The sequence below is a fragment of the Saimiri boliviensis genome, chromosome 3 (genome assembly GCF_048565385.1).
Source record: "Saimiri boliviensis isolate mSaiBol1 chromosome 3, mSaiBol1.pri, whole genome shotgun sequence".
In the NCBI taxonomy this organism is placed as follows: Eukaryota; Metazoa; Chordata; class Mammalia; order Primates; family Cebidae; genus Saimiri; species Saimiri boliviensis.
This window is the reverse complement of record NC_133451.1, coordinates 121,133,283-121,205,002: the sequence shown is the minus strand read 5'-3', so window position 1 is coordinate 121,205,002 and position 71,720 is coordinate 121,133,283. Positions and strand designations below refer to the sequence as shown.

The 71,720-nt window shown below is 48.3% G+C and overlaps 2 pseudogenes; both read left to right on the top strand.

Annotated features, from left to right (window-relative positions):
- Positions 1 to 51,176: 51,176 nt before the first annotated feature.
- On the top strand, positions 51,177 to 63,050 carry LOC101050104 (beta-glucuronidase-like; annotated as a pseudogene).
- Positions 63,051 to 63,262: 212 nt separating this feature from the next.
- Positions 63,263 to 71,206, top strand: LOC101049776 (argininosuccinate lyase-like; annotated as a pseudogene).
- Positions 71,207 to 71,720: the final 514 nt, after the last annotated feature.

Below are 71,720 nucleotides of genomic sequence, written 5' to 3'. Positions count from 1 at the left end.
TTTCATATGTTCTGCTATTACTGGGAAAGCATATGCAGTAATATCAAATACTGACCTTTGAGGCATCTACAGACTTCCAAAACCTGCTTCCTCTCTTATTTGCCTCTTATTTATTTTGTTGAGATGGAGTCTTTCTCTGTTGCCCAAACTGGAGTGCAGTGCATAATCTCATCTCACCATAGCCTCCACCTTCTAGATTCAAGTAATTCTCCTGCCTCAGACTCCTGAGTAGCTGGGAGTACAGGCAAGTGCTACCACACCCAGCTCATTTTTATATTTTTAATATAGACAGGGGTTTCACCATGTTGACCAGGCTGGTTTCAAACTCCTGATCTTGGCCTCCCAAAGTGCTGGGATTATAGGTAAGAACCAGAGTGCCTGGCCTCATTTGCCACTTTAAATTGAAGGAGATGAAAATATTAAGTATCCCCCAAAGCTCAGGGTTTCCTATTTGGGACTTTGGTTACAAAGATTCATTTCACATTCTTATGACTTTAATATTTGTTTTCTGGCTGGGTGCAGTGGCTCTGACCTTTAATTCCAGCACTTTGGGAGGCCAGGGAGGGAGGGTTACTTGATCCCAGGAGTTCAAGACCATCCCAGGCAACATAGTTAGACCTCATCTCTACTAAAAATAAAAAAATTAGCCAGGCCTGGTGGCACTCATTTGTGATCCCAGCTACTTGGGAGGCTGAGGTTGGAGGATCACTTGAGTCTGGGAGATTGAGGCTGCAGTGAGTTGCACTCCAACCTAGATCACAGAGCGAAATCCTATCTCAAAACAAACAAAAACACTTGTTTCAAAATGGCATGCAAGGATGGTAATAATCCTTGAGTGTTAAGCCCAGCAGACTTCACCATGTGGGTTTGTGTGCTCACTGAAGAAGTCAGGACACCTGATAAGTTGAGGTGTTGAAGCTAAGGCTCTGCTATGCTCCCTCCTTCATAGGCTGCTCTGCTTGGGCCTCCCAGTGATGGGGGACTGCCTTGCTAGAGTCTCTATAGTTTTTTTTTCTTTTCTTTTTTCGAGATGGAGTCTCACTCTGTCGCCCAGGCTGTAGTGTAGTGGCATGATCTTGGCTCCTTGCAACCTCTGCCTCCTGGGTTCAAGTGATTTTCATGTCTCAGCCTCCCAAGTAGCTGAGATTACAGGCATGTGTCACCATACCCAGCTAAATTTGTATTTTTAGTAGAGATGGTGATTCACCATGTGGTCCAGGCTGGTCTCAAACTTCTGACCGCAAGTGATCCACCCATCTCAGCCTCCCAAAGTGCTGGGATTACAGGGATGAGCTGCTGCACTGGGCTATAGTTTTACATTAACCACAGTTTCTGACAGTCTCTATAGGCTATAGTTTTACATTAACCACAGTTTCTGACAGTCTCTATACTGTGAAGTGACAAGTTCTTTCTCTTTTCCTTCTGCCCCTCATCACCTTTTTCTTCCTCATTTCTTTTTTGAATTACGCTGTCTTGAATCTAGAAGGTGGAGGCTATGATGAGCTGAGATCATGCCACTGCACTCCAGTTTGGGCAACAGAGAGAGACTCCATTTCAAAAAAATAAATAAGTGGCAAATGAGAGAGGAAGCAGGTTTTAGAAGTGTCTTGGGAGGCCGAGGCAGGAGAATTGCTTGAACCCAGAAGGCTGAGGTTGCAGTAAGCTGGGATTGCACCATTGCACTCTAGCCTGGGCAACAAGAACAAAACTCCCACTCAAAAAACAAACAAACAAACAAACAAAAAACAAAAACAAACAAACCAAAAAAACCCCATGAGATTAGGATTATGGGAGGGGCCTGGATTCTGCTAAAACCTAGGCATGTTTATATTTATAATCTCTGCTCAGGAGTCATGTGGCCAGAGATCACAAGGTTTGTGAGTTCCCCTCTTCCTTCTATAGATAGCATCTCTATTGTGGAAAACTGTGATTGGTCAGGCAACTGACTGACTCACCTGGACCTGTGTGACTTATGACTCAGCCCATCCCGTGGCCCCCACTCAGAGACAGACTCAGAACATAAGGACCACTTGCCATACCCTGAGATTCCTCCTCAACCAATCAGCAGTTCCCTGGGCCCTTGCCCACCAAATTATCCATAAAAACACTAGCCTCTGGGTCCTTGGGGAGATTCATTTGAGTAATAATTCCATTCCTACTGCTTATCCAGCTCTGCATTAACAAAACTCTCTTGGCTGAGCTCAGTGGTTCATGCCTGTAATCCCAACACTTTGGGAGGCCAAGGTGAGTGGATCACTTGAGGTCAGGAGTTCAAGAACAGCCTGGCTAACACAGTGAAAAACTGTTACTAAAATTACAGAAATTAGCTGGGTGTGGTGGTGCATGCCTGTAATCCCAACTACTCAGGAGACTGACACATGAGAATTGGTGGAACCCAGGAGGAAGTAGAGGTTGCAGGGAGCTGAGATTGAGCCACTGCACTCCAGCCTGGTTGACAGAGTGAGACCTGTCTCAAAAATCAGGACAGGTGAGGTGGCTTACGCCTGTAATCCCAACACTTTGGGAGGTCAAGGTGCGTGGATCACTTGAGGCCAGACATTCAAGACCAGCCTGGCCAACACAGTGAAATCTTGTCTCTACTATAAATACAAAAATTAGCCAGGAGTGGTGGCAGGCACCTGTAATCCCAACTACTCAGGAGGCTGAGGCGTAAGAATCACTTGAACCCAGGAGGCAGAGGTTGCAGTGAGCCGAGATAACACCACTGCACTGCAGCCTGGGCAATGGAGTAAGACTCTGTCTCAAAAATTTTAAATATTAAAAAACATAAAATAAAACTATTTTTCTGCTGCAATACCATGGTCTCAGTGAATTCTTCCTGTGCAGCAGGAGGAAGAACCCATCAGGTGATTACACTGGGGTCCCTCCTGGACACACACCAGGCACTTGGTGAGGGTTAGCTTTGGTTGACCAGGTCTCCTCTGGGAAACCCACAATCCCATCAGACTAAGAGCTCCTCCCAGGCTGGCCATGTCTGTAGTGCCCAGCACAAGGTAGGGCGCAGAGGGGCCCTCATGCCCACAGAAAGTGTTGGGCAGTGTCAGGGTTGGGAATGAAGTCACTGATGCCCCCTCCATCCCATGCCACCTTCCTGTCATAAGGAGGCCTCGGGACATCTCAAGGCACCCTCCTGTGTGGCCACCTGAGACTCAGGTCCTCTCCCACCCTGCCTCTTTCTCCTTTTTTTTTTTTTTTTTTTTTTTTTTGAAACAGACTCTCACTCTGTCGCCCAGGCTGGATTGCAGTGGCACAATCTCAGCGCACTGCAACCTCCACCTCCTGGCTTCAAACAATTCTCCTGCCTCAACCTTTCAAGTAGCTGGGACTACAGGCACCCACTACCACATCTGGCTAATTTTAAAAAAATCTTTAGTAGAGACAGGGTTTCACCATGTTGGCCAGGCTGGTCTCGAACTCCTGACCTCAAGATCCACCCACCTTAGCCTCCCAAAGTGGTGGGATTACAGGTGTGAGCCACTGCGCCCGACCCCTGCCTCTTTCTCTAATCACCTGTGTGACCTTTGGCAAGTCAGTTTTCTTATGTAAGTCTCCACTTCCTTCCTCCTGCAGCTTCTCATTGGACCACAGTGTGGCCTACATGGTATATAACACTGGTGATTGGCCCCTGCTTGTCAGCCATCTTCTAGGTGCTGACTTTGTTGCATTTAAGTTCTCTAAGTCTTGCACTAAGCCTCCAAGGGGGGTACTATTGGCCTCATGTTACAGTGGGGTAAAGTCGTATGTTTAAAGACATGCAGCCCTGGCTGGGCATAGTGGCTCATGCTAGTAATCCCAGTACTTTAAAAGCCTGAGGTGGATGGATTACCTGAGGTCAGGAGTGCAAGACCAACCTGGCCAACATGGCAAAACCCCATGTCTACTAAAAATACAAAAATTAGCTGTATGTGATGGCGGTTGCCTGTAAACTCAGCTACTCAGGAGGCTGAGGCAGGATAATTGCTTGAACCCAGGATGCGGAGGTTGAAGTGAGCAAAGATCACACCACTGCACTCCAGCCTGGGTGACAGAGCAAGGCTTTGTTTCCAAAAACAAAGACACACAGCTCTGTCAGTGGTGCTGCTGGGTCTGTGTGAAAGGATAGAGCTGCTGTACACTGACACTCACCCACAATGTCTGCACTAGCTGGTGTGGTGTCAGGGCTAAGGTGTGCCCTCCATGGTCCCAGTTGGTTTCGAAGCAAAATCTTTCCCTAACCCCAAGTCCTGCACTTCAGGGATTGAGGGAACTGAGGCTTGGTTAGGAAGCATTAGTGTGTGCTCAATACTGCCCTCTGCAGGTAGAATCCAGAACAGGGTTGATCCAAGGGAGTGCTCTCTCTGAGAGACCTCTCTCCCTGAGAGCCAAACAGCCAGCCTGACCCTCAGCCTCACCCAGGCAGAGACCAGGGGGCAGTGTGGTACAGTACTGGCACATCCAGGCCCCACTCAGCCACATCTGGGAATGATATCTGGCTCCACATGCACTGTGCATCCTAGGCCAAGTCAACCAGGCACTCTAGGCTTCAGCTTCTGCATCTGTAAAATGAAGCTGGCTTTGTAAGATTGTGTGAGGGTCAAATGACACAGAATGGAGGAAAATGTTTTGTGTAGTGTCTGGTGCATCATAAGTAATCAGGATCATTCTCGATTGTTTAATTGGTTGGTTTCCTCTAATAACTAAGTTCAATTCAGGGTTTTCACTTGAATTGATCTTCCTGAGGACAAGGTTGAGATCATTTACATTGTTGTCAAGTTCCGTTCCTTCTCCTGAGAAGGACAACAGTGGCTCGCTTCACAGAGAGTGGAGTTTAGTTGAAAATGTTCTGTCACTGTTCCCCACTGTAGCAAACACTGCTGGGTGCAGTGGCTCACACATTTTAGGAGGCTGAGGCAGGCGGATTGCTTGAGCCCAGGAGTTTGAGATTAGCCTAGGCAACATAGCGAGACTCTGTCTCTAAGAAAGAAAGGGGGGGGGGGAGAGAGAGAGAGAGAGAGGAGGGAAGGAGGGAGAGAGAGAGGAAAAGAAGGGAGGGAGGGAGGCTGAAGGTCAGACTGGCTGGCTATTAGAAGGCAGAGAAAGGAAGGAAGGAGGGAGGGAGGGAGGGAAAGAAAAAAGGAAGGAGGGAGGGAAGGAAGAAAGGGAGGAGAGAGAGTGGGAGGGAGGGAGGAAGAAGAGGGGAGGGAAAGAGGAGAAGAGAGAAGACGAGAAGAGAAGAGAGGTGAGATTCTGGCTGGGTGCAGTGGCTCATACCTGTAATCCCAGAACTTTAAGAGGCTCAGGTGGGAGGATTGTTTGAGCATAGGCATTTGAGACCAGGCTACGCAAAATAGTGAGACCCTGTCAAAGAAAGAAATGAAGGAAGGAAGGAAGCAAGAAGGAAGAAAAGAGGAAAGAAAGAGGAAAGGAAAGGAAAAGAGAAAAGGTAAGGTAAGATAAGGTGAGGTGAGGTAAGGTGGTTCTGGACAGGCGCAGTGGCTCACACCTGTAATCCCAGCACTTTAGGAGGCTGAGGCAGGAGAATCACTTAACATCAGCCTGGACAACATAGCGAGACTTTGTCTCTACAAGAATTTTAAAAATTAGCCAGGTCAGGTGTGGTAGTGCATGCCTGCAGTCCCAGCTATTTAGGAGGCTGAAATGACAGCATCGCCTGAGCTTGGGGAAGTCAAGGCTGCAGTGAGCATGGGCTGTGATTGCACTACTGTGCTCTAGCCTGGGCAACAGAGTGAGACTTTGTCTCCAAAAAAAAAAAAAAAAAAAAAAAGACAAATTCTTGCCAGTGACTTGTCCCCATCCATAGGAGATTTTCCTTTTTCAAGCCGTCTTACCCCAAAGGACCCCACGTCACCAGATTCCAGTCACATCTTCCCCACAAAGGCCCCAGCTCTTCTCCTGTGGACCCTGCCTCATCATCCCCTTTCAGGCCTGGCCAGATCCCCTCACCATGCAAATATGGAAACAGGCCCTGCTTGTACCTTCCTCGTCACTGCCTTGCAGTCACAGGAACTGAGGCCTGGCGGAGCTTTTGCACCCACACCCTTGTTCACTGAACCTTACTGACCATGCTCCAGATGGTGGGTGGGACGATCCCATTTCACAGATGGGAATGCAGGACACAGGTCATTTGCAGAAGTGAGTGTGTACCTGGGCATCCTGTCTCTATCAGCCAAGGAACCCCTAAGGCATGAGCTGGCCTCTTCCTCCTGGCCCAGTGCAGAACTGGCCACCAGGAAGCGATGCCCAATGAACCTTGCCTCCTACTTCCCTGGCATTTGGGCACATGCCAGGGTCCCTCACCTCCTGTAAGCATCACTTTATTTCCCCCAATCCTGGACCACTTCTCCCACTTCTCGCTTGGTTCTTGGAAGTTAAGATGCAAAGGGCACTGGTGACAGGTAGAGGAACTGCCCTGTCATCCTCAACAAGGTAACCCTTCTCTGGACCTGGGGGTAACTTCAGTGGGAACCTGGGGCTTTGCTGTCCCAGATGTGACCACAAAGGGCCAAAGGTGAGGAGAGGGAACCCAATGCCCTCAAAGGGAGCAAACTGCAGTACCCCAAAAGCAGGGCAAAACCACAGCGGTCTGGGGTGTGTGGAGGCAGCATGTGGACCTTGAGGCTCCTGGCTAGACGACTGCTGTCCCTTTTTCCTCTCTCTGGGGTTCCCTGTCTTTTCAGGACAACGAGTTTATCTGATACATTGCTATTTATTCTTTTTTTTTTTTTTTTTTTGAGATGGAGTTTCACTCTGTTGCTCAGGTTGGAGTGAAGTGGCGTGATCTCAGCTCACTGCAAATTCCGCCTCCTGGCTTCAAGTGATTCTCCTGGCTCAGCCTCCTAAGTAGCTTGGATTACAGGTGCCCACCACCATGCCCAGCTAATTTTTGTATTTTTAATAGAGACAGATTTTTATCATGTTCACCAGACTGGTCTTGAACTCCTGACCTCAGGTGATCCACCCACCTTGGCCTCCCAAAGTGCAGGGATTATAGGCATGAGCCACCATCCTTGGCCTATTTATTCTTCAAAACTTACACTTAAGGCTGGATGTGGTGGCTCACACCATAAGCTCAGCAATTTGGGAGGCCAAGGTGAGAGGATCACTTGAAGCCAGGAATTCATGAGCAACCTTGGCAGCATAGTGAGACCCCATCTCTACAAAGAAAAAGAAATCAAAAAAATTCACTGGACATGGTGGCACACACATGTAGTCCCAGCTACTCCAGAGGCTAAGGCAGGAGGATTGCTTGAGCCCAGGGTTTTAGGCTGCAGTGAGCTGTGATCACACCACTGCACTCCAGCCTGGGCAACAGAGTAAGACCCTATCTCAAAAAGAAAAGACCATAAAAGAAGAGAAAATGCTAATAATAACAATAGACAGTTATTGAATGCTGACTCTAACTTATTGCTGCTAAAAACTTTACATGAGGCTGGGCATGGAGGCTCACATCTGTAATCCTAGCACTTTTGAGAGGCCAAGGTGGGTAGATTGCCTGAGGTCAGGGGTTTAAGACCAGCCTGGCCAATATGGTGAAACCCTGTCTCTACTACAAAATAAAGTGTGTGTGTGTGTGTGTGTGTGTGTGTGTGTGTGTGTGTGTATATATATATATATATATATATACACACACACACACACATATATATACATACACACACACACACACATATATATATTAGCCAGACATGGTGGCATGCATGTAGTCCCAGCTGGAATATAATGGTAGCTCACTGCAGCTTGGAACCCCTGGGCTCATGCAATCCTCCCACCTCACCCTCCCAAGTGGCTGGAACTATAGGTATGTGTCACTACAACCAACTTTTTTTTTCTTTTTTAATATTTTGGGGCTGGGCATGGTGGCTTACACCTGTAATCCCAGCACTTTGAGAGGCCAAGGTGGGAGGATAGCTTGAGGTCAGGAGTTTGACACCATCCTGGTCAACATGGTGAAACCCCCATCCTACTAAAAATACAAAAAATTAGCTGGACATGGTGGTACAAGCTGTAATCCCAGCTGCTTGGGAGGCTGAGACAGGATAATCACTTGAATCCAGGAGGTAGAGGTTGCAGTGAGCCAAGATCACATCACTGCACTCCAGCCTGGGTGACAAGAGTGAAACTCTGACTCAAAAACAAAACAAAAAGCTTTACATGTATTATCTCAATGAATCTCCAGTGAGGGTCTGGTAGTATCATGTCCATTCTGAGGAAGGCAGAGACTCAGAGAGGTGCCTGAGCTGGGATGAGCTGGGACAAGCTGGGAGCAAAGTCATTGCTCCTCACATTATACACATGAGCAGGCTGGGCACGGTGGCTCACACCTGTAATTCCAGCACTTTGGAAGACTGAGGTGGGAGGATTGCTTGAAGCCAGGCATTTGAGACCAGCCTGAGCAACACAGTGAGACCACATCTCTACACAGAATTTCTTTCTCTTTCTTGTTTTTTTTTTTTTTTTTCTTTTTTGAGAAGTAGTTTCATTCTGTCACCCTGGCTAGAATGCAATGGCAGTCTCGGCTCACTCTAACCTCCATGTCCCAGGTCCATGCAATTTTCCTGCCTAAGTCTCCCAAGAAGCTGGGAATATGGCTTGTACCACCACGCCCAGCTAATTTTTTGTATTTTTAGTAGGACGGGAATTTCACCATGTTGGCCAGGATGGTGTCGAACTCCTGACCTCAAGTGATCCTTCCACCTTGGCCTCTCAAAGTGCTGGGATTACACGTGTAAGCGGCCATACCCAGCCCCAAAATATTAAAAAAAGGAAAAAAAGTTGGTTGTAGTGACACATACCTGTAGTCCCAGCCACTTGGGAGGCTGAGGTGGGAGGATTGCTTGAGCCCAGGGGTTCCAGGCTGCAGTGAGCTACCAGTGTACTCCAGCCTAAGCAACAGAGCAAAACTTGTCTTATTAACATAATAAAATAGGCTGGGCACTTTGGGAGGCCAGGACGGGCAAATCACAAGGTCAGGAGTTCGAGACCAACCTGACCAACATGGTGAAACCCTGTCTCTACTAAAAATAGAAAAATTAATCAGGCGTGGTGGTGTGTGCCTGTAATCTCAGCTACTCAGGAGGCTGAGGCAGAAGAACTGCTTGAATCTGGAAGGTTGCCGTGAGCCAAGATTGCACCACTGCACTCCAACCTGGGTGATAGAGTGAGACTCCATCTCAAAAAATAAGTAAATAAATACAAAATAAAATTAAAATTAAAAAAACAGTCCCCACATTTTTCTGATGCACATTGAAGTTTGGGGTACATGGTCCTTCATGTTCTTGGAGGGCCATTTAAGCTGTCATTTGTACAGCACCATTCCACAGCCATGTCTACTGGGGCCACATCCCCTCAGCCATCAAGCTCCCAGGATCAGCTCCTCTGTCACTGGCTGTCCAGGCCCAGACTAGCAGCCAGGCCTGGCATCTGGCTGGGCCACGCTGGCCCTGAGATGTGGTTCCACCAAAACACCTTCTCTGTACTGGGCATTATGTAGACCCAGTCCTTGCCCCTGGGGGCTCATGGTTGGCAGGTGGGGTTCATGCAGTGGTGAAGGGGTTCTGGGCACTGGGGCCAGAGAGGAAACCCCTATTCAGCTTGGGGATGGAGTGGGGAATGCAAAAGCCATGTACCTCCAGCCCTATGGGAATAATGAACCAACTAAATGCTGCTCTCCCCTCCTTGCCAGAGACCCACTGGGCCAGGAGTTTCAGTTCATGCTAGAGTATTTCTTTCTTTTCTTCTTTCAGCTCATGCTAGAATATTTCCTTTTTCAGCACATGCTACATGCTAGAATATTTTTTCTTTCTGTTTTTTGTTTGTTTCTTTTGTTTTGTTTTGTTTGAGATGGAGTTTCCCTCTTGTGGCCCAGGCTGGAGTGCAATGGCACCATCTCGGCTCACCTCAACCTCTGCCTCCAAGGTTCAGGTGATTTTCCTGCCTCAGCCTCCCACATAGCTGGGATTACAGGTGTGTGTGCCACCATGCCCGGCTAATTTTGTATTTTTGGTAGAGATGGGGTTTCTCCATGTTGGTCAGGCTGGTCTTGAACACCCGACCTCAGGTGATCCTCCTGCCTTGGCCTTCAAAAGTTCTGGGATTACAGGCATGAGCCACCATGCTCAGCCTAGAATATTTTCTTTTTTTTTTTTTTTTGAGACAGAGTCTCACTCTGTCAACCAGGCTGGAGTGTGGTGGTGTGATCTCAGCTCACTGCAACCTCTACCTCCCTGGTTCAAGCAATTTTCCCACCTCAACCTCCCTAGTAGTTGGGATTACAGGTGCTCACCACCCTACCCAGCTAATTTTTATCTTTTTAGTAGATATGGGGTTTCATCGTGTCGGCCAGACTGGTCTCAAACTTCTGACCTCAAGTGATCCTCCTGCCTCAGTCTCCCAAAGTGCTGGGATTACAGGTGTGAGCCGCCACATCCAGCCTGCTAGAATATTTCTTTCTGAGGGCCAGGCACAGTGGCTCATGCCTGTAATCTGAGAACTTTGGATCCAAACCTTTGCTTTCCTTTAGTGAGTGAGAGTGGCCTTCACAGGACGTTTTTGGTTCACTCTGCCTCTACCCAGGGGCTCCTCAGCCTCCACATCTCAGCCTTCCTGACCACCCCCTCAGGCCACTCACCAAGCCTTAACTCTTCTGTTGCTCAGACTACAATGTGGCAGCATGACCATGGCTCACTATAACCTTGACTTCCTGGGCTCAAGTGATCCTACTGCTCAGCCTCTCAAAGAGCGGGGAATTCAAGTACACACCACCATGCCCAGCTAATTACTTTATTTTTGCTGAGATGGGGTCTCACCATGTTGCACAGACTGGTCCCAAACTCCTGGCCTCAAGTGAACCACCTGTCTTGGGCTCCCAAAGTGCTGGGATTATAGGCGTGAGCCACTGCGCCCAACCCCAATGAAAATTTTATGTTGCATGGGCTGGGCACAGTGGCTCACATCTATAATCCCAGCATTTTGGAAGGCCGAGGTGGGTGGATCACCTGAGGTCAGGAGTTTGAGACCAGCCTGGCCAATATGGAGAAACCCCGCCTCTACTAAAAATACAAAAATTAGCTAAGCGTGGTGGTACACCTATAGTTACAGCTACTTGGAAGGCTGACACAGTAGAATCACTTGAACACAAGAAGCAGAGATTGCAGTGAGCTGAGATCGCACCAGTGCACTCCAGCCTGGGTAACAAGAGTAAAACTCTTGTCTCCAAAAATAAATAAATAAATAAATAAAACTAAAAAAAATAAAAGAAAACAATTCTGGCTGGGCATGGGGCTGATGCCTGTAATCCCAGCACTTTGTGAGGCTGAGGTGGATGGATCACCTGAGGTCAGGAATTGGAGACCAGTTAACCAACAAGGTGAAACCCTGTCACTACTAAAAATACAAAATTAGTTAGGCATCCTGGCAGGTGCCTATAATCCCACCTACTTGGGAGGCTGAGGCAGGAGAATCACTTATACCCAGGAGGCAGAGGTTGCAGTGAGCTGAGATCATGCCACTGCACTCTAGTCTGGGCGACAGAGCAGGACTCCATCTCAAAGAAGGAAAAAGAAGAAAAGGAGAGAAAAAAAGAAAGAAAAAGAATGAAGGAGGAAGGAAGGAGGGAAGGAAAGAAAAACGGGGGGGGAGGGAAGAGAAAAGGAAAAGAAAGAAAAAAGAAAAGAGAAAGAAGAAAAAGAAAGAAAGAGATGGGGAGGAAGGAAGGAGACAATATCAGTTAATAAAGTTGCTAAACAAAATTAAACAGGTAAATGAAGAAAGCAATAGCCAAAGCTTGAAGATTTCAGATCAAGATGGTCAAATAAACTCAAATTACAAAAAAAAAAAAAAAAAAAAAAAAAAAAAAGAACAATTAGGTGACTTGGAAAGGGAGCAGAAAGAGGGCAGGTTGTCAGGATGTGAGGGCACATCTTCGGCAGTGTTTGAAGCTCTGGGACAGTAGTTAAGGAGGAGTGTGAGACTGAAGATGGAAGTGTGTGCAGTGGGGCAGCTGATCAATCCATCTGACAGCTATTCATGGGTACCTCCTGTGTGCCATGCCCTGGGCTAAGAGTCACAGACATGGGGCTGGCAGTGGTGGTGCATGCCAGCAATCCCAGCACTTTGGGAAGTAGAGGCAGTCCAATCGTTTGAGCCCAAGAGTTTGAGACCAGCCTGGGCAACACGGTGAAACCCTGTCTCTCTAAAATACAATTAGCTGAGCATGGTGGTGCACACCTGTGGTCCCAGCTACTTGGAAGGCTGAGGTGGGAGGATGGCTTGAGCTGGGAGGTGAAAGCTGCCATGAGCTGACTGCACCACTGCACTCCAGCCTGGGCAATAGAATGAGACCCTGTCATGCATGCACAAAGAAATAAGACACAACATTTCAGTTAGGAGGATTAAGTTCAAGAGATCCACGTACAACATGGTGGCTATTCTTGAAAACAATGTGCTCTAAACTTAAGAAGTACCAACAGAGTGGATTTTAAGTGTTCTCAGCACACTCCCCACGAAAAAATAAATGAGGTAGTGCATATGCTAATCAGCTTGTTGTAGCCTGTCCACACTTGATACATATTTCAAAACATCATGCTGTACACCATAAATGGATACAATTTTTGCCAATTTGAAAAAAGAGATTAACAATATCCTGCAGTGCACAGTGCTCCCCTCTAGAGAGACAGGTATGAAACAAGTCCCCAGGGGATGCATCTCTGCAGGCTAAGGAAAATTGTGTGTGAATGTATACCTGTGAATGCATACGTGTGCACAGGTGTGGATTTATATGCATGTGCATGTTGGTATGTATGTGTGTACATGTGTGTGCATGTATTGTTTGTGTATACATGTATGAGTGCATGAATATATACATCTGTGTGTAATGTGTTGTGCATGTCTGTACATGCATGTCCATGTTTGTGTGTGTCTATATGTGTGGATGTGTATTTGTGTCTGTGTACATGTCTGTAGTGTTTATGTGTCTATGTTTATATGTATGTGTTTGTGTATACGTGCATATGTGTGTTGTGTGTATGTGTTTCTGCATGGGTATAGTTTTGTGTGTATCTGTGTGTCTGTAACACGTGCATAGGTACATGTATACGTATGTGTATGTTGATGTGTTCATGTGTCTGCGTGTCTCTGTACGTATTTGTGTGTATGTCTAGTGTTTGTGTGTGTATCTGTATTTGTGTCTGTGTACATGTGTCTGTAGTGTTTGTGTATATGTGTGTAGCAGTGTTTGTGTATTTGCGTCTGTGCACGTCTGTAGTGTTGGTGTGTGCATGTGTATGTGTATTTTTGTGTCTGTGTATGTATATTTGTGTCTGTATTGTTTGTGTGTATATGTTTGTGTATGTATATGTGTCTGTAACATCTGCATATGTGTATATGTGTACATGTATGTGTATATATGTCTGTAGTGTTTGTGTATATGTGTATGGATGTGTACGTGTGTATGTGTATCTGTGTGTACGTGTATGATGTGTGCATGTATTATCTGTGTATGTCCACGTGTGTATGTACATGTATGTGTCTGTGCATGTGTATCTGTGTGTACATGTGTATGTATGATGTGTGTGTCTGTCTCTGTGTGTTCACGCATGTGCAGGTCACTTGGAAAGGCCTGAGGGTGTGGGGTTGGAGGCAAGATAGGAGGCCTGAGCTGGGGGACAGGACAGAGCCCAAAGTGCTGAACGTGACAGCGCCCAGGCTGCGGACATAGTACGGGGCCGTGAAGGAGCTCCTGGTGAACTCCACGCTCAGGGCTGCTGGGAAACTGAGGCACGGCTGTGTGTGGGGCCAGCCAGAAGGAGAAGCTGTAGCAGCAAGAGAGGGCTGCCGTAAGGGGGTCTAGATGGGGCTGGAGCCACCCTGGAGGCAGCAGAGTCTTCCCTCTGCTGGTAGCTCCAGAGGCAGGGCCCACAGCCTTGCCCAAGGTTCCAAAAAAGCTTCTAGAACTAAGTGTCCTGGTTATTCATCCTATACCCTGTTCCTCCTGAATTTACACTGGACCCCACCTTCAGTCTCAGACACTTCCCAGCCTCTCAGGGAGTGTGAGCGGGCCCAGGGTGAGTGCCCAGCTGAGGTCGGCCAGGGGGACAGGATGGGGAGTTTCGAGGAGAGAGAAGGCAGGCCAGGGGCAGCTCTGCTGAGGGAGCACAGCCTGCAGGGAGAGGAGGCAGCTCTGCGTGGGAGGAGGGAGACCAGACAGTCCTGGCCAGGGGCAGCCCCTGAGAGGGAATGAATGTCCATGTCTTAACTGGCCTCTCTCACAGGGATGGAAGCATGGGCAAACACAGATCATCCAGAGAGGCATGAACCAAGTCTGGGAGGCCACAGGGACAGGGAGTTGTGGGGCCAACACAGACACCTGTGTCCCCGTTCTCACTCCCACGTGCCAAACCTGGCCTTCTGTGTCTCCCCCTGCAGCCCTAAAGCCCAGCCTGGACCAGAGGGTGGAATGGACAAGCCATGGTGAGAGGGCCAAGGGTGACACCTGGTGGTGAGTGGGAGGCATCACAGGCAAGACTTGACTGGTGGGTTTCTTGCCGCCCAGGGGTGCGTGGTGTCACCCACTCTTCAGCCTCCCCTCCCGTTCTTCACCCCAGGGCCCCACAAAAGGAGAAGGCAAATGTCTCCCTGTCAGACCTGGAGAGTTTGACTAATGTCTCCCTGGCAGAAAGAATAAAGAGAAGTGGAGCAAGAGAAGTCCCAGTTTGGTTTTTTTTTTGTTTGTTTTTTGTTTTTTTTTTTTTGAGATGGAGTCTCCCTCGTGTTGCCAGGCTGGAGTGCAGTGCAGTGACACCATCTCAGCTCACTTCAACCTTTGCCTCCTAGGCTCAAGTGATTTTCCTGCCACAGCCTCTCAAGTAGCTGGGATACAAGCACCTGCCAGCACCTAATTTTTGTATTTTTAGTGGAGACAGGTTTTTACCCTGTTGACCAAGCTGGTCTTGAATGCCTGACCTCAAATGATCCAACTGTCTTGGTCTTCCAAAGCACTGAGATTATAGGCATGAGCCACTGTGCCCAACTAATTTTTGTATTTTTGGTAGAGATGGGGTTTTACCATGTTGGCCAGGCTGGTCTTGAACTCCTGAACTCAGGTGATACTCCTGCCTTGCTCTCCCAAAGTGCTGGAATTACAGGCCTAAGCCACCATGCCTGGCTAGAAGTCCCCATTTCTGAGCTCCCCTCAACATGAGATTGGAAGGAGAGGATTGTGGCACTACTTGCCACCGTAACCCCATGCCATGGAGCTGCCTTCCAAAAGCCAGTTCTGGGCACCTTAGGGTGAGTGTCATGAGGGCACCCCAGCCCCTGCTTCAGACCACACTGGTTCAATCCCCACCCCCAAGACACAGATGCTTCGAGCTTTATTTATTCTTCTTCCCAAAGCTGGACCCAGGGCCACAACCCAGGAGTGACTCCGAGAAGGATGTCCTCCCCTACCCCTACCCAAATCATGATTCCCAAAATTTCCTGTTGTGACCCCCATGCCTGAGGCTTATGTTCCCACTTTACAGATGAGAAAACTGAGGCTGGGGAGGGAAGGGCTTTGCCCAGGGCCACAGGCTGGTGACTGCCCAAGTCAGAGTTGGAACTTGGGTCTCAGCCAGCGCAAGGTGCTGCCTCTCTTTATTTTTATTTTGAGACAGGGTCTTGCTCTGTTGCCCAGGCTGCAGTGTAGTGTGTAGTGGCACAACCATAGCTCACTGCAGCCTTGACCTCCCAGGCGCAAGCAACCCTTTTGCCTCAGCTACCTGAATAGCTGGGACTACAGAGTGTGCTACTGTGCTTGGCCAATTAATATATGTATTTTTATTATATAAATTATTTATATGTAATATATATTAATTGGCCAAGCACAGTAGCATACTCTGTAGTCTAAGTTATTTACATATTTTATATGTATATTTAATACATATATAATATATATAAATATGCTGGATGTTGTGGTTCACATCTGTAATCCCTGCACTTTGGGAGGGCAAGGTGGGTGGGTCACCCGAAGTGAGGAGTTCAAGACCATCCTGACCAACATGGTGAAACCCTGTCTCTACTAAAAATACAAAAAAATTAGCTGGGCATGGTGTCATGTGCCTGTGATCCCAGTTACTCAGGAGGCTGAGGCAGGGGAATCACTTGAACCTAGGAGGCAAAGATTGTGCCACTGCACTCTAGCCTGGGCAACAAGAGCAAAACTCCATCTACCTATCTACCTACCTACCTACCTACCTACCTACCCATCTATCTTTTCTTGTAGAGATAGGAATGTTACTATGTTGCCCAGGCTGGTTCTAAACTCCTGGCCTTAAGTAATCCTCCCACCTCAGCCTCCTAAAGTACTGGGATGATAGGCGTGGGCCACCACACCTGGCTGGTGCTGCCTCTTGAGCACAAATCTATAGCCCTGTGAGTTATAAGGCAGTACTAGGCAATTCATCTGCAACAGAACTTATCAAAGGAGGCCCCAGCTGTTGGCGGTGAGAAAAAATTAGTGAGGAGGATTGCTTTAGAGCACTGGCTTAATCTTGGTTCTATTGAGGTTCCAGGTGGCATAGTATGCATTATAGGATATTTAGCAGCATCCCTAGCCTCTGTTCCCTACATGCCGGTAGCATTCCCCTGTTGTGGCCACAAGTAGTATCTCTAGATGTTTCCAAACCAAATGTCCCCTAGTGGGCAAGAGTACCTCCAGTTGAGAACCACAGGCTTGGACAGAGCTGAGTAGTGAATCCCACCTTCCTGGTGAGCTGCATGGTGAATCTCCCCCCTTCCAGGCAAGGGTGGGGTTGCTAGTTCCCAACCGGAGCCCCACAGGCAGGGTGGGCTGTAAGACCCCTTGGAGATCTTGTTATCCCTCCCTGGCAGTGGATGGGTGCCTAAGATTTTAGGTCCTGAATTGAGGCTATGTTTGCAATTTTTTTTTTTTTTGAAAGAGGGTCTTGCCCTATTGCCCAGGCTGGAGTGCAACAGCATGGTTATAATTCATTGCAGCCTTGAACTCCTGGGCTCAAGTGATCCTCCTGTCTCAGCCTCCCTAGTGGCTGGGACCACAAGGCACGCAGCACCATGCCCAGCTAACTTATTTCTGGTTTTGTTTGTTTAATTTGAAACGTTTTGCTCTTGTTGCCCAGGCTGGAGTGCAGTGGTGCAATCTTGGCTCACCACAACCTCTGCCTCCCAGGTCAAGTGATTGTCCTGCCTTAGCCTCCTGAGTAGCTGGGATTACAGGCATGTACCCCCATGCCCAGCTAATTTTTCTTTTTTTTTTTTTTTTTTTTTGTATTTTTAGTAGAGATGGGTTTTCTCCATGTTGGTGAGGCTGGTCTTGAACTCCCAACCTCAGGTCATCCACCCGCCTTGGTCTCCCAAAGTGATGAGATTACAGGTGTGAGCCACTGTGCCTGGCCTTTGTTTGTAGATTTTGGTGTCTGGCTATGCTGCCCAGGCTGGTATCGAACTCCTGGCCTCAAGTAATCCTTCCACCTCTGCCTCCCAAAGTGCTGGGATTATAGGCATGAGCCACTGTAACCAGCCTTGCCTACTTTTTGAGTGCCTGGTGAAATGGAAGGGTCTGCCCAAGCTTTTGTTAAGTAACAGTTGCAGGACAAACCCTTCTTAAAGAGGTTTAAGGACAACTTGGGAGCAAAAAAGAAAACTGCTGTTACAATTATGCCCTGTGCTGGGTGCAGTGCCTCACGCCTGTAATCCCAGCACTTTGGGAGGCAGAGGTGGGCAGATCACCTGAGGTTGGGAGTTCAAGACCAGCCTGACCAACATGGAGAAACCTCCTCTCTGAATAAATAAATAAATAAATAAAGATTATGCCCTGTGAATCCTGCTTGGATCTTTGTCTTTGGCATTCTAATATATTTTATATAATGCACCCGCTTGTGGATTTTTAAATTTTCATTTAATTTACTTATTTATCTGCCTTTGAGATGGAGTCTTGCTCTGTCACACAGGCTGAAGTGCAGAGCTCGGGTCTCATCTCACTGCAACCTCCACCCCCCAGATTCGAACGATTCTCCTGCCTCAGCCTCCCATGTGGCTGGGATTAGAGAAGGCACCACCCCAGCAGCTAATTTTTGTATTTTTAGTACAGACAGGGTTTCACCATGTTTGTCAGGCTGGTCTTGAACTCCGGACCTCAGAGGATCTGACTGCCTTGGTCTCCTGAAGTGCTGGGATTACAGGCATGAGCCACCTCACCCAGCTTGGATTTTTTATTTATAATGTTTGATGTTCTTTGTCCTTTGCATTCACATCTTTCATCAGTTCTGGAAGCTTCTTGGCTGTTTCCTCTTTAAAATAACATATTTATTTCTTCAATTCTTTCTCCTTTTTTGCAACCTGATTAGATGCATCTTAGACTTTTTATTTTCTTTGTCTTATTTATTCAACAAATATTTGTTGAGCACGATACTAGGCACACGTCTAGGCATCTGGAATATGAAGCTCCCTGTGCGGCTTACATTCTAGGTTCTTTTATATTTAATATTTTTATTTAGAGACAGGGTTTCACTCTGTTGCCCAGGCTGTAGTGAGGTGGCATGATCATAGCTCACTGCAGCCTCCATTTCCTGGGCTCAAGCGATCCTCCTACCTCAGCTTCCAGAGTAGTTGGGACTATAGGCATATGCCACCATGCCTGGCTAATTAAGAAAAAAAAAATTACAGAGATGGGATCTTGCTATGTTGCCCTGGCTGGTCTATAATTCCTGTGCTCAATTGATCCTCCTAGCTCAGCTCCCCAAAGTGCTGGGTTCACAGGCATGAGCCACTGCACCAGCCATCATGTCACTTTTTTTGCATAGCTCACACTAAATAAAGATTATCACCACACCTGGGTTTCTTCCATCCATAATGTTTACAATTTTCAAATGTCTGAGATGCCATGTCTTCTAAATTTTCCTGGAAGAATATCTTTTGTCAAAAAATGTGTTTTTATAGAGATAAGATCTTGTTCTGTCACCCAGGCTGGAGTGCAGTGACATGATCATAACTCACTGTAGCCTCCAATTCCTGGGCTCAAGTGATCCTCCTGCCTCAGCCTCTCTAGTAGCAGGGTCTACAATTGCACACCACCATACCCAGCTAATTGTCTTATTTTTTTGTAGAGATACGATCTCATCATGTTTCACAGGCTGATCTCAAACTCCTGCGCTCAAGTGATCTTCCCACCTTGACCTCAAAGCACTGAGATTACAGGCATGAGTCACCGCATACAACCCCTGGGGGAATATTTCATAAGAGGCTGGGTATTTCTTACTGTGGAACCTCAAGCAGAGTCTGGGCCATCTTTTCACTTTCTTTTTCTTTTTTTTTGAGACACAGTTTCACTGTGCTGTCCAGGCTGAAATACAATGGTGAGATCTTAGCTCACTGCAACCTCATCTCCCAGGTTCAAGCAATTCTTGTACCTCAGCTTCCCAAGTAGCTGGACTACATATGTGCACCACCTCTTGAGTCCAGGAGTTTAAAACAAGCCTGAGTAATGTAGTGAGACCCCTGTCTCCAAAAAAGTATATATATTTTTTAATTTTAAAAACATACTTTGAGCAATTGGTGCCGTGGCTCACACCTGTAATCCCAGCACTTTGGGAGGCCAAGGCAGGTGGATCACTTGAAGTCAGGAGTTTGAGACCAGCCTGGCCAACATGGCAAAACCCCATCTCTACTAAAAATGAAAAAATTAGCTGGTTGTGGTGGCACACACATGTAATCCCAGCTACTCCAAAGGCTGAGACAGGAGAATCACTTGAACCCAGGAGGCAGAAGTTTCAGTGAGCCAAAGACTGTGCCACTGCACTCCAGCTTGGGCAAGAGTGAGATTCCATCTCAAAAACAAAACAAGATGTATTCTGAAGAACTGCCAAACTTTTCTGAATCAGCTGCATGATTTTACATTCCCACCAGCAATATGTGAGAGTTTCAATTTCTCTACATTCTTGCCAACACTTGCTACTGTCTTTGTTCTAGGCACCCTAGCAGGTGTGCAGAGGTATCTCTTTGTGGTTTTGATTTGCATTTCCCTAATAACTAATGTGGTGGAGCATCTTTTCATGTGTTTAGCGATCATTTATATATCTTCTTTGATATTCAGATCTTTTGCCCATTTTGGTTTTATTTTCTACTTTCAGAGTTGAAGTCTCACTCTGTTGTCCAGGCTGGAGTGCAGTGTTGTGATCATGGCTCACTGCAACCTCCAACTCTTGGGATCACATGATCCGCCTGCCTCAGCTTCCCAAGTAACTGGGACTACAGGTGCATACCACCACACCAGGGTAATATTTTTTTAAGAGACAAGGTCTTGGTATGTTGCCTAGGCTGGTCTTGAACTCCTGGGTTCAAGTGATTGTCCTGCCTCAGTCTCCCAAAGTGCTGGGATTATAAGCATGAGCCAGCTGGCCCAATGTTTATTTCATTTTCTTTCCTTTTTTTTTTTTTTTTTTTTTTGAGATGGAGTCTTGCTCTGTCGCCCAGGCTGGAGTGCAATGGCTTGATACCGGTTCACTACGACTGCCACCTCCCAGGTTCAGGCAACTCTCCTGCGTCAGCCTCCTGAGTAGCTGGGATTACAGGCAAATGCCACCACATCCAGCTAGCTTTTGTATTTTTAGTAAAGACAGGGTTTCCCCATGTTGGTCAGGCTGGTCTTGAACTCCTGACCTTGTAATCTGCCCACCTTGGCCTCCCAAAGTGCTAGGATTACAGGTGTGAGCCACCACCCTGGACCCAAATGTTCAATTTCTAGTTTGGGTCATTGTACGGCAGTTATGTTAATGTCATGGAGAACTGGGAAAGGATATATGGGAACGCCACTATTTTCTGCAATTATTCTGTAAGTCTAAAATGATCTCAGAACGAAAGAGGTCAAAAGGGGCTGGGCAGGCACAATGGCTCACACCTGTAATCCTAACACTTTGAGAGGCTGAAGTGACAGTGGTGCTGGAGCCCAGGAGCTGGAGGCCACAGTGAGCCATGATCAAGACTTTGCCTTCCAGCCTGGGTAGCACAGCAATGTCCTATCTCTAAAAACAAAAAAGAAAAAAAACAAAAACAAAAAACAAAAAAAAGAGGCAGGTGAGGTGGCTCACACATGTACCACCACCACTTTGGGAGGCCAAGGCAGGCAGATCACTTGAGATCAGGAATTTGAGACCAGCCTGGCCAACATGGTGAAACCCCGTCTCTACTAAAAGTACAAAAACTAGCTGGGTGTGGTGGCATGTGTCTGCAGTCCCAGCTACTAGGGAGGCTGAAACAGGAGAACCCAGGAGCCTGAGGTTGAAGTGAGCTGAGATCGTGCCACTGCACTCCAGCCTGAGCAACAGAATGAAACCCTTGTCTCTACAAAAAAAGAAAAAACAAACAAAAAACAAAAAAACAAAAAAAAACAAAAACAAAAAAGCGTATTTTCAGAAACTGTTGTGGTGGCTCACGCCTGTAATTCCAACACTTTGGGAAGCCAAGTTGGGCAGATCACTTGAGGTCAGAAGTTCGAGACCAGCCTGGTCAACATGGTGAAACCTCATCTCTACTAAAAATACAAAAATTAGCTTGGCATGGTGGCAGGCACCTGTAGTCCCACCTACTTGGGAGGCTGAGGCAAGAGAATCACTTGTACTCGGGAGACAGAGGTTGAAGTGAGTCAAGATCATGCCACTGCACTGCACCCTGGGCAACAGAGTGAAACTCCATTCTGGGGTTTAAAAAAAAAAAAATCCTCATTCCATCTCGCAGGAAGGCAACCTCCACTTCAAAGCCTATTTGGTAAGTTTGCAGCTCCTGCTTTGGGAACCTTTGCCCATTGAAGCTGGAAACCTCATCAAACTCATCACCTTTATGTGAGCAGATCCATTTCTGTTTCTGTTGATTTCCTTGCAGGCCTACCTTACTCCTCCAGCAGGTTCAAATGCGAACCCAGGACCAGCCCTCTCCGGCAGCCTTCCTGGGCTTGCCCTTCCTAAAGTGCCTCTCCTAGGACAAGGACAGCCCCAGATGTCTTCAGCTCCCGCCCCTCTGAGGCCATGCCTACCTGAGAAGGAACAAGCTGGCAGAGGGCAGGACTGGGGGCACCAGGGTGCCCAAGAATTGGGAGAGACTGAGGAACTCAGGGTCCCCACAGAGAGGAGCTGATGAGCCAACTGCAGGCGTCCTGGACCTGTCACAAGCTTTATTGTCTCGAGCACAGACTTGACGCACTTCAGTAATTCCACTGTAGGGAGGGGAGGGGTGCAGGAAGGACCTGGGGAAGGGACATGGCTGAGCCACACCCTGGCAGCCACACTAGGTGGGTGGAGAGGCCCACAGAGGCAGAAGCTCCTGGAGAAACCACTTCTTGGACACCCACCACCTGGAGCTTGCCAGGGAGGGGGAACTCAGCTTCTCCTGGTGCCCTGTTGGGTGGACCTCTGGCTGTTAGAGGACTAACAGTGCCCCTGCAGATGGGGCAGAGCTGCCTGATTTGGCTGGCAAGAGCTCTATTTGACCCTGGGTTAGGCCACTAAAGAACTACTTCTAGACAGCTGTTAATAGAACTGCATGTGAGCTACCAAAAGCCAATGGGGACTGGCAGTGGGGGCCCCAGAGGACTGACTCTGACTCCCAGATGGGCTGCATTTGGGCAGGAATGTTAGCACTACCTACCTTTACCAGACAGGACTCACGAGGACCACCTGGGCCATTCCTATGTATTGCACACACGTCCTGTGCATTAAAGGAAAGCCAGACGGGGTATCGGGCTTCACCCTCTCATCCCGTGGCGGAGGAGCCCTCACGGGAAAACACTCCCTGAGCAGCCGGATGTTGGGGCAGGACCCCCTGTGCTGATGCTAGGGGCAAAGCTGTAAGCAACCTGTTGGTCCCTCAGGAGAGGTGAAAGCTGCAGGGCCAAGGCCGGCTTCTTCCACCACACAGGCCCAGGATAACTTAGCAGGCTTGAGGGGAAGACGGGGATTTGGGGGACAGTTAAATCTCTCTCCTCCAGTCCCTGCTAGGAGATGGGGCTGGAGACATGCTGTGCAGGTGACTAAGACCAGGAAGGGCTATTCTGTGACACACACACACATGAATGCCTGGCTGCGTGTAACTGGGTGTGTGTGCACCTCTCAGCTGTAGGAACATTTGCAGTATCTGTGGGCACAGTCCTGCCAGGCCTGGGCTTCAGTCCCAGAAATCAGTATGTGTCTCTGTGTGGCCTGGGTCTGGTTCATGGCAAATGCCAACACCCACACAATCATGTGTACACACGTCGTTCCTCTGAGTGTGTGTGTGTGAATGTGGTGTGTACCTAAGTGCTGACTTAGATGCATTTGCAGGATGGGGATGGAGATTTTTCCTTTTCTTTTTTTTGAGATGGAGTCTCACTCTGTCACCCAGGCTGCAGTGCAGTGGCACGATCTCAGCTCACTGCAACCTCTGGCTCTTGGGTTCAAGCAATTCTTTTGCCTCAGCCTCCTGAGTAGCTGTGATTACAGGTGCCCACCACCACGCCCAGCTAATTTTTGTATTTTTAGTAGAGAGAGAGTTTTGCTATGTTGGGCGGGCTGGTCTTGAACTCTTGACCTCAAGTGATCCGCCTGCCTTGGCCTTCCTAAGTGATGGGATTACAGGTGTGAGCCATCACACCCAGCCAAGGGATGGGGATGGTCCTGTCCTATGCTACCAGCATACTTGCCTACCCCAACCCCAGTCTCTGGGGACTCAGTGAAGTCTGGTTCCTAATCATAACAGAAATCTCAGCCTCCCTGAATCCCAGGCCTGCTGTAGACTTTCAAGTTCTTCTCTCCCTCCTGAAACTGAGGTGTAAAGCCCCACTGCAGGATCCTGAGCAAGGAACCACTGTCTTGTGGTTGATTACTCCTCTGCACAGGGAGTTCATCACCTGTATTGGCTCATCCTGCCTCTGGACAGGTCAGATATGAAGTTTTCCTTTGCACTATATCACACAGACTGCCACGTAGGCAGCCATGATGTCTCCAAAGGGGCTAGCCATGGTCCCTCCACCTGCCTGTGGTCCTAGAAGATTTCACATCCTCGCTGTAATTCAGTTGTCCCTGGGGTCATTCCAGGAGGTCTCCAGTCTCCATGGCCTTACAGCCAGGCTATCCCAGCCCCACGCAGACCACACTGCCCCTAGGCCACCCCTACTCGACATACTACGAGCCTGGTCAGCTTTCCACACAGGTCCCAGATGTCATCCTTGAGTTTCTGCTCCTTGATGCACCATTCAGCCTTGTGCACCTGGAAGCTCAGGTCCCTCTCGGGCCCCGGGGAGTAGCGACTGGTTTCCAGCGGCAACACCCACAGTTTGTTCAGGCTCCTGGGGGTGGGGTGGGCACAGAACCACTGCACTCAGTCCCCATCCCAGCTCCCACACTCTAGCAACTTGCCAAGTGCCCAGGGACTGACCAGCTGGTTGGGGAGATGGGCTACTAGATGGTGTCTGTGCCTCAAGGGGTCACAGTGCACATAATTCAACCAAAGCCCAGAGAGGCCAGGATTCAGGGTTGGGATGGTCCTGAGGACTTGACCTTTCCTAAAATGCTTTTTAAAGTTTTTTGGGGGGAAGTGCCAGGCACAGTGCCTCATGACTGTGATCCCAGCACTTTGGGAGGCCAAGACAGGCAGATCATTTGAGGTCAGGAGTTTGTGACCAGCCTGGCCAACCAACTTGGTGAAACCCTGTCTCTCCTAACAATACAAAAATTGGTCAGGCACAGTGACGCCTGTAACCCTAGCACTTTGGGAGGCTGAGGTGGGTGGATCACCTAAGGTCAGGAGGTCGAAACATCCTGGTCAACACGATGAAACCCTGTCTATACTGAAAACACAAAAATTAGCTGGGTGTGGTGGTGCATGCCTGTTAATACCAGCTACTTGGGAGGCTGAGGCATGAGAATCACTTGAACCCAGGAGGCGGAGGTTGCAGTGAGCCAAGATTTTGCCACGGCACTCCAACCTAGAGACAGAGTGAGACTTCATCTCAAAAATAAATAAATAAAAATACAAAAATTCCAGTGTGGTGGTGGGCACCTGTATCCCAGCTACTCGGGATAATCACTTAAACCTGGAAGGTGGAAGTCAACAGTGAGCCAAGATCACGCCACTGCACTCCAGCCTGGACAATGGAGCAAGACTGTCTCAAAAGAATAAATAAATAGTAAAGTCTTTTTTTAAAAAGACAGTATATTTAATTAAAACACACACACACACACACACAACATTTACTCAAGAAATCTCATGAGGCAAGACATTTTATCCTTTTTAAAAACTTAAGAGACATCCTTCCACCAGGCCAAAAAAAAAAAAAAGAGAGAGAGAGAGAGAGACAGGGTCTTGCTATGTTGCCCAAGCTGGTCTCGAACTCCCGGCCTCAAGTAATCCTCTCACCTTGGCTTCCCAAAGTGGTGGGATTACAGGTATAAGCCACCACCCCTGACTGGCAAGACATTTTAAATGCCTGATGTCAAATGGGTTTTATTTCCTGTATCACGTCCTACAGTACTGTAGGAGCTACCTACAGTACTATGATGAGAATGATTCTGAGGCCCCATTTGTGGTCTGCAGGAAACAGTGCAGTAATTGACTGGTAATGCCTGCCACAGGCACAGGCAGAAGCACACAAGACCCTGGGCTCCAGCCTTTTCCCTTGCCCGCAAATACTACAGAGGAGAAAAGTCCCTTACTAGGTGGGCACTGGTAGAAAACAGTGGAAATCTCTTGGCCTGACCTCTTCCCCTTTCCTTCTCCTTGCTATGTTATATGATGTGATGGCTGGACCAGCAGCCACCTTGAAACCATGAGGCAGGGAGCACTGCAAAAAAGTTGACACTGACATCTTGAGCTCCTGAACCAACTACCAGTCACAGCTACCTCCAGATTTCTTGTTACACAAGAAAAGGAAATCTCTACTAGTTTAATCTGCTGTTTGATGGATATGACATCACTGTCACCAAAGCATTCCTAGCTGATCTCCCACCCCCATACCAAGCACTGCAGGAATGTGGAGAAGCCCAGGGTGGCCGATGTCAATCAAGAAAGGCTTCTAAGAGGAGGTGACAATATGCTAAGTCTTGAAGAATAGACTGGACTTAGCAAAACGATCAAAACGAAGGTATCTGTGGCCAGGTGTGGTAGCTCATGCCTATAATCTCAGCACTTTGGGAGGTTGAGGAAGGCAGATTACCTGAGTTCAGGAGTTTGAGACCAGCCTGGTCAACACAACGGAACCCCATCTCTACTAAAAATACAATAATTAGCTGGGTGTGGTGGTGGATGTCTGTAATCCCAGCACTTTGGGAGGCCAAAGTGGGCAGATCACTTGAGGTCAGGAGTCAAGACCAGCCTGCCCAACAAGGTGCAACCCCGTCTCTCCTAAAAATACAAAATTAGCCAGGTGTGGTGGCACATGCCTGTAATCCCCGCTACTTGAGAGGCTGAGGCAGGAGAATCACTTGAACCTGGAAAGCAGATAGAGCCACTACATTCCAGCCTGGGTGAAAGAGCAAGACTCCAACTCAAAAAAAAAAAAAATGAAAGAAATAAAAAGACAAAAGAAAAAAGAAAAGAAGAGAAGGTATTCCAGCAGGGAAGAATTTATTTTTTTTTGAGACAGCATCTCCCCGTCTCCCAGTCTGGAGTGTAATGGCAGGATCTTGGTGCACTGCAACCTCCACCTCCCAGGTTCAAGTGATTCTCCCACCACAGCCTCCTAAGTAGCTGGAACTACAGGCATTCAATACCACGCCAGGCTAATTTTTGTATTTTTAGTAGAGATGGGGTTTCACTGTTGACTAGGGTGGTCTCAAACTCCCGAGCTCAAGCCATCCACCTGCCTTGGCCTCCCAAAGTGCTGGAATTACAGGCATGAGCCACCTCACTAGGCCTTTTATGTATTATTTTTAGAGACAGGGTCTTGCTCTGTCACCCAGGCTCCAGTGCAGTCGTGTGATAATGACTCACTGCAGCCTCAACCTCCTGGGCCCAAGAAATCCTCCTACCTCAGTCTCCAGAGTAGCTGAGATTACAGGTGTGTGCCTCCACGCCCAGCTAAATTTTGTATTTTTTTGTAGAGAAGGGGTTTTGTCATGTTGCCCAGGCTGGTCTCAAACTCCCTGGCTCAAGTGATCTCCCACCTCTGCCTCCTAAAGTGCTGGGATTACAGGCATGAGCCACCAAGCACAGCCTGGCTTCTTATTTTAAGATGGATTCATATCTTACAATTTCTCAGTCTTAATCCTAATATGGTAAATACAGAATAAACAAACAAAGCTCTTTGAAATCCTCAATAATTTTTAGGAGTTTAAAGGGGTCCCTGAGATCAAACATTTTGGGAAGCATTAATCTTTTCTTTTTCTTTTTCTTTAAGAGATGGGTTTTGTTCTGCTGCCATGGCTGGAATGCAGTGGTATGACATAGCTCACTGCAGCCTCAAACTCCTGGGCTCAAGAGATCATCCTGCTTCAGCCTCCCATGTAGCTAGGACTATTGGTGCATACCAGCAGTCTTGGCTAATTAAAAAAAAAAAAAAAACAAAACAAAAAAAAAACTTTATTATTATTTTTTTGAGATGGAGTCTTGCTCTGTCACACAGGTTGGAGTGCAATGACATGATCTCGGCTCACTGCAGTCTCCTCCTCATGGGTTCGAGCAGTTCTCATGCCTCAGTCTCCTGAGTAGCTGGGACTACAGGCATACACCACTATACCTGGCTAATTTTTGTTATTTTTGGTAGAGGTGGGGTTTCACCATTTTGGCCAGGCTGGTCTCAAACTCCTAACCTCAGGTGATCTGCCTGCCTTGGTCTCCGAAAGTGCTGGGATTACAGGCATAAGCCACTGTGCCTGGCCCTACTCTTTACTTTTCTTCTTTCTTTCCTTCCTTCCTTCCTTTCTTCTTTCCCTCCCCCCCTCCCTCGCTCTCTTTTTTTTTGAGAGTCACGCTCTGTCACCAGGCTAGAGTGCCGCCATGGCGCAATCTGGGCTCACTGCAACCTCTGCCTCCTGGGTTCAAGCGATTCTCCTGCCTCAGCCTCCTGAGTAGCTAGGATTACAGGGGCCCACCACCACACCCAGCTAATTTTTCTATTTTTAGTAGAGATGGGGTTTCACCATATCGGCTAGGCTGGTCTTGAACTCCTGACCTTGTGATCCACCTGCCTTGACCTCCCAAAGCCCTGGAATTACAGGCATGAGCCACTGCGCCTGGTGGCCCTATTCTTTTCTATAAACTCTGCTTGGAGAATTGTGGGGAGATGTTGGGAGGCTTTCTTACAGCTTAGAGAAGATCAGGATGATTGCTGGTGATCAGCACCCTGGCCCACTTACTCCGTCCCTCCCTGCCCTGAGATAACATAAGCAAATGTCAAGAAGTGGAGCAACGGCCAAGGCCACAGGGAGGACCTGGCCGGCCCCACTGCTGTGTCACCACTACTTCTGCAGCAGTTCCTGGCTGATGAGCACCAGCTGGCCCGAGGCATCCTGGGTCTTCCAGGACATGGCCTCCAGCTCTGCCCACAGGCACTGCTTCTCCTTCAGGAGGGCATCCATCTTCTTCTCACTCCACTTCCACTTGCTCTCAAGCACTGGCGTAAGCCAGCAGGGAAGGGAGGAAAAGGATTGGGAACTCGTCAGCCTCTGTCCCACCCAAGGGCAAACACCTAGGCAGGCGCCGATTCTCCAGGGAATGAAGGTGGCACACTCCACTGCATAGTTTTGAGGGGTTTATTATTATTATTATCATTGAGACAGAGTCTTGCTCTCAGCAGGCTGGAGTTCAGTGGGGCAATCTCAGCTCACTGCAACCTCCACTTCCTGGGTTCAAGTGATTCTCCTGCCTCAGCCTCCTGAGTAGTTGGGACTACAAGCACATGCCACCATGCCCAGCTAATTTTCATATTTTTAGTAGAGACGGGGTTTCACCATATTGGCCAGGCTGGTCTACAAATCCTGACCTCTTGATCTGCCCGCCTCAGCCTCCCAAAGTGCTGAGATTACAGCTGTGAGCCACTGCACCTAGACTATTCTTATTATTATTTAATTTTATTTTATTTGAGATGGAGTCTTGCTGTGTCGCCCACGATGGAGTGCAATGGCATGATCTTGGCTCACTGCAACCTCCACCACCGGGGTTCAAGCTATTCTACTGCCTCAGCCTCCGGAGTAGCTGGGATTATAGGTGCTCACCACCATACCACCATGCCCAGCACTTTTTTTTTTTTTTTTGTATTTTCAGTAAAGACGGGTTTTCATCATGTTGGCCAGGCTGGTCCTGAACTCCTGACCTGGTGATCTCCCTACCTTGGCCTCCCAAAGTCCTGGGATTACAGATGTGAGCCCATGTACCTAGCTTAGTTTTAAGGGCTTTTTTAGATATAAGGTCTTGCTCTGTCACTCAGACTGGAGTGCAGTGGCACAATCATAGCTCACTGCAGACTCCCAACTCCTGGGCTCAAGCAATCCTTCTGCCTCAGCCTCCTGAGTAGCTGGGACTACAGGAGTACACCACCATATATGGCAGATTTCTTTTGTCTTTTTTGAGATAAAGTCTCACTCTATCACCCAGGCTGGAGTGCAGTGGTGTGATCTTGGGTCACTGCAACTTCCACCCACTGAGTTCAAGCAATTCGCTGGCCTCAGCCTCCCAAGTAGCTGGGACTACAGGCATGCACCACCACATCTGGCTAATTTTTGTATATTTAGTAGAGATGGGGTTTTACCACGTTGGCCAAGCTGGTCTTGAACTCCTTACCTCAAACGATCCTCCTGCCTCAGCCTCCTAAAGTGCTGGGATTATAGGTATGAGCCACAATATCCTGCCAAAGTTTTTTCTTTTGTTTTCCTTTGAGAATGAGTCACTGTTGTCATCCTGTGCTGGAGTGCAATGGCATGATCTCAGCTCACTGCAACCTCTGCCTCTGCAGTTCCAGCAATTCTCCTGACTCAGCCTCCTGAGTAGCTGAGATTACAGGCACTCACGACCACGCCTAGCTAATTTTTTTTTGAGATGGAGTCTCACTCTGTCTCCAGGCTGGAGTGCAGTGGTGCTATCTTGGCTCACTGCAACCTCCACCTCCTGGGTTCAAGCAACCCCCTCCTGCCTCAGCCTCCCAAGTAACTGGACCTACAGGTGCCCACCACCATACCCAGGTAATTTTTTTGTATTTTTAATAGAGATGGAGTTTCACTATGTTGGCCAGGCTGGTCTTGAACCCCTGATCTCAGGTGATCCACCTTCCTTGGCCTCCCAAAGTGCTAGGTTAACAGGTGTGAGCCACCACGCCCAGCCCCAGCCAAATTTTTGTATGTTTTGTATAGATGAAGCCTCACTGTTTCATAGTCTGGTCTCAAACTCCTGGCCTCAAGCAATCCCCTCTCCTCAGCCTCCTAAAGCACTAGGATTACAGGCATGAGCACCGTGCCCAGACTCCACTGCATAATTTTAAAAGCACCTTGGGTCTCAATGGTCCCTACAAGGCAGGTGGCAGGGGGCCTGAGAGAACAGGTACAATAAACACATCAACCCTTGCCAAGCACAGCAGCCACTTGGGCTCCTGGTATGGGGAGTGGAACGACACGTGTTATTACACTGCCACTTGGTCAGGAAAAGCTTCGTCTTCACCTTGGCCTTGGAGGAGTCTGAAGTTCACTACCTTTTTTGGGACCAATTCTGCCTCATACCAAGGGATGGACAGAAGAGAGGGTGGTGACCATTTCCGAGGAGCTGGACTGTCCCATGCCCACCACCGCTGGCATTCTGGTGAACAAGAAACAAGACCAGGAGCTAGGCATGGTGGCTCACACCTGTAACCCCACACTTTGGAAGGCTCAGGCAGGCGGATCACCTGAGGTCAGGAATTCAATACCAGCCTGGCTAAGATGGGGATAGTCCGTATCTACTAAAAAAAAAAAAATACAAAAATTAGCTGGGCGTAGTGGTGTGCACCTATAATCCTAGCTATTTGGGAGGCTGAAGCAGGAGAATGGCTTGAACCCAGGAGGCAGAGGTTGCAGTGAACTGAGACTGCATCACTGAACTCCAGCCTGGGTGATAGAGTGCAACCCTGTCTCGAAAACAAAAACAAAAATAAGAGACAGAGAGAGAGAGTGTGTGAGAGAGAGAGAGACTAGAAAGTCTTCAGGACCAGAAAGAGAAAACCCAGGATGGAATTTCAGTACAGAGAGAACACAGAGCTGGCTCAGAGGACAGAAACGTTGGAAGGCATTATAAGATGGACCTCGAACCATACAGGGTGACTCAAACCTATTATCCCAGGACTTTGGGAGGCTGAGGCTGGTGGGTCACCTGAGGTCAGGAATTCGAGACCATCTTGACCAACATGGCGAAATCCCATTTCTACTAAAAATACAAAAGTAGCCAGGCGTGATGGCACATACCTGTGATCCTAGCTATTCAGGAGGCCGAGGCAGAAGAATCGCTTGAAACCGGAAGATGGAGGTTACAGTGAGCTGAGATCGCACCATTGCACTCCAGCATAGGCAACAAGAACAAAACTCCATCTGAAACAAACAAACAAAAAAGATAGACCATGTGTGGGTCACTCAATTCTCCCGAGACACATATCTGTCTGGTGCAGGTGACGTGGGCCTTGCCCATTTCTTCTCACAGCAACATCAGGGAGGGACCCTGAGCCAGGCACTGACCCACTCCACACTCAATTGGCAGCTGAAGTGGCTCAGCCCCAGTGAAAGCCCCCCTGAATCTGCCCTGCGGTAGAGTGACTTACCACTTACCTTGAGCATCTCAGTCTGGGAGGTTGAATCTGTCACCTCTTTTCCCCTCTTGTTCAGCTTGTCCTGCAAGCCTAGGGGAGAGCAGAGATGAGAAGCATCAATGCTCCTGGACCAAAGAGGCAGTGGGCAGGTGCGTGGCCCTCCCACAGGAGCCCAGGGATGGGGTCATACTTGGCCTCCAGGATCCAAGTCCTTCCTCATTCTAGCCGTCTCACTGCATAACCCGCCCTGAAGAAGAGGACCAGACAGTGGCCAGGTGTAGTGGCTCATGCCTGTAATCCCAGAACTTTGGGAGGCCAAGGCTGGCAGATCACCTGAGATCAGGGGCTTGAGACCAACATGGTGAAACTGTGTCTCTCGTAAAAATACCCACACCCAGCTAATTTTTTTTGTATTTTTAGTAGAGACAGGGTTTCACTATGTTGGTCAGGCTGTCATGAACTCACCTCAAGTGATCCACACACCTCGGCCTCCCAAAGTGCTGGGATTATAGGTGTGAGCCACTAGGCATGGCCTAATTGTTTATTCTTTGAAGAGACAAGGTCTCACTATGTTTCCCAAGCTGGTGTGGAACTCCTGGGCTCAAGCAATCCTTCTGCCTAAGCCTCCTAAAGTCCTGGGATTACAGCAGGAGCCACTGCATCCAGCCTGATTCTAACTTTTGGTGGAACTGGATGTGCAAATTCTAAGTCACTTATAAAAATGAGCAAGAATAGCCAAAAAGTTTGTCAGTTCCTCAAAAATTTAAATATAGAATTGCCAGATGAGGCCTGTAATCCCAGCACTTTGGGAGGCCAAGGCCAGTGGATTACTTGAGACCAGGAATTCAAGACCAAGTCTGGCCAACATGTTAAAACCATGTCCCTATCAAAAATGCAAAAATTAGTGAGACGTGGTGGCAGGCACCTGTAATCCTAGCTACTAAGTAGACTGAGGCAGGAGAATTGCTTGAACCCAGGAGGCAGAGGTTGCAGTGAGCAGAGATCACACCACTACACTCCAGCGTGGGTGACAGAGTGAGAATCTGTCTCAAAAAAATAATAATAAAGAAATACCATATACCTAAGACCCTACTCTCCTAGGTTATATATCCCAAAGAACTAAAAACAGGTACTTAACGAGTACATGCACACCTTCATTCTTAGCAATGTTATTCACAATAGCCAAAAGGCAGAAACAACCCAATGTCCATCAAGCGAGAAATGGATCAACAAAATGTGGTATGTTCATACAATGGAATTATCATTTGGCCACAAAAAAGAATGCCTTCCTTGCTGGGCGCAGTGGCTCACGCCTGTAATCCCAGAACTTTGGGAGGCCAAGGCAGGTGGATCACGAGGTCAGGAGTTCAAGACCACCCTGGCCAAGATGGTGAAACCCTGTCTCTACTACAAACACAAAAATTAGCTGGGCAAGATGGTGGGCACCTGTAATCCCAGCTACTCAAGAGACCGAGACAGAGAATCAATTGCTTACCTGGGAGGCAGAGGTTGCAGTGAGCTGAGATCATGACACTGCACTCCAGCCTAGGAGACAGAGCAGGACTCCATCCCCCCCACCCCCAAACAGAATGAGTTTCTTTCTTGTTTTGTTGATTTTTGAGATGTAGTCTCACTCTGTCACCCAGGCTGGAGTACAGTGGCACGATCTCGGCTCACTGCAACCTCTGCCTCCCAGGTTGCAGAGATTCTCCTGTTTCAGGCTCCCAAGTAGCTGGGATTATAGGTGCATGCCACCATGCCCAGCTAATTTTTTTGTATTTTAGTAGAGACTAGGTTTCACCATGTTGACCAGGCTAATCTCAAACTCCTGATCTACCTGCCTCCACCTCCCAAAGTGCTGGGATTACAGGCATGAGTTTCTGTGCCTGGCCAAGAATGAGGTTCTGATACCAACATGTATGAACCTTTTGGCCCGAGCCGGCCTTTTGGCCAGGCCTTTTGGCTTCTCCTGACTGTTGTCCTGGCTTGTCCTTTTGTCCAGGCCTGGTCTCGCGGTGCCTTTTGGTCTGGGCCTTTTGGCCTGGCCAGGCCTTTTGGCCTGGCTTTTTGACCAGGATTGGACATTTGGCTTGGCCTCATGCTTTGGCCTGGCCTCTTGGCCTTGCCTTTTTGCCTTGCCTTTTGGCTTGTTCTGGGCTCTTGGCCTGGCCTGGTCTCTTGGCCTGGCCTTTTGGCCTGGCCTTGCATTTTGGCCTGGCCTGGCTTCTTGGCCTGGCCTTTTGGCCTGGCCTGGCTTTGCCTTTTGGTGAGGACTGGCTTAGCCTGGGCTTTTGGGCTGGCCTGACCTTTTCACCTGGTGTTTTGGCCTTGCCTTTTGGCTTGTCCTGGCCTTTTGGCCTGGCCTGGGTTCTGAGGCCTGAAATTCACCCACTGCCCTCTGTGGCTTGGTCCAAGTCCAAGTCTGCCTTCCTCTCCAGCCAGATGCCTGCCTGCCACTCAGAGCATGTCATAGCAGGCAGGGCCTCTAGATACTAGTGGGGAAACTGAAGCACTGAGGGCAGATGTGACATTCTGGGCTTATCTCTCTTTTTTGAGATGAAATTTTGTTCTTGTTGTCCAGGCTGGAGTACAGTGGTGCAACCTCAGCCCACCACAACCTCCATCTCCCAGGTTTAAGCAATTCTCCTGCCTCAGCCTCCCAAAATGCTGGGATTACAAGTATGAGCCACCATGTCATCTCTTTTGACCCAGAACAAAACCAGCTCAGGAGTGGCTGTCCTCTCACCCCACAGCTGTGCAGGGTGGCACAGCTCCAGGGTGCAGTAGGGATCTCACAATTTAATGGACTGATGCATCTTCAAAAAAGCATAATCTCAACTAGGTGATGTGGCTCATGCCTATAATCCCAGCACTTTGGGAGGCCGGGGTGGGCCGATCACCTGAGGTCAGAAATTCGAGACCAGCCTAGCCAACAAGATGAAACGCCCTCTCTACTGAAATACAAAAATCAGCCAGATGCTGTGGCACATGCCTGTAATCTCAGCTACTGGGGAGGTTGAGGCAGGAGGCTGACTTGATCCTGGGAGGCAGAGGTTGCAGTGAGCCAAGATTGCACCACCGGACTCCAGCCTGGGTGACAAGAGCAAAACTCTGTCTCAAAAAAACGGAGGGGCAATTGGGGGAAAACAGGCCTCTCAGCTCACCTAGCACTGCTCATCTTTCTCTTTTGTTCGTATCACCTAGAAAGACAGGTGTGCTTGTCCATCTTAGCAGTAAGTGAAGGCTTACTAGTCAGAGGGGTACAGGGACTTGAACAAGATGGCACTTTCCCATGGCCCACATGCTGCCTGGGACCCTGAAGGCTGACTCTTGGGCACTGTCCCCAGCCACCTGCCTCTCTCTATGGCAGACTATCTGCCACCCCTCCACATGCCCTGGGACACCTGTCTCCAGATGAAGGGTCCTGCTAACGCCTCTGCCTCCCCCAGCAGACCTGAGCTTCCATTCTGATTCACCTTGGAACTGCCAGTGAATCCAAAATTCACCCTCCTCTCTGCTTCTCTAAGTCCCATCTTACCCTGAGACCCAAACAGGGCCTTCCTTCTAGGAAACCATCTCCAACCCCCTCACCCTCCTGATCCCTCTTTTTGGGGTCCCCATGGCCTGCTGGCAGCCACCACATCACTGTATCCTAAGTTCTTTTCTGGCAGGGGGATGGAATCTTGCTCTGTCCTCCAGACTGGAGGCTTTGGGGACTGTGTGAAGGAGGGTTTGAGAAAAGCCCATTGTGGCACAGGAGGAGCACTCCATGACCTCTGGAGAACCCCTTGGAGACTCCCAGGAGCCTGGACAAGTTCCTAGCCCCGTGTGACTACCGGCATGAGTAAGTGTGGGGCTGGTTCTCCAGGCAGATATCTGGCTTGGGTGCCAATGCATGGAAAGGGGCTGGCAGGTCCATCCCTGAGGGCTGGGGCCAGGGCCACCTGCTAACCCTGGGATACAGCCTATGGTAGAGATGGAGGTGGGATGGGTGTCTTAAAAATGGTCAGGAGGCTGGGTGTAGTGGCTCATGCCTGTAATCCCAGCACTTTGGTAGGCCAAGGCAGGAGAGCAGCTTGAACCTGGGAGGCGGAGGTTTCAGTGAGTGGAGATCCTGCCACAGCATGCACTACCACTTCCCTGGCCCTGCGCTGGCCCTGTGTTCACTCTGACCCTGCTTTTTGTCCTGACCTTGGTCCTGACATGATCCCAGGCCTGCCAATGGTCAATGGTCCTGGTCCTGTTCTGGCTGTGACCTGCCCTTGGCCATGTCATGGGCTTCGTCCCATCTTTGACATGGCCTATCCCTGCCCCGTCCCCACCATGGCCTTGCCTATTCTGCTCTCTCCCAGTACTGACCTGGCCCTTCCTTGGCCCAGTCGTGTAATTGCCCTTGCCTATCCTGCCCTGGTTGTTCCCTGGCCCTGGTCCCTCCCTGGTCCTGCCTTAACCTTGCCTTGGCTTTTTCTCTACCTTCTCCATGGCCTGACTCCGAACCTGCCCTGACATGGCCCTGCCCTGTCCCTGCCATATCCCTGACCCTAACCCTGTCCTTATCCAGGCCCTAACCCTGACCCTTCCCTGGTCACTGGTCTCTGGCCCTGCCAAGGACCTGTCCTGACTCTGCCATGGCCCTGGTCCTGCTTTGTCCTGGTATAACCCTTATCTTGAACCATCTTGTCCTGTCATGCCCTGGCTGTGTCCTCACCATGCTCTGGCCCTACCCTGGCCCTTAACCTGGCCTTGACTAGGCCCTGACTTGGACCTGGTCCTAGCCCTACACTTTGTCCTGCCATAGCCCTGAACCTGCCCTTGCCATGACCTGGACTTGGAGGTATTCTGGCCCTGAACTGACCTGGCCCAGCCTTGGCTTGTCCCAGTCCTGCTCCTACCATCATCCTGCCCCCTGTTCTGCTCTGTCTTGGCACTGAAATAGCCCTGCCACAGCCCAGACCTGCCAAGTCCCTGCCTTAAACAGCCTTGGCTGTGCTCTGGCCCTGGTTCCACCCTCCATATACCCCTGACCCTGCCTCAGCCCTGGTACTAGCTGGCACTAGCCTGGCCCTATCTTGGCATTGACCCTGCCCTCTCTATGGACCAGCTCTGTCTGTTCCCTGTCACAGCCCTGGCCCTCCACCACCCTAGTCCTGGCCCTGACCCTTACCCTGCTCAGGCTCTATCCTGGCCTTGCCCCTCTGTTATGACTCTGTCCCAGTTTTAACCTAGACCCTGACCCTGACCCTTCCTTGTTTGAGGTCACCCTCTTCTTCCCTGGTCCTGATCCTCCCTGACCCTGAAATGCCTGGCATTACCCTGGCCTTGCACTGCTCTGGCCCTGACCCTGGCTCTGTCACTGTCTTAGTCCCAGACCTGTTGCTGGAGCTGCTATGGCCCTGACCCTATCCTGTACCCTGGCTGTGCTATGAACCTGCACTGTCCTTGCCCTTGTCCTGGCCCTGCCCTGGCCATTCCATGTTCCTTCCTTGGTCTTGGCGCCACCCTGGCCCTGCCCTGCCTGCCCTGTCCCTGCCTTGGCCCTACTCTAGGTTTGACCCTGCCCTGCTTGTCACCCTATACTTGGTTGAGCCCTGTCTTGGACCTGGACATAGCACAGACCCAGCACTTTGGGAGGTAGTGCCAGGTGGATCACCTAAGGTCAGGAGTTCAAGACCAGTCTGACCAACATGGTGAAACTCTATCTTTACTGAAAATATAAAGCTTAGTTGGGCATGGTGGCATATGCCTGTAATCCCAGCTATGCAGGAAGCTGGCACAGGAGAAATGCTTGAAGCTTGGAGGCAGAGGTTGCAGTGAGCTGAGATTGTGCCACTGCACTCCAGCCTTGGCAACAAGAGCAAGACTCCATCTCAAAAAAAAAGTTTAATGTGCAAAATAGTTCCAAGTTTCTAAAGTTGAGTGTTCTGAGCAGTAAGCTTTGATTCCTGAAAAATTACTTACCAGAACATTCTTCAGTGATGCCCAAGAAGTGAAGTGTGCTTGCTCTGTAGAGATCAGTCAAGAGTACCGAAGAAGCAGGGGCCTCTCAACTCTGCCCACCAGAAATGACGCTCAGCAGGGCTTAGTAACAGCAGTTTCCCCCGTGAACCCACAAGAAAAAGCCTAGGAGGAAACCAGAGGGGAGTTAGCTAAGACACAAAGGAACTGCTGAGGCTGGGAGGCTCCACAGGAAGGAAAATCCCATAAAGATAAAAGCTTCTGGCCACAGTGTTCTCACGAAGATTATAATAATTAAAAAGAAGCTTTGGCAGGCATCTCAGAGCAAGTTCATGAGGAGAGATGGGGTCACAGAGCTGCCCGGCAGTTTTGGAGTTAAGCATGGCCCAGGGGCCACCTGCAGTTACATGGCAGTAATCAAGTCCATCACTTATTCTCCTCTCCCTCCAAACTGTCATTTAAATATCCCAGTCTGTCACTTACTAGCTGTGTGACCTTAGGCAAGTTACTTAACATTTCTGAGCCTCAGTAAATTGTAGCTAATATTATTGTTCATTGTTATTAAAAGTGGTTGAATCTTTATAGAGTCATAAACAGCCATAAGCAGGTAGCACTGGGAGAGGCAAACATTTCTTGTAATGCATTAGATGGCAAACATTTTAGACACTGTAAGTCAAGAAGCATTACATATATATGTATATATTTCACACATACATAGCTATGGGCACTCAGACAATTGCTCTCTCAACAATGGCAATGACTTTCTGGCGAAGACTGGATTGATCAGTGGTTCTTACACCACATTTTCATGTGAAGTGTTGAAGGCTGCTGTCTTCTCTGTCCTGTTATTACACAGCATTGAGTGAGCCCACTCTGGCTCCACTTCTGGAACCTCACCACCGGGACCAGGAAGTGAGAGGTCAGGGCTCTCTTGCCCTGAAGTTCTAGCTGTAGCCCCAGCTCTGGGGCTCACCCCGTGGCCCTGTGTTGGTGCATTCTCAGTCCAGGGAAAGCTACACTCTGCCCCCCACATAACACCTGGGGATGCTGAGATGAACCAGATGTATCAGTGGTCAGACAGAAGGGCAGCAGCTAGTGTGGCCACTTGCTGGGGCCTCCCCTGCTTCCCTGGGCTGGTATGAACAGAATGATAGAAAAATAAGAAACATAAACAGACTAATTATGGCTAATGCAATTTTAAAAGTCTCCCATCAAAGAAAAACACAAGAATCATGGTTTTACTGCTGTATTCAATGAAACATTTTTAAAAGAGCTAATACCAAATTTACTCAGAATATTCCCCCAAAAATGAAGAGGAAGGAACACTTCCAAATTTGTTCTATGAGGCCAGCCCCGGTACAAAAACCAGACCAAAACACAACAAAAAAGGGAAAACCACAGAAAAATACGCAAAAAATCCTCATACAACTACTTGAAAACCGCATTTGACAAGACAATAAGAAGATCATCTGCCATGATTAAGTAGGATTCATCTGAGGAATATGAGGATGGTTCACTAAACCCAAATAAATTTGCTGCATCACATTCAGCAAATCAAGAAAAAACTATATAATCATTTCAGTAATGCTGAAAAAAATATAATTCAACATTCCTTCATAATAAAAATTCAACAAAGCTATTTCATTACTGCTACCACCAAAAAAAGATACCTAGAGATAACCAAAACGTTGGAAGATCCCTCAATGAAAACTATAAATCAGAAATGAAAAATATTAAAAGACACATGTAAATGGAAAGATATCCCATATCAAAGCAGTAGAAGAATATGTCAAAATATCTGTATCACCCAATGTCATCTACAGAATCAATGCAATCCACGTGAAATTACGAAAGACATTCTTCATAGAAATAGAAACAAAAATCCTAAAACACACATAGAAATGCAAAATACTTCAGATAGAAGAATCATGAACAAAAAGAAAAAAGCTGGAAGCACCACAATACTTGATTTCAAAATGTATTATAAATCTATAGCAGGCATCCCCAAACTTTTTACACAGGGGGCCAGTTCACTGTCCCTCAGACCGTTAGAGGGACACCACATACTGTGCTCCTCTCACTGACCACCAATGAAAGAGGTGCCCCTTCCTGAAGTGCGGTGGGGGAGCCAGATAAGTGGCCTCAGGGAGCCGGATGCAGCCCGCAGGTCGTAGTTTGGGGACACCTGATCTATAGTAACAAAAACAGCATGGTATTTGCCATAAAAGGGGCAAGGGAGAGACAGAGAGAGACACACACAGACATAGAGTAATGACTGCAGACATACACAAATGAAACAGAATAGAGAACTCAGAAATAAATTCATGCATTTACAGTCAACTTATTTTTAACAAAGGCACCAAGAACACACCTTCAGGAAGGACAGTCTCTTCAATAAACAGTGCTACGAAAACACAACACACACATGTACAAGCGTACATCTAGACTGTTATCTTACCAAATACAAACACCTACTCAAAGATTTAAATGTAGGACCTGAGACTATGAAACTACTAGAGGTGGAAACAGCATAAATGCTTCATGAAATTGGTTAGGACAAGGGATTTTCAAATAGACATCAAAAGCACAAGCAACAAAAGCAAAAAGAGTAAAATGCAATTGCATTAAAAAACTTAGAAGCTTCTGCAAAGTACAGGAAGCAATCAGAATGAATAAACAATCCAGAATATGGAAGAATTTACCAACTATGCATCAGGCAAGGCGTTAATACACAAAACATAAAGAACTCAAACTACTCCAAAGCAAAAAATACAAATGATCTAATTTAAAAATCAGAAAAAGATCTACCCAAACCCTTTGTCCCCCAGCATTATTTTGCCATCTTCTTTTCCGACAGCCTTGGCTCCGTCCCTCTCACCACCCTTTTTCTTCCTCCATCTACGCCAAAACTTTTTCCACATTTTCCCCACTGTCATTCCGCAAAGACGTCTCTACTCTCTTGCTCACTACTGTTTTCCCCACTCATCTACCCAAAAACTTTTCTCCACCATTTTTCCCCACTGTGCTTTCTTCCTTTCTTTCCCACCCTCTTTCCCGCCTCACTCTCATCCCCCTTTTGCTCCTCTATCTACACAAAAATCTTTTCCCCATTTTTTTCCAAAGCCTTCTCCCCACTCCTGCTGCTCAGCACCCTCTTTTACCCCTTCATCTACCCCAAAACTGTTTTCCCCATCGTCTTTTCCCTTTTCCGTCTTGCCATCCTCTTTCCCTTCTCCATCTACCCCAAAACACTTCCTCACCATCTTTTTCACAGAACATCCCCGCTTCCTGCTCACCCTCTTCTTTACCTTATCCTGCTTGCCACCTCTTTTGCCCTCTACCTACCCTATTTTCCCCATCATCTTTCTTTTCCATCCCTCTTTCCGCACTCCCTCTGGCCACTCCCTCTCTTGTCTCTTCCCACTTGCCACCCTCTTCCCCCTCCATCTACGCAAACACTTTAGCCACTTTTTTCTAATTCTGCACCGTCTTTATTTCCTGCCCATTGTCTATTAGCAAAACCTTTTTTCCTTTCCACTCGCCACCTTCTTTTCCCTCTTCATCTACCTAAAAACTGTTCTCCCCTTCTTTTCGTAAAACCTTCTCTCCCTCCCCTTCTTGCCCACTTTCTCTTCCTCCTCTTCTTTGCATCGCCTTTTCTTATCCCACTTGTCCCCCTCTTCCCTTCTGCTTCTGCCCAAAATCTTTTTACATACTGTCTTCTTTCCCTGTCGTTCTTTTCTCTCAACTGTGTTTTTCAGACCTTCTCTCACTCCTGCTTGCCCCCTGTTCTCCCACTCACCATACTCTTTCCCCTCCTCTCACTTGCCACTCTTTTCCCCTTCCATCTACCCAAAAACGTTTCCCCACCATCTTTTCACAAAAGCTTATCTCCCTTCTGCTCACCACCTTTCTTTACTCCCTCCATCAACACCAAAATAGCTTTCCCACCATCTTTTCCTCACTGACTTTTTGCAATGCCTTATCCTGTTCGCCATCCTGTTTTTCCCTTTGGCAATAACTACCCTCTTTAGCCCTCCCATCTAACCCAAAACTAGTTTCCCCCTCCTACCGCTCCAGCTGCACGACTCTGTGGCTGCCGCCAATCGCAGCAAGGTGAGCTGCAGCGAGGCGAACCAGAGTACTGCACACTTCAGCCTCCAGCATACAACAGCTGGCTCTCCAGTCTTCTGCTCCCCTAAGCCCAGCACCCAGCAGCACAGGGAACATACACAGATGAGCTTGGAACGGACTGACTTCCCATCAGCACCACTTATATACTGAGGTTATGCACAGAGGTTCCTGGACTACATGGTCTCATTGGAGAATAGCAAGCCTGAGGTCAACCAATCAGAGCATGAAAATAAAACCCAATCAGAGTATGCCTAGAGGTTTTCTCTCATCCAATCAAAACATGTAGTCCAGGAACCATGTGCAAAACCTCAGTATATAAAGCATGCTGAGGAAGCCTCACGTTGTTGGAGACTGTTGTGTGTCTTTCTGTGGAGCCACTGTGTTCCTGGCGTAGAGGACGAGGAAAAGGGGCCACGGAGCCACCTGCTGCATGCTGGAGGCTGCAGCCTGAGGTACTGCAGCTGGCCTCCATGCAGTGGGTGGTGACAACGGAGACTGCAGCATGGCTGTAGCGGTAGGAGGGCGGGCTGGAGCCATAGCCTGAAGGTGCAGGGCTTTTGGAACAGTATTTCTGGGGGCAGCCCCTCAATGATTATGGAGCAGGGGTTACCCTTGTCCACTTTTAGGGCACTTGGACCGGGTACTTGATGCCCAAGGCTTCCCCTATGGGTGAGAGGCAGGGTCCTGCTGGTCAAAAGTGAGAGGCAGCGTGGGATGAGTGTACATGGGATTACATGGGTGTGATGGAAAGACCATGAAGGAGAGTGAACGGCATGAGAAAGTGTTGTAGCACCACAGAAACGTATAGGCATTACAATCTGAGCTATTTGATCAGAAAATAAAAAAATTAGGCCAGCATGGTGGTTCATGCCTGTAATCCCAGCATTTTGGGAGGCCAAGGCAGGAGGATGACTTGAGTCTTAAGAGTTTGAGTTCAGCCTGGGGGACATAGCAAGACCCTGTCTCTCCTAAAAATTTCTTTTAAAAAGCTGGGCATGGTGGTGCATGCCTGTAGTTCCAGCTGCTTGGGAGACTGAGGATTGTTTGAGCCCAGGAGTTTGAGACTGTAGTGAACCATGATCACGCCACTGCACTCCAGCATGGGTGACAGAGTGAGACTGTCTGAAAAGAAAAAATAAAAGACAGAAAAAGCCACACCAACATGCTCCCATGTTCTATGCTCTTTTTTTTTTTTTTTTTTTTGAGACAGTTTCACTCTGTTTCCCAGGCTAAAGTGCAGTAGTGCGATCTCAACTCACTGCAACCTCTGCCTCCTGTGTTCAAGCGATTTTCCTTGTCTCAGCACCCTGTGTAGCTGGGATTACAGGTCGCCACCACAACACCCAGCTAATTTTTTGTATTTTTAGTAGAGAGGGAGTTTCCCCAGGTTGGCCAGGCTGGTCTTGAACTCCTGACCTCATGATTTGCCTCCAAAAGTGCTGGGATTACAGGTGTGAGCCACCAAGCCCAGGCTTTTGGTTTCTTTTTTGTTGTGTTGTTTTGTTTTGTTTTGTTTTGTTTTGTTTTGTTTTGTTTTGTTTTGTTTGGAGAGAAAGTTTCACTTCTGTTGCTCAGGCTAGAGTGTAATGGTGTCATCTCAGCTCACTGCAACCTCCACTTCCCAGGCTCAAGCAATTCTCCTGCCTCACTCTCCTGAGTAGCTGGGACCACAGGAGTGCACCACCACATCTGGCTAACTTTTTTGTATTTTTGGTAGAGATGGGGTTTTGCCATGTTGCCCAGGTACAAGGCTCATGAATACTGTTCCTGTTTCATTCACTGCAGTATCCCCAGTGCCTGAGAGGTGCCTGGCATTTAGTAAATGCTCAAGAAATATGTGTGAAGGGGTGAATAGTTTAGGCTGGAAGTGGGAAGCCTCCCACTCTTCTGTCCACAGTGTCTGCATGTCCCTCCCCTGGGGGTATTCCACTGCTCACTGTATTTCCTGTTGAAAAGGTCCTGGACCTGCTCCCTCAGCGTGCTGGTGATGTGGATCTGGGAGAGCCTCATGTTGTAATTTTCTGCAAAGCACAAAACAACTATGAGTTTGGGTTCAGTGAAAAGGCACTTGGGGAATTTTAAGGAATATGATTTTCTAATTGTGGGAAACTCCTTCTCTTGCATTTAAGGGGTCTTTAAAGTAGGCCCCTCAGGTCCTTCAGCACCAAGGTCTTGATGGAGACATGTTTTTTCCAGGACATAGACTGTTGCCACAACAGTGATGAGCTGAAAATTAATTGCTAACATTTGAAAACCACCAAACCAATAAAAAGTCCCGGAAGTGAGGAACACTGTGGAGAGTGGATTCCTGTGTCCCAGGCTGGTGGGTAGGGAATGGGGCCTTCATGAAGTCTCTGGAGGCCTGGAGAAAAGGGAGGGAACACAAGCCCAGCTAACCCAGCAGGTGGTGGGGGACAGGCAGTCCCCACAGACATAGGGGATGGGCCTGGCAGCTCCCAATGGGCACTCACTCACCCAGAGTGTGTTCGTTAAAGACCACCAAGTGTTGACAGGAACAGTGGCCTATGCCTGTAATCCCAGCACTTGGGGAGGCCATGGTGGGAGGATCGTCTGAGGTCAAGAGTTGGAGATCAGCATGGCCAACATGGTGAAACTAAAAATACAAAAATTAACTGGGCATGGTGGTGCGAACCTGTAATCCCAGCTACTAGGGAGGCTGAGGCAAGAGAATTGCTTGAACCTAGGAGGTGGAGGGTGTAGTGAACCAGGATCACACCACCACATGCCAGCCTGGGCAACAGAGTGAGACTATCTCAGGAAAAACAAAAACAAAAGCTGGGTACAGTGGCTCACACCTGTAATCTCAGCACTTTGAGAGGTGGATCATCTGAGGTCAGGATTTCAAGACCAAACTGTCCAGCATGGTGAAACCCTGGCTCTACTAAAATAATAAACAAATTATCCGGGCTTGGTGGCTCACACCTTTAATTTCAGCACTTTGAGAGGCTGAAGCAGCGGGATCACGAGGTCAGGAATTCAAGAGCAGTCTGACCAACATGGTGAATCCCTGTCTCTACTGAGAATACAAAAATTAGCCAGGTGTGGTGGTGGGTACCTGTAATCCCAGCTATTCGGGAACCTGAGGCAGGAGAATTGCTTCAACTCAGGAGGCAGAGGTTGCAGCGAGCCAAGATTTCACCACCGAACTCCAGCCTGGTCAACACAAGTGAAACGCTGTCTCAACAAAAAGGCAAGCGCCAGCATGTACTGGGGGATCCCAGACCACCATGGGCCCCTGACCTCAGGGCAGGGAGGAAGGAGGATAGGAGGGAGTGACTCTGGGCACTTGGGCCAGGCTTTGTAGTGAGGGTCTCAGTCTGCTAAGAGGGCTGGGTATGAGGAGCTCTGGTGAGGAGAGAGTCATGAACTCCTTCAGTCATGGAATGTCCCAGAACAGCTGTCCAGAAAAAGAGTATGAGAGACCAGAGGCAGAGAGCAGCTGCTCTGTGGGACTTGGGTCCCTCTCTCTGGGCTCCCCCACCCCCAGTGACTCTTCCCACCATCAGTCTCGTCAACCCCTTTCTCCTCAGTAGCAGGGGGTGGCCACACAGTCACCCTCTACTACTCACTTGCAGCCACACCCTGGCTCCTCAGAGCAGCCCCAACATGGGGGCTCCACAGGGCATCACCTGTCTCCCAGGTTAGACTCTGGCACCTCCTGCTACTTGATCCTCCTCTTGCCTTTCCTCAAGTGTCTCCCTGCTTCCATTCCTCTCCTTCCTTGCTTACTTCCACTTCCTGCCTCCCAGCCCAGCCCCAACCTCCTTCACCTGACCTTGGTGACCTGACCCTCCCTCCCTGGCTACCTGCCTCCCTCCCTTCCTCCTTTCCTTCCTTCCTTCCTTTCTTTCCTCCCTCCCTTCCCCTATTTCTCTCTTCTTTTTTCTTTCCTTCTTTCTTTTGTTTTTCCTTCCTTCCTTCGTTTTCTTTCTTTCCTTCTTTCTCTTCCTCCCTCCCTTCCCCTTCCACTTCCCCTTCTCCTTCCTTCCTTTTTTCCTTCCTTCCTTTTTTCTTCCTCCCTCCCATCCTTTTCACACTTCTCTTTTTCTTTCTCTCTTTACTTCCTTTCTTCCTTTTTGCTTTTTTCTCTTTCTTTCCTTCTTTCTTTCTCTTTCCTTCTTCCTTGATTCCCTTCCCCTTTCCCTTACACTTCCCTTTCTCCTTCCTGCCTTTCTTCCTTTATTCCCTCCCTCCTTCCCTTCCCTCACTTCTTTCCTCTTCCTTCCTTCCCTCTCTTTTTTCTCTCTTTTCTTCCTTTCTACCTTTCCTTCCTTCCTTTCTCTCTTTCTTTCATTCTTTCCTCTTTCTCTCTTTTCTTTTTCTTTCTTTTCATCTATTTCTCCTTCCTTCCTTTCTCTCCCCTGTTCTTTCTTTTTTCTTTCTCTTTCTCTTCCTTCCCTTCCCTTCCCCTTCCACTTCCACTTCCCTTTCTCCTTCCTTCCTTCTTCCTTTCCTTCCCCCACTTCTTTCCCTTTTCTTCCTTCCTTCCTTTCCTTTCTCTCTCTTTTCTTTCTTTTTGTCTCTCTCCTACCTTCCTTCCTCTTCCTTCCTTTTTCTCTTTTTCTCTCTTTCTTCTGTTCATTCTTTCCACTCTTTCTCTTTATTCCTTTCTTTCTTTTCATATTTCTATCTCTCTCCTTCCTTCCTTCATCTTCCTTCCTTCTTTCTTTCCTTTCTTTCTTTCTTTCTCCTCTCCCTTCCTTCCCTTCCTCTCTTCCTTCCTTCCTTCCTTTCCTCCTCTCTTTCTTTTTTCCTTTCTTCTCTTTTTCTTTTTTTTTAAACAGGGTCTTCCTTTGTCAGCCAGGCTGGACTGCAGTAGCATGATCTCAGCTCACTGCAACCTTTGACTCCTGGGCTTAAGTGAATCTCCTTCCTCAGCTTCCCATATATCTGGGATTGCAAGCACATGCCACCATGCCCAGCTAAGTTTTTGTGTTTTCAGTAGAGACAAAGTTTCACTATATTGATCAGGATGGTCTCAATCTCCTGACCTCGTGATCCACCTGCCTCAGCCTCCCAAAGTGTGGGATTACAGGCATGAGCCACTGCACCTAGCTGAGGTATATTCTTTCTATCCCCAGTTTTTTGAGGGTTTGTATCATGAAGTATTGTCAAATTCTATCAAATGTTTATTTCAGCATCTATTTAAGGGATCATATTGTTCTTATCCTTCATTTAGCTGATGTTGATTACATGTTAATTGATTTGCATGTATTGAACCATCCTTAAATCCCAGAGATAAGTCCCGCTTGGTTACCATGAGTGATCTTTTAAATCTGCTTTTTCATTTGGTTTGCTAGTATTTTGTGGAGGAGTTTTGCATCAATGTTCATCAAGGATATCTGTAGTTGTCTTTTTTGATGTGCCTTTGTTGACTTTTTGTATCAGGTTAAGATTGGCCTTATAAATGAGTTTGGATGTATTCCCTCCTCTATTATTCAGAATAGTTTGAATAGGATTGGTATAAATTTTTCTTTAAATGGCTGGTAAAATTCATCAGTGAAGCTATTGGGTCCCAGACTTTGCTGGGAGACATTTTATTACAGCTTCCATATCATCATTTGTAATTGGTCTATTGAGATTTTGGATTTCTTCATGGTTCAATCTTGGTAGGTGATACGTATCTAGAAATCCATTCATTTCCTCTACGTTTTCCAGCATATTGGACTATAGTTGCTCGTAGTAACTGCTAATGATTTGCTGAAATTCTGTGGTATTCTGTGAAATTCTGTGGTATTAATTATAATGTCTCCTTTATCATCTTTCATTTTATTCAGTTGGATCGTCTATTTTTATTTAGTCTGGCTAAACATTGTTCAATTTTGTTCGTCTTAATCAAGAAACCAGGCCAAGCATGGTGGTTCACTCCTGTAATCCCAGCACTTTGGGAGGTCAAAGCAGGAGAATCATCTGAGGTTGCAAGTTCAAGACTAGCCTGAAAAACATGGAGAAACCTCATCTCTACTACAAATACAAAATTAGCCAGGTATGGTGGCACATGCCAGTAATCCCAGCTACTCCAGAGACTGAGACAGGAGAATCACTTGAACCCAGGAGGCAGAGGTTGCAGTGAGTCCGGATCGCACCACTGCACTCCAGCCTGGGCAACAAGAGTGAAAGTCTGTCTCAAAATATATATATAACCCAACTTTTGTTTCATTGACTTTTTGTATTTTTTTATTTCAATTTCATGTATTGTTGCTCTGGTTGTTATTATTTCTTTTCTTCTACTCTGTGTCTGGTGTGCTCTTGTTTTTGATTTCTTTAAGGTAGAGCATTATGTTAGTTATTTGAAGTTTTTCTACTTTTTTGATGGGTATAAACTTCCCCCTTAGTACTGCTTTTATTGTGTCTTATTTGTTTGGTATGTTGTGTTTTCATTATCATTTGTTTCAAGAAAGTTTTAAATTTCCTTCTTAATTTATTCATTGGCTCACGGTTGAAGTTAGTTTCTGTTTCTTTTTCTTTTTCTTTCTTTCTTTCTTTTTATTTTATTTATTTATTTATTTATTTTTTTGAGACAAAATCTCACTCTGTTCCCCAGGTTGGAGTGCAGTGGCATAATCTCAGCTCACTGCAACCTCTGCCTTCTGGTTTCAAGTGATTCTTCTGTCTCAGCCTCCTTAGTACCTGCGACTACAGGTGTCTGCACTACGTTCAGCTAATGTTTGTTTTTAGTAGAGATCGGGTTTCATCATGTTGGACAGTCTGGTCTTGAACTCCTGACCTCAAGTGATCTGCCTGCCTCAGACACCCAAAGTGCTGGGATTATAGCTATGAGCCACAGCGCCCAGTGAATTCTGTCTTGAAGTCTATTGTGTCTGATATAGTATAGCTACTCCAGCCCATTTTTGGTTTCCATTTGCACAGAATATCTTTTTCCATCCCTTAGTTTTCAGACTATGTGTGTCTTTACAGATGAAGTATGTTTTTTGTAGGCAACAAGTGGGTCTTTTTTTTTTTTCTATTCAGTTACTCTGTCTTTTGATTGGAGAGTTTAGTCTATTTACATTCAAAGTTATTATTGATAAACAACAACTTGCTCCTGCTATTTTATTTGTTTTCTGATTTGCAGTCTTTCTTCCTTAATTCCCTCCTTCCTGTCTTCCTTTTAGTGAAGGTAACTTTCTCCAGTGGTATGTTTTAATTTCTTGCTTTTTATTTTTTGTGTATCTATAGTATGATTTCAGGTTTGAGATTTCCATGAGGCTTGCAAACACTATCTTATAATCCATTATTTTATTTTTTTTTTGAGACGGAGTTTCGCTCTTGTTACCCAGGCTGGAGTGCAATGGTGCGATCTCGGCTCACCGCAACCTCCGCCTCCTGGGTTCAAGCAATTCTCCTACCTCAGCCTCCTGAGTAGCTGGGATTACAGGCACATGCCACCATGCTCAGCTAATTTTTTGTATTTTTAGTAGAGATGGGGTTTCACCATGTTGACCAGGATGATCTCGATCTCTCGACCTTGTGATCCACCCACCTCGGCCTCCCAAAGTGCTGGGATTACAGGCTTGAGCCACTGCGCCCGGCTAATCCATTATTTTAAACTGTTGACAAAACTGATTGCATAAACAAACTCACAAGCAAAATGAAAAGTAATAAAATCTCTACATTTTAACTTCATTCATCTGCTTTTTAACTTTTTGTTTCTATTATAACTGATTGTACTATGTCTTGAAAAGTTTCAGTTATTATTTTTGATATGTTCATCCTGTCATCTTTCTACTCAAGCTATGAGTAGCTTATACACTACAATTACAGAGTTATAATATTCTGTTTTTCTGTGCATGAAATATGTTTTCACCAAGTAAATGATTTTAATTTATACATTTTTTCCTTTCAGCATTTTGTTCTTATTTGTTTGTTTGTTTTTGAGATGGAGTCTTGCCACGTCACCAGGGCTGGAGTGCAATGGCATGATCTCAGCTTACAGCAATCTCTGCCTCCCAGGTTCAAGTAATCCTCCTGCCTCATCTTCCTGAGTAGCCAGGATTTCAGGCACCTGCCACCATGTCTTGCTAATTTTTGTATTTTCCGTAGAGACAGGGTTTTTCCATGTTGGCCAGGCTGCTCTTGAACTCTTGACCTCAGGTGATCTGCCCACCTTGGCCTCCCAAAGGGCTGGAATTACAGGTGTGAGCCATCTCACCCAACCCCCTTTAGCACTTTGAATATGCTGTGCCACTCTTTCCTGGCCTATAATATTTCCACTGAAAAGTCTGCTGCCAGACGTATTAGAGCTCCATTGCATGTTGTTTTCTTTCTCTTGCTGCTTTTAGGATCCTTTCTTTGTCTTCGACCTTTGCATGTGTGATTATTAAATGCCTTGAAGTGAGATATTAATATATTTTTTCTAGGGTTGGGAAGTTCTCTGGTGTTATCACTTTGAATAAACTTTCTACCCCATCCCTGTCTCTGCCCTCTCTTTAAGGTTAATAACTCTTTGATTTGCCCTTTTGAGGCTGCTTTCTAGATCTTGTAGGTGTGCTTAATTTCCTTTTATTTTTTTCTTTTGTCTTCTCTGACTGTATTTTCAAATGGCCTGTCTTCAACCTCACTAATTCATTCTTCTGCTTTATCAGTTCTCCTATCAAGGGACTGAAGCATTGTTCAGTAGGTCATTTGCAGTTTTCAACTCCAGAATTTCTCCCTGATTCTTACTTCTATTTCTTCCTGAATTTTAGCTGATAGAATACTGAATTATTTCTGTGTGTGTTATCTTAAATTTCTTTGAGTTTCCTCAAAATAGCTATTTCGAATTCTCTGAAAGGTCACATAGCTCTGTTTCTCCGGGATTGATCTATGATGCTTTATTTAGTTTATTTGGTGAATTCAGGTCTTTGTGGACAGTCTTGATATTGTGGATGTTCATTGGTGTCTGGACATTGAAGAGTATGGATATTTACTATAGTCTTCTCAGTTTATGTGTGCTTGAACCCATCTTCCTTAGGAAGACTTTCCAGGTATTTGAAAGGACCTGGGCCTTGTGATCTGTTTTTGGTCACTGCAGGTATATCTGCATAGATAGGCACCCCAAGCCTAGTAACACTGTATTTTTGGCAGACACAGAGGCATGGTAATCTTGGATAGGATCTGGAAGGATGCTCTGGATCATTAGGCAGAGACTCTTGTTCTCCTCCATTATTTCTCCCAAACAAATCAGGGTGCACTCTCTCTCTCTCTCTCTCTCTCTCTCTCTCTCTCTTTCTCTCTCTCTCTCTCTTTCTCTCTCTCTCTCTCTCTCTCTCTCTCTCTCTCTCTCTGTCTCTCTCTCTCTCTGTGCTGAGCTGCCTGGAGCTAGGGGATGTGTAACATTAAGGATTCCTGTGGCCCCCACTGGTGGAACTCTGCTGGGTCAGATCTAAAGCCAGTACAGCACTGGGCCTCACCCAAGGATTGCCGTAACCACTACCTGGCTACTGCCTATGTTCATTTAAGGCCCTAGGGCCATACAGTTCACAGGTGGTGAAGCCAGCCAAGCTGGTGTCCTTCACTTCAGGGCAGCAATTTCCATAGGGCCTGGTTTAGTCCAGAGATGCCTTTTGGGAACCAAGGCCTGGAGTTAGAAACTTTAGAAATCTACTTGGTGTTGTATTCTACTGTGGCTGAACTGGCATCCAAACCACAAGACAATGTCCTTCCCACTCTTCCCTCCCCTTTCCCCAGACTGAAAAGTCTCTCCTGCCTGTCACTCTCACAAGCCCATGGGAATACTGTCAGGCTACCACCAATGTTCACATAAAGCCCAAGGGCCCTTCCGTCAGCTTGTGGTGATGCTGCTGGGCCTTGGACTCACCCTTCAGAGTGGTGGGCTCCTCTCTACCTAGAGCAGGCCCAGAAATGCCACTGAAAACCAAGGCCTTGCATCAGGGATCACAAGAGCCTGCTAGGTGCTCTACCCCACTGCAGTTGACCTAGCTGACAGACCAAGTTCTTTGAACTCTTTCTCTGCCTTTCTCAAGCAGGAATCTCTGCTAGTAACCACCTAGCTGTGAATGTGCTGGTCACATCTGAGCCAGCTCACCTCATGGCATGTACTAATGGTTACTGCTTCTAATTATTTAGGGCCCAAGAGCTCTTTAGTCAGCACGTGGTGAATCCTGGGTCTTTCCCTTCAAGGGAGTGGGATTTCTTCTGGCCCTGGTCATGTCTAGAAATATCATCCAGGGTCTAGGACCTGGAATGGGAACATCATGACTCTGCTTAATGCCCCATCCTATGGTGGCTGAGCTCTTATCCACATTGCAAGACAAAGTTCTCTTTACTTTTCTCTCTATTCTCAAGTGGAAGGAAGTGGTCTCTTTCAGAGTGGTGAGCTGCACTGTCTGGGGTTAGGGGAGAGGTAGCACAAGTACTCCCTTAGCTGCCTTAGCTGGTGTCTCATAGGTCACATGAGCCCATGTTCACCAGCTCTGAGCCTGGCACAGCACCAGGACTTACCTAGGAGTTGCTGTACTTATGGCCTAGACTTACTCTCTGGTTTACTTAGGCCCCCAGAGCACTATATCCCACGGTGGCAAGACTTGATCAAACTCCAGTTTCAGCCACTGGGATGGGTACTTCAACTCTGGCTAGGGATCCTCTAAATGCTTCCCCTGTGGACACTGGCTCAGTTCTTCCTGGCACTGACAGCACTGATTTCCAATGCAAAGTTCCACAACGACTGCACTCTCCTTATCCTAGGTACACAGATTCTCTTCGTGCCATGTGGCCACTGCCAGTGGGTGGGGGGTAGGATAATGTCAGCGAAGTCAATCTGTCTCTTACCCTCTTCAGTGTCTTGATACTTGTGGATGTATCAACTTCTTCAGTGTCTCTTGCTGTCTGTCATATGAAATTAAAACCAGGTACTATGATTGCTAGGCTAATTTTTGGTTCTTAAGAAGTTGCTTTGGCCGGGCGCGGTGGCTCAAGCCTGTAATCCCAGCACTTTGGGAGGCCGAGGCGGGTGGATCACAAGGTCGAGAGTTCGAGACCATCCTGGTCGACATGGTGAAACCCCGTCTCTACTAAAAATACAAAAAATCAGCTGGGCATGGTGACGTGTGCCTGTAATCCCAGCTACTCAGGAGGCTGAGGCAGGGGAATTGCCTAAACCCAGGAGGCGGAGGTTGCGGTGAGCCGAGATCGCGCCATTGCACTCCAGCCTGGGTAACAAGAGCGAAACTCCGTCTCAAAAAAAAAAAAAAAAAAAAAAAAAAAAAAAAAAAAAAAGAAGTTGCTTTGTTGGGTAGATTATTAAATTTGTTGTTCCTGTAGGGAGGTCAGTCAGTGGCGACATCGAGACAGCCATCTTACTTTGTCTGCTTCTCTCATACCAGTTTTCTGGGCTAGATATTTTTGGGTCATCTCAAACCTGTTCTCAGGACATATGCTGTCTGGAATTTGTGTGTGTGTGTGTGTGTGTGTGTGTGTGTGTGTGTGTGTGTGTTTGCGTGTTTTCTCTGATTTAAGACACTAGTCCAAGTTTATTCTTCAGAGTCTGTAGTTACTTGCTACCCCTGTTGTCTGTCTGTGGTACTGCAGTCTCTCTGGTGCTGTAACAATCATTTATCTTTGGTCACAGTAGACCCAACCTGTCATTCAATGTGTACCGTCGGTCTGGGCAGGGTGGCTCATGCCTGTCATCTAATACCTAGCTGACAGGCCAAGGCCAAGGCGAATGGATCACCTGAGGTCACGAGTTCGAGACCAACCTAGCTAATATGGTGAAACCCCACCTCTACTAAAAATACAAAATTAGCTGGGCATTGTGGCAGGTACGTGTAATCCCGATACTCGGGAGGCTGGGGCAGGAGAATTGTTTGAACCCGGGTGGTGGAGGTTGCAGTGAGCCAAGATCACGCTACTGCACTCCAGACTGGGTAAAAAATGAGACTCTGTCTCAGTAAGAAAATTAAATTAAAAAGTGTACCATCATTCTCTTCAGCACTTTGTCATGGGAGACAGAAACCAGTCTGTGGACAATCCTCCAAAAGTCAACAGTGCGAACCCATTCTACTATTCTTGTTTTCTTCTCAAGGAGAAGCCAGGAGTTGGGAGTTTTCTCCTAAAGTCACCATGTTGTTTTAGGGAGGAAGAAGGTCTGTGGTGGGTAAATGTAACAAACTTTAATTCCTCTTCTCTGTGGCTTTTTTATGGCATTGTCCACACCTGCTGTGCTGCAAAGTGTTTGCTGGCTTTTAGAGTTCCCACAAAGGCAATTTTTTTCAGTATAGTTTTGTTCAGTTTATCTGTGAAGGAATTAGAACCTATTGTATCTTATTCTGCTCACTTGTTGGTGTGCTTGATATCATTTTGTATGTTAGATTTGTAAGTATATTTATCTGAGTCTAGCAAGTGGTGTAATTCATTTTGTTTTGTTTTTCATTTCTTTCAGCTGTGTCTTCTCATGACAGTCAAGACCTTTCACCAGAGCAGGGCATAAAAGATTCATCCCAAGAAGTGGTACGGTGAAGAAATGAAAGCTCTGGACTTAAGAATTCACAGTTAAGGAAAGATGGTAAAAATGTGAGTATATGTAAAGGACAGAAATAATGTAATAATGAACTTAGCCAGTGTTCATCGACACCCACAAGAAAGACTTGAGATGCCATAAGCATGTAACAGTCTTTAGTAAATCATCAAACTAGAATGGACATAAGACAAGACATATTGGAGAGAAACCCAACAAATGTGAAGAATGTGGTAAAACCTTTATAAATTTTTCTCAACTCTTCCTAAACATAGCAGGATTCATACTGGAGAGAAACTCTACAAATGTAGAGTTTTTTTTTGCCAATGTGGCAAAGCCTTTACCCCATGCTTTGACCTTTATAAACATAAAAAACTTACGAATGTAAAGAGTGGCACATTGCAACAACACAGATTTTCCTGTATTCCGGAAGAGATATCACAGCAATAACACAGATTTTTCTGTATTCTGGAAGATACATCCTGGAGCAAAACCCTCCAAAGCAACAGTTACAAGTTGTGGACATTACAGAATGTTCATAACAATGTCCAAAACCTATAACTGTTGCTGAAATTTTACTCAGCATCAGAGTATTTGTACTGGAGAAAAGCTCTACAAATATAATAAATGTGCAAAGGTATCTGTCCAAAAACATACCTTAGAAAACACCATAGAGTTTATACTGAAGGATATTTTATAGAAGCAGTAAATGTGAATGTATTTAATAAAAAGCCAAATCTAAATAAATATCAAAGGATTCATGCTAGAAAGCACTCAGGCACAAACATTTCCTGACATTCTGACATTACTCTAAATCAGACTTTGTTCTTTTCAAGTTTTATTTTTATAGACACTGTTTTGCTTTGTCACTTAGACCACAGTTCAGTGTCATGGTTCTAGTTCAATGTAATCTTGAACCATGGCTCAAGTGATCCTCCCACTTTAGCCTTCAAAGCAGCTAAGACTACAGGCATGTGACACCATGGCTTGCCCAGACATTTTATTGTAAAAAAAATTCCAAAGTTAGAATAGTTAGATAATTTATTTGTCAGTATGTTTAAAAAGATGAAGATATTATGTATTTTGAGAGGTATGATTACATTCAATATCCTTTTTGCATTAAAAAATCTTCAGATATTTTAAAATGTAAATATTATTTGTGTATTTCAACTATCTAATCACTTACTGCTATGCTTTTATTTGTTGTGTTTATGCAACTGCATGTGGTCAGTTTTTGCTGTATCCAAGCTATGAGAGTTCTTCTGTATTGGGTGGTGAGTATCATTCAAATTCTTTTTCATGGAAGATTAAGTACAATGAAATGTAAGATGTATGAAAAAAAAATCTTAAGTGGAGAGCCCCTTTGTGGTTGACTGGCAACAGTTTTTAGGTGATGCATCAGGTAGGTTTTGGGTAACATTTTTCTGTTTGTAGAAGACAGGGAAACACTTTAGATTTTAGAAATTATCGCTACTGGCTGGGTGTGGTTGCTCATGCCTATAATCCCAGTACTTTGGGAGGTCAAGGTGATAAGATCACCTGACTCTGGAGTTTGAGACCAGCCTGACCAACATGGAGAAACCCCATCTCTTCTAAAAATACGAAACAAAATAGCTGAGCATGGTGGTGAATGCCTGTAATCCCAGCTACCCTGCAACCTGAGGCAGGAGAATCACTTGAACCCAGGCAGTAGAGGTTGCGGTGAGCTAAGATTGCACCATTGCACTACAGCCTGGGCAGTGAGAGCAAAATTACATTTCAAAAAAAAATTTTTTTAATTATTGCTGAGAATGATGGTTTCCAGGTTCATCCATGTCCCTACAAAGGACGTGAAGTCATCGTTTTGATGGCTGCGTAATATTCCATGGTGTATATGTACCACATTTTCCCTATCCAGTCTATCATCGTTGGGCATTTGGGTTGGTTCCAGGTCTTTGCTATTGTAAACAGTGCTGCCATGAACATTCGTGTGCACGTGTCCTTGTAGTAGAATGATTTATAATCCTTTGGATATATACCCAGTAATGGGATTGCTGGGTCAAATGGGATTTCTATTTTTAGGTCCTTGAGGAATCGCCACTCTGTCTTCCACAATGGTTGAATTAATTTACATTCCCACCGACTGACACAAGAGCAGAAAATCAAACACCATATATTCTTTTTTTTTTTTTTTTTGAGACGGAGTTTCGCTCTTGTTGCCCAGGCTGGAGTGCAATGGTGCGATCTCGGCTCACCGCAACCTCCGCCTCCTGGGCTCAGGCAATTCTCCTGCCTCAGCCTCCTAAGTAGCTGGGATTACAGGCACGCGCCACCATGCCCAGCTAGTTTTTTGTATTTTTAGTAGAGACGGGGTTTCACCATGTTGACCAGAATGGTCTCGATCTCTCGACCTCGTGATCCACCCGCCTCGGCCTCCCAAAGTGCTGGGATTACAGGCTTGAGCCACCGCGCCCGGCCAACACCATATATTCTCACTCATAGGCGGGTGTTGAACAATGAGAACACATGGACACAGGGAGGGGAGCACTACACACTGGCGTCCGTTGGGGGGAAATGGGGGAGGGGCGGGTGGTGGGGAGGTGGGAAGAGATAGCATGGGGAGAAATGACAGATACAGGTGAGGGGACGGAAGGCAGCAAACCACACTGCCATGTGTGTAACTATGCAACAATCTTGCATGTTCTTCACATGTACCCCAAAACCTAAAATGCAATAAAATAAAATAAAATAAAAAAAGAAAAAAAATTATTGCTATTGGCTAAAAAAAACTAAGAAATAGTGGGCCTTAAAATGTTTCATTCATACTGTATGTGAACTTAATGTCTTAATAAATAAAATTGTTTTTAAAATGTTAACATTAAGACTTTTATGCATTAAATGAAGTATGATCCTGTCTCTACTAAAAATACAAAAAATCAGCCAGGTATGGTGGTGCATGCCTGTAATCCCAGCTACTCAGAGGTCGAGGCAGGAGAATCACTTGAACCCGAGAGGCAGAGGTTGCAGGGAGCCGAGATCATGCCACCACACTTCAGCCTGGGCAATAGAGTGAGACTCCATCTCAAAAAAAAAAAAAAAAAGCTACATACCTCTCACCAGTTTGCCTGCTACAAAACTCCTGTGAGCACCAAAAACTTTACTAAACTCTAAGTCATCCTTCTGCTCACCTGAGACTAGTGCATATCTGTTGCTTCCTCTGCTGGAAAATGCAGATTCCCTGAGCTAGGCAAAGGCATAAGTGACAGACAGCCAGGGGTGGTGGCTCATGCCTGAAATCCCAGCACTTTGGGAGGCTGAAGCTGGTGGATCACCTGAGATCATGAATTCAAGACTGGCCTGACCAACATGGTGAAACCCTTCTCATATTATTGTTATTATTGTTGAGATGGCGTCTCGCTCTGTCACCCAGGCTAGAGTACAATGGTGCAATCTCTGCTCACTGCAACTTCTGCCTCCCGAGTTCAAGTGATTCTCCTGCCACAGCCTCCCAAGTAGCTTGGATTACAAATGTGTGCCATCTCGCCTGTTTCTTCTCCTCCTCCTCCTCCACCTCCTCTTTCTCCTCCTCCTCAGTGCTGGGATGACAGGTGTGAGCCACTGTGCCTGGCTCCTGGCTGTTTCTCCTCCTCCTCTTCATTGCTAGGATTACAGGCATGAGCCACCAGGCCTTGCTGTTTCTTCTTCTCCTACTTTTCCTCCTCTTCCCCCTCCTCCCCCCTCCCACTCCCCTTCTTCTCCTCCTCCACCCCCCTCCTCCTCTTCCTCCCCATACTCCCCCTCCTCCTCCTCCCCTTCCTCTCCCTCTGCCTCCCCCTCTTCCTCATCATCCTCCTCCATTGCTGGGATTGCAGGCATGAGCCATCCCCTCCTCCTCATCATCCTCCTCCATTGCTGGGATTGCAGGCATGAGCCATCACGCCCAGCTGTTTCTTCTTCTTCCCCTCCTCCTCTGGCTGTTTTTTCTTCTCCTCCTCCTCCTTCTCCTCCCACTCCCCTCCCACTCCTTCTCCATTGCTGGGATTACAGGCATGAACCATCACCTCGGGCTGTTTCTTCTTCTCCTCCTCCTCCTCTGGTTGTTTTTTCTTCTCCTCCTCCTTCTCTTCCTCCCCCTTTACTCTTTCCTTTTTCCTCCTTCTTCATTGTATTTACTCTTTTGAGATGGAATCTTGCTTTTGTCACCAAGGCTGTAGTGCAGTGATGTGATTTTGGCTCACTGCAACCCTTGTCTCCTAGGTTCAAGCAATTCTCCTGCCTCAGCCTCCTGAGTAGCTAGGATTACAGGCACCCACCAACACGCCCAGCTAATTTTTGTTATTTTTAGTAGAGACAGAGTTTGCCATCACAGCTCACTGCAGCCTCCATCTGCTGGGCTCAAGCAATCCTCCCACCTGAGCCTTCCAAGTAGCTGGAAGGCTATAAGCACACACCACCACAACCGGCTAGTTTTTTTGTTTGTGTGTTTTTTAGAGTCTTGCTCTGTCCCCCAGGCTGGAGTGCAGTAGTGCAATCTCAGCTCACTGCAAACTCCATTTTCCAGGTTCAAGTGATTCTCCTGACTCAGCCTCCAGAGTAGCTGGGATTACAAGCCTACCACCATGTCCAGCTAATCTTTTTCTTTTTATTAGAGATGGAGTTCCACCATTGTGGCCAGGCTGGTCTCAAACTCCTGACCTCTAGTGATGCACCTGAATCAGCCACTCCCAGTACTAGGATTACAGATGTGAGGCACCACACCCGACTTGGCTTTTTTTGTTGTTGTTTTTGAGACAGAGTCTTGGTCTGTTGCCCAGGCTGAAGTGCAGTGGTGCAATCTCAGCTCACTGGAATCTCCACCTCCTGGGTTCAAGCGATTCTCCTTTCTCCTGAGTAGCTGCGATTACAGGTGTGTGCGCCATCACGCCTGGTTAATTTTTGTATTTTTAGTAGAGACAGGGTTTCACCCTGACCTCTGATCCTGTGATCTTATGATCCACCTGTGTTGGCCTCCCAAACTGCTAAGATTACAGGCATGAGACACCACGCCTGGTCATTCTAAAGTTTTTAAATAAAGTTTTTATTTTTTATTTTTTGAGATGGTGTCTCATCTCACTCTGTTGCCCAGGCTGGAGTGCAATGGCGTGATCTTGACTCACTGCAACCTCCACCTCCAGGGTTCAAGTGACTCTTCTGCCTCAAGCTCCTGAGTAGCTGGGATTACGGGTGCCCACCACCACGCTGGCTAATTTTTGCATTTTCAGTAGAGATGGGGTTTCTCCACGTTGGCCAGGTTGGTCTCAAACTCCGGACCTCATGTGATCTGCCCACCTTGGTATCCCAAAGTGCTGGATTACAGTCCTGAGCCACTGTGCCCAGCCTCTCTCCCCGCATCTTTATGTGCCTACAAGGTCAAGAGGTTGCTCCTGACCCCTGGGTTAAGTGGGGGCTGCAGAGGCCCAGGTGTCAAGGCTTGGGCTGCATCCCAAGGACCTGCATTCCTGTAAGAGGCTGCACCGGGCAGGTTTGGAAGAGGCTCCTCTGGAGCCTGCTTGAAGTCTTGCTGGGGAAAGTGAGTGGAGATGCACCTTGAAGAAACAGGGGAACTTTGGGATGCTGAGGCAGGCACATCACAAGGTCAGGAAATCAAAATCATCCTGTCTAACATGGTGAAACCCCATCTCGAATAAAAATACAGAAAAGCCCAGTGTGGTGGCGGGTGCCTGTAATCCTAGCTACTTGGGAGACTGAGGCAGGAGAATCACTTGAACCTGGGAGGTGGAGGTTGAAGGGATTCTGTGCCACTGCACTCCAGCCTGGGTGACAAAGTGAGACTCCATCTCTAAAAAAAATGAAAAACAGAGGAATCCCACGTCTCAAGGGTTCACTCCTGGCCTGCCCCCAGATCATCCAGCTTGGGCCGGGATGGGGAACTGACCTTAAACCCTTCTTGGCTGGGGAAGAGGGTCCTGCTTCCCCAAAGGCCCAGCCCAGGGTTCTCAGCTGCCGGCCCCACTGGGCAGCACCTGGCAGCGCCCAGCCTCTCTAGGACTGGCACTCACCCTCAACGAACATGGCTCCAATGGCTTCAGCACGTCATGCGACCCGCCTGCCAGGCTCCTACTGCACTGCTCTTAGCCCCACAGCCCGCAGCCCGAAGCTGAGCAGCAGAGACGGAAGCGTGCACCGGGAGCAGATGGTGGTGTGGGCGCTCGGGCTGCTGTTGTGGGGCTGCTGTTGTGGGGCTGCTGTTGTGGGGCTGCTCACAGGTGCTCCAAGGCGGGATGCCATGCCCCAGGGAGAGCCCATCGCGGGAGCACAGGTTGCTGGACAGCCTCTGGACTTTCCATGCCGACTTCCCCAACCACAGGCGCCAGGACTTCAGGAGCAGTGGTAGCCGCAGCTGCTGTGGGAGGTGAGGGCTCAGGGCAGAGCCAGGAAGTGCCCAGAAGCCCGGCGAAGGGAGTGGGGGAATCCGGGCCCCCTACAGGCTCCCTTCCCTGGGCGGCCTGAGTTGGGGGCCTGGAGGAGGGTTAAAGGTCAATGGGCTTGGGGGCATGGGTTTGGGGGCCAGGAGGACCTGGGAGGGCTGGAGCAGAAGAGGCAGGACGGGGAGGAAGCGCCCCTGCCGAACCCCCTCTGGAGGCAAAAGCTGAGCCCAGTCAGTGTCTTTCTTTTTAATGTTTATTTTTAATATTTAACAATTTTTTAAGACTGAGTTTGGCCCTGTTGCCCAGGCTGAAGTGCAGTGGCACAATCCTCTCTTCAGAGCCCAAGATATATTGTAGCAAAGCATTGCAAGTTAGCTGGGTCCCCCATGCCTGACTAACTAAAAACAAACCACACAACACACACACACACACACACACACACACACACACACACACACACAAGCCTTTTTTTTTTTTTTTTCTTAGATATAGCATCTCACTACGTTGCCCAGGCTGGTCTCGAGCTCTTGGCCTCCAGACGTCCTCTTACCTCTTACATTGATCTCCCAAAGCACTGATTACAGGTAATAGCCACTCAAACAGGTAATAGCCACTCAGCTGACCAGAGCAGCATGTGCTGCACAAAGCTGGGTCTGGGGATCCAAGAGAGGAGGAGACAGTTTAGACGTCCTGAGGTCAGCTCTACTGAGGCAGGAGAGTACCTTGGTTTCCAAGGTTCAGATAGAGGATAGGATGTGATATCAGGTCAAAGACGCCACCTCTGTTCCCCTCCTGACTTGGGTGTGGTCAGCAGAGAAGTGAGGCTGACATCTGGGCCGCTTTTGCTTTCTCTGCATCCTCTTTCTCTGACTTTGTGGCATTCAGTATAGGAGGAAGAGAGGAGAGAGCTGGGTGCCAGTGTGATCCCCACTCACAGTGTGCTAAGCAAAGGCCCCCCCCATCCCAAACCAGTCTTCCTTCCTGACAGGCAGTGGGTCATCTGCCTCTTAGTCATGGGTCTGAACCTTCTTGCCTGGGGCTGGGATGTGGCCCTGGACTCACCTTTGTCTCGGGAGATACTGGGCCCCATCCACTCCGAGGAGGAACCCCTGGCCCCACTGGCCCAGGTACACATACTGTTCTGGTAGTTCACCTGTCACCTGCAAATTATCTGTTCCACCAAGAGTCCTGCTATGTGTCAGTGCTTGTGCTAGGCCTAGGGGCACAGCGGTGAAGCATGCTGGTCCTGGATCCCTTTGGGGGCCTAGGAGCTGAGCCGGGCCCTTCTCTCCACAGTCGGACCCCACCCTGGACATGCCAGTTCCCTCCAGCTTCAAGGACATTGGCCAAGACTGGTGACTGCAGCATTTTGTCAGCTGGGTGTGGTATGAACTGGAGGTGACCCTGCTGAAGTGGTGGACCCAGGACCTGCATACAAGAATGCTGTTGAGGATTGGCAGTGCCCACTCTATGACATTGTGGTCAGTGTGGCTAGGAGCAGGTAGGGCAGGTGGGTGGGCATGGCTGCCGAACAGCATGGGACCCCCAACTGCCAGCCACAGCCTGTCTCCTGGGGTGAGATGGTGGGGGGCCCTGCCCTGCCCTGCCCTGGGGACTGTGTCCTGTGAAGGGGGATAGGTGGCCTGACCCACCCCACTGGGATGCCACTCCTCCCATGTGGCTGGCAGGCCTCTGAGCCCCATGCTGCAGGTTATGAGGGAATGCCTGATAGCAGGACCCCTCCTCATGCCCCGACATGCCACCCCCTCCCCATATCTCCTATGTCTGTAATTGGTGAATGGGATTGACGCATTAGAGCATTGGGGACTACCTCCCCTTCGAGGCCAACATCAGCAGCATGGTCCAGGTGGGGCCCCTGCCCTCCCACCTCCTAGTCACTATCACCATCAACAACACGCTCACCCCCTCCACCCTGTGACCAGGGACCATCCACTACATGACTGACACCTCCAAGTGGGTACCATCCTGCCTCCACTGCCTGCACATACCTTCCTGCCCCACCCCGTGGTCTTCCTGCTAGGGATAGGGTGGCCTTTGAAGATCGGAGGCCCTGAATCTGGGGAGGCCATAGAGACATTCGAGCTGAGGTCAAAGGACCCAGGTCAAGGGTCCAGTGAACCAGTCTTCCCATCCTGGGAATCCCAAGGGTTACTTTGTCCAGAAAACAGACTTTGACTTTTTCAACTCAGCGGGACTGCAGCAGCCTATGCTTCTGCACAGGACACCCACCACCTACATCCATGACATCACCATCACTACCGGTGTGGAGCAAGACAGTGATGAGGGCTTCTGGTAGGATCCTGTCTCAGCAGGGCCCAGCATGGCTCTATTTGTTCCCTGTTTGGAAAGCTCTTCAGGAAAAAGATTCTCATCCACCCATGAAGCTAAAATCCAGACTGTCTGCATAGGCACTTGCTTCCGAAATCACCTGTGTGGTTGACCTCACTTGGAGAAGAGGGGTCTTGCCTAAGGTCACACAGCTCAGGATGGCAATCAGGTCCCTTCCCCATGGAGCTGCCCTCACTTCAGCTCCCCTTGGTACACATTGTCCTCAAGGAACAGGCAGCTTACCAGGTACTCCCCATGGTCCAAGCCCCACCCAAGGCCCCTCCCTGTGGCCCCAGGCTCCCATCAAATCCCTGAGCAAATAGTGCAGTGTTGCCCATCTGTAGTTTCATGTTGAACTAATTATATACTCAAGTGCTGCTTAATTGTGTGCCTTGACGACCGCCTCTCTCCATCCTTTAATGACCCCTGATGCCCACATGGCTCATGGGTGAAGGTGTCCTGGGCCTGAGATACCCGCTCTTGGGATGGGCTTCCAGGACTCATCTCCTGGACAGGGACAGTCAGCCATGAGGAATAGAGTGGGACCAGGGCAGGGACACTCTTGGCTACTGATACCTGCTCACCTGACCCCCAGCATTGCTGTCACCCACTATAGGTGACTGAGGAGTGGGCCCAAGGCACCTTCAAACTCAACCCCAATGATGAAGACATCCACACAGCCAACGAACGCCACCTGAAGGTACGACCCCTGCAGCCCCACCACTTTCTTGGCCTCCCCTCTCTACCCAGACCCGGGGTGAGAGATTTGGGCAAGATCCGGGGCCCTGGGGTAGGGAGGGAGGTTGGCAGGGCTGATGTTGGCACAGTCCATATGCTCAAAGGGGTCAAACCTCTGGGCATATAGACTGTGACCCTGGGCCTCCCTTCACCTCCAAGAGCTCTTTGGTGAAACTGCTGGGAAGCTGTGCATGAGATGCAGCCAGAATGACCAAATGCCTCTAGACCCTCCAACACCCTGCTCCATGCTGTCCCAACCTTGAGGAGCCCAGTGGGCCATTAGAGCTCAGCATGGTCCTGGCTCCCCAGGGAAGCAACATCTCAGCCTCCCTGCGCACCACCTCCTCCTCGAACAAGTGATCATGGACCTCAGGCTGTGAATGCAGCAGACTTGCTTCATGCTCTCAGGCCTCCTCTGGGAGCTCATCAGGACCACGGTGGATCTGCCAGAGGTATGCGTTTCCCAGGGACACCCAGGGGGCAGAGATAGGTGTGATGACAGCCTGAACAGCAGACTAGGTGGCAGAGGTGAACAGGGTGGGGGTGCCAGGCCCGGTGGGACAGGGGCATCCCAGAACTCTGGGATCAAGGTAGAGCAGCCAGGAATGGGGCATTTCCTGCAGTCCCCAATACTCCCATGCCAGTCTAGCTCAGCAAGCAGGGAAGACTCACACATTGTGGGGCCCGGCGTGGTGTCAATCTCAGCACTTTGGGAGTACCTTGGAAACCAAAGTATTCTCCTGCCTCAGTAGAGCTGACCTCAGGTAGATCACCTGAGGTCAGGAGTTCGAGACCAGCCTGGCCAACATGGTGAAACTCTGTCTCTACCAAAAATACAAAAATTAGTCACAAAAATATAAAAATTAGTCACAAAACTGCCACAAAGTCAGAGAAAGAGAATGCAGAGGAGACAAGCAGCCCAGACCTCAGCCCCACTTCTCTGCTAACCACATCCAAGTCAGGAGGGGAACAGGGGTGACGTCTTTGACCTGATATCATGTCCTGTCCTCTCTGAACCTTGGAAACCAAGGTACTCTCCTGCCTCAGTAGAGCTGACCTCAGGTGGATCACCTGAGGTCAGGAGTTCGAGATCAACCTGGTTCAACATGGTGAAACTCTGTCTCTACTAAATATACAAAAATTGCTTGGACATGGTGGTGTGTACCTGAAGCAATTCAAAACCTCCTGAGTAGCTGGGATTACAGTTGCACAGCATCACATGGGGCAGGAGAATTCCTTGAACACAGGAGACAGGTTGCAGTGAGCCAAGATCACACCACTGCGTTCCAGCCTGGCCGACAGAGCAAGTCGTCATCTCAAAATAAAGTAAAAAGAAAGAAAACTCACCCTTTGCAGATTTGAGGGCAGGAAGTTAAGGCACTAACTTGGCTGTATCTGGAGCAGCCAGAGTCACTCTCCACCCTGCCTGTGCCCCATGTCTCCCATATTCCATGTCTCCACCCAGTCCATCTGACAAAAGACAGAGCCAGAGGCTGTGTCCTGATGGCCTCATCCCAGGCTTTGGCTTCTGGGACCTGGTGTCTTTGGGTCTGTATATATTTCTTGTAGACCTGGAGGAGGAGCTGCTGAGGAGTCTCCATGTGTTGTCAGAGACCCCTCCTTTTCCTCAACTTCCTATGACCCTTATTTTACACATCTGGAGGGAAGCAAGGGACATGAATTGTCACCCTAGAGGTGGGATAGGGCTGCTAGGAGGAACAGGGAGTGTCTACTATTGAGTTCAGAGTTTCTTTTTCAAACAGTTTTGATCTGTTGCCCAAGCTGGAGTACAGTGGAGTGATGTCAGCTGGGTATAACCACTGCCTTTTGGGTTCAAGCGATTCTTCTGCTTCAGTCTCCTGAGTAGCTGGGACTACAGGCACCTGCCACCAGGCTAATTTATTGTATTTTTAGTAGAGACGGGGTTTCACCATGTTGGCCAGGCTAGTCAAGAACTCCTGACCTCAAGTCATCCACCTACCTTGGCCTCCCAAAGTGCTGGGATTACAGGAGTTCAGGGATTCTTTAATTATTTTTTGGGGGGGTGGGGGGACAAGGTCTTACTTTGTCACCCAGTCTGGAGTGCAGTGGTGTGATCTTGGCTAACAGCAAACTCTGCCTCCCAAGTTCAAGTGATTCTTAGCCTCAGCCTCCCAGGTAGCTGGGATTACAGGTGTGTGCCACCACCACGTCCAGCTAATTTTTGTGTTTTTTGGCTGAGATGGGTTTTGCCATGTTGGCCAAGCTGGTCTTGAGCTCCAGCTCAGGTGATCTGCCCACGTTGGCCTGCCAAAGTGCTAGGATTACAAGCAGAAGTCACTGTTCCCAGCCTAACTTAATTTTTTTTTAGGATGAAGTCTTGCACTGTTGCCCAGGCTGGTGTGCAATGACATGGTCTTGGCTCACTGCAACCTCTGCCTCCTGGGTTCAAGCAATTCTCCTGCTTCAGCCTCCAAGTAGCTGGGATTACAGGCATGTGCCAGCACACCCAGCTAATTTTTGTTTGCAGTTTTACTAGAAATGGGTTTTCACTGTGTTGGCCAGACTGGTCTCAGACTCCTGACCTTGTGATCCAACTGCCTCAGCCTCCCAAAGTGCTGGGGTTACAGGCATGAGCCACTGTGCCTGGCCTGAATTTTTAACTTTTCAAATTGTCTTTAGAGATGAGGTCTTGCTCTGTCACCTAGGCTAGAGTGCAGTGGCTTGGTAATACCTCACTGAAGACTCAAACTCCTGGACTCAAATAACTCTCCCACCTCAGCTTTCTGAGTACCTAGGACCACAGTAGCAAGTCTTTAAATTTTTTTTATGCAAAGTGGGTCTTGCTCTGTGGCTTATGCTGGTCTTAAACTCCCAGCCTCAAATGATCCTTCCCTCTTAGCCTCCCTAAGTGCTGGGATTACAGGCGTGAGCTACCACACCCTGCCAATTTTTTGTATTTTTAGTAGTGACAGGGTTTCGCCCTGTTAGCCAGGATAGTGTCAATCTCCTGACCTCGTGATCCACCCACCTTGGCCTCCCAAAATGCTGGGATTACAGGCTCAAGCCACCATGCTTGGCCGAGTACAGAATTACTTTACGGGGTGATGAACATGTTCTAAAATTGGTTATGGTCGTGGTTGTACACTAAAGGGTAAACTTTGAATGGTTGAATTGTATGTGAATGATGTCTCAGTAAAGCTGGTTTATTTAGAACAACAGGCCAGGTGTGGTGGCTCACACCTGTAATCCCAGCACTTTGGAAGTGGAGATGGGTGGATCACCTGAGGTTAGGAGTTTGAGACCAGCCTGGCCAACATGGTGAAATCCCATCTCTACTAAAAATACAAACAGTTAGGCAAGCATGGTGGCAGGCACCTGTAATGCCAGCTACTTGGGAGGCTGAGGCAGGAGAATCTCTTGAACCCAGGAGGCCGAGGCTGTAGTCAGCCAAGATCATGCCATTGCACCCCAGCCTGGGCACAAAGAGCGAAACTCTGTCCCAAAACCAACAATAACAACAACAACAACAACAACAAAAAAAAAACCAGGTCAGGTGTGGTGGCTCACATTTGTAATCCCAGTCCTCTGGGAGGCCAAGGCAAGAGGATTGCTGGAACCCAGGAGTTTTCAACCAACATGGTCAACATAGCAAGATGCCATCTTTACAGAAAATTAAAAATTAGCCAGGCATGGTGGCATGTCCCTGTAGTCCACGTTACTCAGGAGTCTGAGGCAGAAGGATCCTTGAGCCCAAGAGATCGATGCATCAGTGACCTGTGATTGTGCTACTGTCTGGGCAACAGAATGAGACCCTGTCTCTAAAAACAAAGACAAAACAACAAGAAAACAGGGACATCACTCATAGCACCTCTGCCCTGCCTACTTGAACGAGGGGCAGGGCATCCCACCTGCTCGGAGCAGCTCAAATGAAACCTCTCATGGCCAAGTCATACCCAACACGGGCCTCTTCCCCTGCTCTGGCCCTGGTCGGAGATGCTCAGTGACAGAGGCTCAGGCTTTGGGTGTTTCTGGCAAAGCCTCAACCCAGGAGCCCCATAGCTCAGGCCCAGTCCATGGTTCACAGGGCCCCACTTCCGGCCTCTTTTTCCCTTGAGAATGATTTGTCCCTGGGAGATCCTGGATCCCTCATTCAGGTGCAGTGCTGCAGGGCAACACTTCTTCCAGGTGTGACCTAGTTCTGCAGGGTCTCAGTGTCACCAGCAGGCCTTGCCCTGGCTTCCACCTAAGTCCCTGCTTCTCCTCTCCCACAGGAAACATGACGTCCCCTTCCCAGGGTACACCTACCTGCAGAGGGCCTAGCCTCTCCACTGGAGCTCCTGGATTCTGAGATGAGCTGTGTGAGGTGCTGGGGCTGTACTACTGGAGGGGAGGACCCTGGCTGCCCTGACCCTCCTGCTGCTGGCTTCCCACAGTCATGCCATGGCATTGACCTGAGATGCTGAGCAGCTGCTGGAGGTGCAGAAGTGGATCTGTGTCCCGTCCCAGAGAGGTGGGTGAGGCTCCAGTGCTCCGAGGGCCTGGTGGGGAGGCTGCTGCATAGCCTTAGGGATTCACACATGAGCTGGGAAGGGCAGAGAGGGATATAAAATCGGGTTATCTGCTCAGAGGGGGACCCTGCATGGAGCCCCAACTCTTGCTAAGGTGGGGACGTCTAAGCCAGTGAATGTGTCTGAGCAGGGTCAGAGCTCTCCAGCGAAGCCCCTTTTGAGACCAGCCCTCAGCCTGACATATGGGGACATGTGACTCGGTGCTTGGGAATAAGTGTTCTGGGGACACTTGGGGACAAGTGTTCTGCACCCAAGGCAACTGGGCCATGGAAGGGGCTGAGCTCCAGGCAGTCAGTTGCCCTGGCAATTAGGACTTGGTTCTGTGTGTGTGTGTGTGTGTGCGCGCACGCGCGTGTGTGTGTGTGTGTGTGTGTGTGTGTGCGTGTGTGTGTCTGTCTGTCAGGGCTTCCTGCCAGGAGCCTTGGTCACCATGAATCCCTGTCCCTGTAGTGGGGCTATTTGGGGCAAACCCCTGGGTGTGGATGGAGAGCTGCTCTGAGCAGGTAAGATACCCTGCCCCCTCCTCTCTAAGGAAAGTCACCCTCAGCACCCACTGGAACATGCAGATACACCAGAGGAAAGGGGCCTGTGCTCCCTGGTGAAACCATCATTCATTGCCTATGGGCACTGAGCTTATCCAGGCCAGAGGTCACCCATGGCAGGGGTGCCTGGTACTGAGAGACTCAGGGCTCCTACCTCCCTCCTGGAACTATGCAAAAGATCCCTCCCCCCAGCTTCCGCCTCACCACCCTGATCCTCTTTCCATGGGGAGGAGGCCAGGCAACCTGGTGGGGGAGAGGAGGCCATTCCCTGTGCTCCAGCCCAACCCTGCTTCCTCCCAATCCCAAGATCTCAACTTTGGGGCTGTCGCTCTCAGCAGCATGGATGCCACCAGTGAGCATGACTTCATGGGTGAGCCTTGGGGAGCCAGTCCCCTGCCCTGTGCCTCACTTCTGTCTACCAGCCCAGCTTCTCTCTACTCTCCTTCCACTGTTCTATGGTCAGGCTGGTTGTGGTGATGGTTGTACACTAAAGCGTAAACTTTAAATAGGTAAATTGGGTGGGGCACAGTGGCTCACTTCTGAAATTCTAGCATTGGCCTGTAGAGATAGTGAAACCCCGTCTCTGCTAAGAATATTAAATTTGACCAGGAGTGGTGGCAGGTACTTATAATCCCAGCTACTCAGGAGGCTGAGGCAGGAGAATTGCTTGAACCCAGGAGGCCAAGGCTGCAGTGAACCAAGATCACGCCACTGCACTCCAGCCTGGGAAACGAGCAAAACTCCATCTCAAAAAGTAAAAGAAAAATACATAAATAAATGGGTAAATTGTATGTGAATGACATATCAGTAAAGCTGGTTTATTGAAAACAACAACAATAACAAAAACAGGCTAGGTGCAGTGGCTCACATTTGTAATTCCAGCACTTTGGAAGGCCAAGGCAGGAAGATTGCTTGATCCAAGGAGATTCAGACAAGCCTGGGTGACATAGCAAGACCCCATCTTTACAAAAAATGAAAATTTTGGTCGGGCACAGTGGCTCATGCCTCTAATTTCAGCACTTTGGGAGGCCAAGGCAGTTGGATCTTGAGGTCAGGAAATTGAGACCATCCAGGCCAACATGGTGAAAACCCATCTCTGCTAAAAATACAAAGGTTAACTGGGCATGATGGCAGGTGCCTGCAGTCCCAGCTACTTAGGAGGCTGAGGCAGGAGAATCACTTGAACCCAGGAGGCAGAGGCAGTGAGCTGAGCTCGCACTACTGCGCTACAGCCTGGCAACAGACTGAGACTCTTGTCTCAAAAAAAAAAAAAAAAAAAAGAAAAGAAAAATTTAGCCTGGTTCACCAGGGCCTAACCTTCTCTTACCCGCTGTTTTGTCAGGCTGGGTGGAGATGGGAGGATTCTGGTGACTGGGAACCTTTTCTTTCTCCCAGCCAAGTTCCTGTTCTGGCCTTCACTCTGCATGACCCATCTCAGCAGGATGACCAGGGACCTCAGCCTCTGTAGCACCAAGGAATTCAGCTTCCTGCAGCTCTCAGGTGCCTACATGTAAACCCCAAGCTGCCACCTCCACCTACCCCTCCCAGCCTCTGTATTCCCCATCCCCCTTGGGCATGGCTTCCTTCCTCCCAGCCCCACCCCTCCACCAGACCTGGCCAGTGAGCTGCTGGACCAGCCAAGGGCCCAGCCTCTTCAGTGCCTGCATCTCAGTCCCCAGCACCAGAAGCTGCCTGATGCTCCAGAAGTAAAACCCCAACAGCTTGGAGCTGATCTGGAGCAAGGCAGGGTGTGTGTTTGGGTGGGTGAGCAAGGCAGGGAGAGGAGCGTGGCTGATGGGGGGTGCCCAAGGGGCAGGATCCCAGGTCCAGCTCCTCTGCCTCCCTCTTCCCATAGTGTGTGGGCTCCTGATGACTCTCAAGGGACTAACCGGTACCTGCAACAAAGACCTACAGGTGTGAGGCTGGGGACGGTGGCTGGGGGAGGGCCTGCCTGCCTAAACACCATGTACCAGTTCTCGGGACTCTGGCACACCCAGGCAGGGTCCCCCGGGATTGCCATACATACTCCCATCCTGTGCACTCAGCCCCATTTGTGGCTGCCCTTGGGAGGTTTCTGGCCTTCCTTTGCTTGGGTACTGAGTGTTCTTCCCATGGTAGGCAGCAGGGATGCCTCAGTGTGGGGTGGGGCTGTGGGGACTCTGGGTGCCAGGGGGCTGCTAGGCCTTCACCTCCTGCCATGTGCCTTCCAGGAAAACAAGGAAGCTGTGTTTAAACTGTCAGACACCATGAGTGCCATGCTCCAGGTGGCCACTGGTATCATCTCTACACTGTAGGCAAGACCACACCCACCTGCCTCTCCTCTCCTAGATCCCAGACACTGGGGTAGGATTGCCAGGAGGGTGGTCTTGGGAGGAGGGAGGAGGGTCTGGAGGACCTGGGCAGGGAAGGAGAGGTGTGCTCACTCCTACTCCAGGGGAACAGAGAAGGGACAGAGACTGCTGCCATGCAATGGAAGTAGATGAGACTCAAGGGACCTGGGGCACATCAGCTGGCCCAACCAGAACGCTTTTTAAAAAAGAAAATTTATAAAAAGGCTGGCGCAGTGGCTCATGCCTAGAATCCCACCCTTTGGGAGGCTGAGGCAGGAGGATCACTTGAATTCAGGTGTTTGAGACCAGCCTGGTCAACACAGTGAAACCTCATCTCTACTAGAAATACAAAATTTAGCCAGGCATGGTGACACACTCCTGTAATCCCAGCTACTCAGGAGGCTGAGGCAGGAGAATCACTTGAACCCAGGAGATGCTTGTTGCAATGAGCTGAGATCATGTTATTGCACTCTAGCCT